The 72,089-nt window shown below is 38.6% G+C and overlaps 3 protein-coding genes across 5 annotated transcripts; 1 reads left to right on the top strand and 2 right to left on the bottom strand.

Annotated features, from left to right (window-relative positions):
* Positions 1 to 16,927: 16,927 nt before the first annotated feature.
* MAIP1 (matrix AAA peptidase interacting protein 1) lies at positions 16,928 to 27,677 on the bottom strand. 3 transcript variants are annotated; one of them, XM_052635779.1, is made up of 5 exons: positions 27,216 to 27,677; positions 21,026 to 21,097; positions 20,486 to 20,612; positions 18,861 to 19,008; positions 16,928 to 17,128 (listed from the first exon to the last, which is right to left on the bottom strand). In XM_052635779.1, exons 1-5 carry the CDS (start codon positions 27,663 to 27,665, stop codon positions 17,050 to 17,052), a joined length of 876 nt encoding a protein of 291 aa, XP_052491739.1. In that variant the 5' UTR covers positions 27,666 to 27,677; the 3' UTR covers positions 16,928 to 17,049. The 3 variants fall into 3 exon arrangements, 2 of the variants coding, with proteins under 2 accessions (XP_052491739.1, XP_052491740.1); XR_008198951.1 differs by having other exon boundaries at positions 16,934 to 17,128; positions 18,861 to 18,962; XM_052635780.1 differs by having other exon boundaries at positions 17,085 to 17,157.
* Positions 27,678 to 27,931: 254 nt separating this feature from the next.
* Positions 27,932 to 46,589, top strand: TYW5 (tRNA-yW synthesizing protein 5). The gene is made up of 8 exons (XM_052635605.1): positions 27,932 to 28,061; positions 33,083 to 33,237; positions 37,332 to 37,401; positions 39,974 to 40,018; positions 40,626 to 40,763; positions 43,709 to 43,796; positions 44,184 to 44,300; positions 46,333 to 46,589. The coding sequence occupies exons 1-8, from the start codon at positions 27,984 to 27,986 to the stop codon at positions 46,587 to 46,589; spliced, it is 948 nt and encodes a 315-aa protein (XP_052491565.1). The 5' UTR covers positions 27,932 to 27,983.
* Positions 46,590 to 53,357: 6,768 nt separating this feature from the next.
* C2H2orf69 (chromosome 2 C2orf69 homolog) lies at positions 53,358 to 66,078 on the bottom strand. The gene is made up of 2 exons (XM_052636333.1): positions 65,734 to 66,078; positions 53,358 to 54,182 (listed from the first exon to the last, which is right to left on the bottom strand). The coding sequence occupies exons 1-2, from the start codon at positions 66,076 to 66,078 to the stop codon at positions 53,358 to 53,360; spliced, it is 1,170 nt and encodes a 389-aa protein (XP_052492293.1).
* Positions 66,079 to 72,089: the final 6,011 nt, after the last annotated feature.

Raw genomic sequence — 72,089 nt, 5'->3', positions numbered from 1 at the left:
ATTCATGAATATGAATATGCATATTCATGTGTGTATCAGCCAGAGTCTCAGTCAGAAGAACTAAATCACCCCAATTATCCTAACAGTGAGACTTTCATATAAAGAATTTAAACTAGGTATTAAAGAATGGAAAAAGTAAAAGAGGGACTCTGAAATATCAGAGGAGTAATAGTTGTACAAAGCAGCCAACACCTAGGGCTGGGGAACGGAGAGGAGGTTGGGATTGTTAGGTTTTAAGAGTTTGGAAGGGAGTTTAGCTGGTGCTACTGCCTCAGGACCGCAGAAGACAAAGTCAGACCTCTGACAAGTGGTTATCTGCAAAGATTGGGAAAAGTGCAAACTGGAATCAACCGCCTCTGGGGAGGGGTTCCGGTGAAGGGCCACTGCTGGGCAACACCGGCAGGAACAGGAGGCAAACAGGAAGCAGCTAGTTCTTCCTCTTCCTTCCACCTTTCTGTCTCCCTTTGGCGCCCCCTCATGGAGACAAGTGGCTGAGATTGTTTCTCGGTCTCAGGGCATGTGCCTAGCTTATTAATGAACCTATTTACAGTTTATCGATTAAGCTGTGCTGCAAACTCTGATCCTGGGGGATGGAATAAACAATTCAGCTCTATCATAATCATAGGAATCAGAAATGGCCTCAAAGAGGTTATAAATGGACCCTCTGCTTACACGAAACCAGTTTCCTTGGAGAGGAACATTAGTTTGGTAGAGCACACACAGCTAGGAGCCAACATTTTTTAAATTCTTTTTTTGGCTCTGCTACTGAGTGGGCAGTCTTATATAAACCACATAATCTCTTTAAAAATAACAATAATAAAAATTAATTCCTGAATGGTGCTCACCATGTGTCAGGCACTAAGTGTTTTATGTATATTAATTAATTTAATCCTTGCAACAGTTCTATGAGAAAAGGGACTTTAGTTACTTCACCCAAGGTCACAAAATAGTGAGGAAAAGACCAGAGATTGATATACAAATTTTCTCTTTATTACCAAGCATTGCTACCTCTCAAACATTCATATTACATGCCAGACACAACTCTACATTCTTAAAATAGAGAAAAACCTTCTGAAGTAAGGACTGTCACCCTCAATTTACATATGAGAATAATGAATCCAGGGGGCTCTCTGGCCTCCATTTCTCTGTCTGTCAAATGGGTAGGTTGGATTGATTAGGGACATTGATCCCAGTTTCTGCAGACACTGGGATTCTATAATAAAGAGCTCAAGGGTTCTGGCTAAAACCCAACTAGAAAAACTCATTTTTCACATTTGCAGACCCCCTGATCTCACAAGTTTAATAATAGCCCACTCATGTACATACAGAAGTACAAAAATTGCCAACTCAACACAGCTTATTATTCTCCATCATCTATTCTCTAGGAATTAGATGGGAAATAAAAGGAAGGGAATCAAAAATCATTTAGGGTAACACATTGCTTGGTTTCAACAATTAGCTCCAAAATCATATCCACATTAACTGTGTTAAATTGGGAAAGGGATGACACACACTTTTTATTACTTTCCTTTTCCTCATTTTTTTAAATATTCTGTTTGACTTTTAGACTTTCAGTCCACCACAAGCCTTTGAGAAAGGTTAGTATTTTCACAGCAGAAAGGTTCAAAACCCAGGGAAGCTTGCCTGAGGACACCTACCTGGTTAGAACTGAACTGGGATTTGAACTTGTGATGAGTTTTACCTAAAGTGACAGTATCAGGACTGTTAAGACTGAAATTGACCTTGTCTTCAAAATCCTATTTTTTTTTAAAATAAAAACTTTCCTGTCAGTGTATATAACCTTGTAACTCTTGACAAGCCAAGGGATGGACATTGATAAACTCCCAGCTGAGTCAGCTGAGTGACCTGACCTTAGTGAATCCCTGTCAGCCTCACTGTAGCAAGTCACAGACCAGCCACGTACCGTGCTGACACCATCCAGGATCCACAGGTATCTAATGTCCCTAGGAACTTCACACCACACTACAGAGCCTGGTATGTAGAATATGGCAAGATCTTTAAGAACCTTAGGAATTCAGTGATTTTTTTATAAGGGAAGATACCTATCTTCTTAGAAATGTTCCTATGAAAAGAGTTGTGCATGTGGGCAAAATCAAGCCCCCTCTGCTCACCAACAGATGACTTTAGCCAACCCTTGTATGGTGCCACTTTTATGATAAAAAAAAAAAAATTCCTAATAGTCTTTTGGACCCTAATCTGGGAAATGAGGGTTTCCTGTCATAAGAAGAGGTCTGCCACAGAGAGAGATTTGATTCCTTATTTAAACATCTGTAGAACCCCCTAAAATAGTTTAGATAGAAATGAAAATGATTGGAGGAGAGAAAACCTCCTTGAGGGATGGTCCTGGAATGCAGGTTCCATGTGGTTTACTCCAAGAATAGTTAAGCAAAAAGAGGATGGAGAGCCGCTCCTGCTTCTCGCCTTCCCTCCCCAGGTGGGGCAGAAGTTCCCTGGGAATCCTCTACTCCTGGTTACAGCACACCTCCCACAGCTGGTGCCCCAGGGCTGCCTCCAAACTGAAAATGAATGACTGCAGTCAACCATCAAGGTCAACAGCTGATTGAATCCAACGCTACTGGAGGGAGGTTGGGAGGCTTCAGCGCTTTGTTACCTGGGGTTCAAATCCCAAGTCCTCCACTGACTGCAAATCTATGCAAGTATTTTTGAGCTTGAGTTTCTTCATTTGACAAATCAGGGTAACAATACCCTTTTCATGGGCTGGTGTGTCGGTTTTCAGCGGCTTTCATAACAAGTACCACAAACTAGGGGGCTCAGAATAACAGATACTTTTTCTCTCATAGTTCTGGAGGCCAGGAGACTGAAATCAAGATATCAAAGAGGTTAAGTTCTCTCTGAAGCATCTAGGGAAGAATCCTTCCTTGCCTCAGCCCCTGACATTTCTTGGTGATGGCAGGATCACTCCAACCCCTGCCATCTCCTGACATCTCTCTGTGTCTCTGTTCTCCCCTCTTCCTATAAGGACATGAGTCAGTAGATTTAGGGTCAAGGCTAACCTGGGATGATCTCATCTTGATCCTTAACTAATTACATCCGCAAAAGACCCTATTACCAAGTAAGATCAAATTCTGAAGGCCAGATGGACTTAAAATTCTTGTGGGGGCACTACCAACCCATGATAACTGTTTAGGGGATTGAATGAGAAGGGTGCAGTTAAAGCACCTCATTTAATACGTGCATGTTATAGGTCTTCAATAAATACAGGGATGATTTTTATTTTTTGTTATTACTGCTGCAGCAGGTCTTATCATTGCCTTCTAGGCAATAAAGAAAAAGGATTGATTTGGGAATGAAAGGACAGATCTGAGGAGCAGCAAGGAAAGGGGCAGCAGAGAAAAAGTAGGTTTGTAAAGTGGGAGGAGAAAGTGCTGAAGGGACACTCATTACCTGGTTTGTTCCAGTGCCCACAGAGCTTCCCTTGTGGCTCAGCTGGTAAAGAATCCACCTGCAGTGTGGGAGACCCGGGTTAGATCCCTGGGTTGGGAAGATCCCCTGGAGAAGGGAAAGGCTACCCACTCCAGTATTCTGGCCTGGAGAATTCTATGGTCTGTATAGTCCACGGGATTGCAAAGAATCAGATACTACTGGGCAACTTTCACTCACTCACTCTAAGGCCAGGGCCTGGATACACTGGGTGTGAGGCAGGAAAATTGGACACCTGAGCCTGACCCAGCCTGGCCATCTCCCCATTATGGTCTCACGGCTCGGAGGGAAAAGAAACTGGAGAATCTGGGGGAAAAAATTCTCTACATGCTCACTTCTTTTTCTCCTTCTGGTACAGATGCCTGCTTATTCAGATATGTCTGACTCTTGTGAACCCATGGACTATAGCCCACCAGGGTCCTCTGTCCATGGAATTTTCTAGGCAAGAATACTGGAGCAGGTTTGCCATTTCCTACTCCAGGGGATCTTCCTGACCCAAGGAATGAACCCTCATCTCCTGTGTCTCCTGAATTGGCAGGCAGATTATTCTTTACCACTGAGCCACCTGGGAAGCCCCTCTGGCTCAGGTACTTCAGAATTTTTCCAATGGGAGTAGAAGAATTGACTCTGGAAGCAAGACTCATGAAGCGTAGAGGCCTCCTCCCTGAAACATAAGTGGATCTCAGTGCTGAGTATGGAGAGAAACTCCTGTTATTTCAGAAGATTCCTGAGCCCTGGAAATGAACCAAGCATAACAAACACATGAAGTCAAAGGCAGTTGGAAAAGCTAGGCCCCTTCCTCCCCAAGGCCAGAATGATGGGCATCCTGGATGCTCTAAAATTTAGTCAATGCAATTCTGAAGACACCAAAGTCTCACCCTGATATAAATTATACACTGCCAAGTACTGCAGCTTGGGTCAGATTCCTGGGTCAGGAAGATCCCCTGGAGGAGGAAATGGTGACCCACTCCGTATTCTTGCCTGGAGAATTCCATGAACAGAGGAGCCTGGCGGGCTACCATCCATGGGGTTGCAAAAGTTGGACACGACTGAGTGACTAAACCACCACCAAGCACTGTAGCTAATGGTTTTGCTAAAACTGTGGTACATGTTTATGTCACTGGAAGAGATCGAAGGGCAAGAGGTGAGTCAGGACCAAAAAATTATTAAGTCTAAAGATTCTCTTGGAGGTTAACTTCTTCCCTCCAGAGACAAGCCTTATAGACTGTCCACCAGGTGTTGGCTTTTTTGTAGCATGAACACTTTGATGATCTGAGTCCATGGGCTACTTCTCAGAATAATGTTTTTAATAAAATAATAAAAAAGTACCAAGCAAACAATGATATCAAAAGATAGTTATTAAAATACCAACAAAGCAATCAATTTATGAAATGTGCTTTTTTCTCAATGTGTTAATCACAAGTTCTAGAAACAGGTCTTATAGCTACTGTAATTTTTTGAAGTTAGGAGGAATTTAACCAATATTTCAAGATCTCTGCAGCAACTATAGAGAGTTTGACAAATTTCAGTGGTTTATTGTCTACGTTCATAATTGAAGAAATGCTAACTTTCAGTTGGGGTTAAGAGGAAATATACACATAGTTTTTTTTTTCCTTATCCAAGTTCACAGAATTCTCTTCCTAGGAGTTGGTGGACCCCATATTTCGCACCTCTATTCTGAGCAAACAGAATTCAAAGGTACCCAAATTGTGGTGGGGCTCTGCAGCAAGCACCAGCACCAATTCTGTTACCTTAGCAAAGGAGGCCCCCTGCTGGCCAAAACGCAGCTGCCATCTATCCTAAAACTCAATTGGCCGTGTTAGAAAACAATAGGTCAGTCAATTAATTCACTGACTCACATCTAGAAATGGAGCGCGCAAGGCTACTTGTCAGCCAGGCCCCGGGGTATCTAATCAGTACAGATTTAAAAGTCCCATCTGGCTTAATGGGAAAGTGCTGAAGGTTTATGCTGTTGGTCGTTAGCAGAAGTGGAGATGCCAGGCTGGACCGCTGTTTCTAAGGTGGCGTCTTTCTCCTCTCCCAGTCAACAACAAACACTGCAGATTGCTTAAAGGCTAGATTTCCCCAGGGGCTTGTCTGACCAGGGTATTTAAAGCCTGGTTTCAGTGCTTGAAGCTAAGGGCAAAGGAAGGAGAGGAGATATGAATGATAAGAATTTTCACGTGTGCTATTACTGTCAATTCCTAAAGCAATCCTGCATGAACTTACTAGTATTATTTGAATGAATGAATGAATGGCTATGTGGTTTGGGGGGATGGGTAGCCCCTCTGACGCCCAGTTTCTGCAGCCGGAGGCAAGGAGAGTCCCGCCCCGGGGTACCCACTACAGTTAGCACAGAGTTCTGGAGCCTGGTGTTAGGTTTGAGTCCTGGACTTCACACTAGCAGCATGAACTTAGACCATTTTATCAATCATCTGTGCCTCATTTTCCCTATCTGGGAAAGGAGGATAGTAACAGTACCTATTACAAGAGTTGTTGTAAAGATCAAATGTAAAACCCATAGAACAGTGCCTGATATCTGTAGATATTCAATAAATGACAGCTATTATTCCTCCGAGAAAATGTTGCCTCCTGAATACTAAAGCAACAACACAGCCAGCAGCCTAAACCATCATTCCTCAATTAAAGGCAATTTTGTTCCCCAAGGAAGTTTTGGCCAAGTTTGTAGACATTTTTAGTTCTCACAACTAGGGACCATCTAATGGATAGAGGCCGGCAATATTGTTAAACATCCTACAATGCACAGGACAGGTCCCTCAACAAAAAATCAAGTGGCCTCAAATGTTAATATTGTCAAGGCTGAGAAACTCTGCCCTACTCTGAACACCAGGGAGGTTAAGAATAGTTTGCCAGGTATGATGAGGTGCTAGGTGGAAACTGGAAGCCCCCATGCTGCTGGAGGAGGGCCAGGCAATAACCAAGTACATAAACAGGGAACTATTAGATGACAATAAATGCTGTGATAGAAGTAAAACAGTGGCAGAGAGTGATGGGGTTGAGCTCCTTAAAGTGGATGAGAAGAACGTTTTCTTAGAGGCGGTGGCATTTAAACTGGACTTGAATGACAGGAAGTGACCAGACATCGAAGATCTAAGCAAAGAGCCTGGCTGGCAAAGGGACAGTTTTGCAAAGTTATCAAGGCAGCGACAACCGTGATGTGACTGAGGACAGAAAGAATGGGAAGTCAGAGAGTAGTGGTGGGGAGGGAATTCCAATAAGAGACCACAGATTATTTCCTTTGGACAGTCCTACTTTCTGATATGCTTACTGCCTAGGAAAAAATATTGCCTCAAAGTACGTGACAATAACTAAAATATGTGATTTGCTATGAGATATAAATTTTAAGTGGGTTTTGAAACTGTTGTTCTTCCTTTTAGGAAGCAATAACGGGGAGTCTCTTCCCTAGCAACAAAGTAGTTAACAAGGTCAGTTACTGGATTTGGTTACTTCCGGTTTGAGAGAAACCATGTTGTGTCTTCCTGTTCTCTGTCGCTCGGGGCTTGTTCAGATGCAATGCCTTAAGAGGAAGTTTCAGAGGAGGGAGACCAGGACACAGTTCCATTCTGCTCCGTTGGAGCTTGTCAGTGGCCCCGAGTAGAATGCAATACTGCAAAGCATAGTTCGAAAATCAATTAGGCCAGGAGTGGAGGCAGGGAGAAGGGCTAGGCATCTTGCCAGCCTTGTCCATAGCTCTTCTGCCCGCACAATATCAGAGGCTAAGGAAAGGCCTGTAAAAGGAGTCAATTATCTAATTCTTCTTCTGGTTCTGGTGGATTTCTCATGTATTGCTGAGCCACAGTTGTGGTTTATTAAGCAAGTAAAGGAAGTAAATTTTGATAGAATGTCTAATAGACTGATTGGTTTATAAAAAGGAAGGGGGAGGAGTAGGCAGGAGGAGGTTTCTATTTTTGAAGATGGGATAAACTATACCCGGGATCCTCGGGGCAGGAATGTGTGTGTTTGGTGTAAATAGCAGGGACTGAGCCCCTCGAGGTCTGGACGTATTGTTTGGAGCATCCTTAAACAGCTCTGGACTCAAAGTCTTTTTCTGTGCTCTGTTACATTTAGTTTCACAACTTGCTGGCCTTGTTAGGATTTTTTACCAGACCCCAGTTAGAAAGCACACGGGCTCTTAAAGTTGATTCTCAGTGAAGCTGGCAAAGCAAGCCAGTCAGCTAATTACCAGAGTCCGCACTGGTTTATGACTCAAGTAACCCAATTTGGACAAATTTCTGATTGTCTTTTCCTCTTCCTTAATCTTAGGAACCCTAGTTTTATTCAGGGCAATAAATGATACCCAGCTAAAAGACTATTTCCCAGAAGCCATATGATTTCCGTATGGCCATATGGTTAACTCCTAGCCAATGAAATGAAGTGGCAGTGTTTTATGTAACCTCTTGGAAAGCATCTTAAAAGACAGGTGATGTATACACTTTGCTCATTCTTTCCCCCTATTCTGCCACCTGGAATGTGGATATGATGGTTGGAGCTCTACCAGCCATTGTGTGCTATGAGGACAGAGTCATACTCTAAGGAAAGCATGGTGACTAGAAAGAGACTAGATCTCCAAGGACTTTGTGGGGTTGGCATACTAGCCCAAAATATTCTGTCTCTGGACTTCTGTTATGTGTAAGAGAAAGCTGCTTGTATATTACTTATTTTTTATATGACTTTAAAGTTTTCATTTAATACAGTCAGAATTAATCCTAAATGGCCCACCAATATTTGCATAATGTACCCACATTGTGAGACTGAATGAACAAGATTAATACTTTCATAAAGTTGTATTTTATCTAAGCATTAATTAAAATTATCATTTTGAAACGATAAGCAATATATAATGAGATTGACATTATATAAACTCTTAGCTGACCAATTTTGATTTAATCTAAGGGGTATTTTAATTCACCTTGGCAGATCTCATCAAATGAAGAGAATTGAATTCAGGTGTTGTTGGCTTTTTTCATTTAAAACTGGTCTAAGACATCTGAAATCATTGGTGCACAGTAACAGAGAGAGTACCTCACCTTATGGGTCCTATAGCAGCGTATCACTGATTCTCAGTTTATATCATCAAAACATCTGGGATGTCTCTCTATCTCTTGAGCCTCCTGATCTCTCTGATGTAACAGTGTGTGCTGATGGCTTTACAGTAGCCCTCCCTGGGGCTAAAACAAGAGTAGATCCTCAAAGACAATGGTAATTGTTATTGCTTCTCACCAGATACTTCTCACACTCTTCCTTCCAGCCATGTGATAGAGTTGTACTTCCTGGCTCTCTGTGGTTGAGTATGTCTGAATTCTGGCCAGTGAACTGTATCACTTCCAAGTTTGGCATGTGAGACCCTTCACAGTTGTATTTTTCACTTGCCATAGTATCAGGTAGTGGCTGCCCATCAGCTGTGTCAAGGACAGGTAATGCCAACCGCTGAGCAGTGTCCCCAAGTGTCTCTTGTTGCACATGTAGTTTGAACAAGAAATATACCCTTTTTGTTTCAATCCACTGAGATCTGAAGATTGTTTCTGCAGCATAATCTATATTCTGATTAATGCATTACACCATCCAGAAAAAGATTCTGAGGATGGCAGTAATCACAGAGGAACTGAATGATATTATCTATGGTTCCAGCCATCAGAGAAGACATATGAGCAACAGTTCCTCTGAGTTGACTCATACATTTAACCCTTTTAACAAGTTCAAAAAACTTTTTTGTTGATAAGTTGCCTTAACATATCAAGCTACAAAAATCCATCAAAACCAAGCAATCCCAAAGAAAGGCAGTGCCAAAGAATGCTCAAACTACTGCACAATTGCACTCATCTCACATGCAAGTAAAGTAATGCTCAAAATTCTCCAAGCTAGGCTTCACCAGTACGTGAACCGTGAACTTCCAAAGGTTCAGGCTTGTTTTAGAAAAGGCAGAGGAACCAGAGATCAAATTGCCAACATCTACTGGATTGCTGAAAAAGCAAGAAAGTTCCAGAAAAACATCTATTTCTGCTTTATTGACTATGCCAAAACCTTTGACTGTGTGGATCACAATAAACTGTGGAAAATTCTGAAAGAGGTGGGAATACCAGACCACCTGACCTGCCTCTTGAGAAACCTGTATGCAGGTCAGGAAGCAACAGTTAGAACTGGACATGAAACAACAGACTGGTTCCAAATAGGAAAAGGAGTATGTCAAGGCTGTATCGGAGAAGGCAATAGCAACCCACTCCAGTAGTCTTGCCTGGAAAATCCCATGGATGGAGATGCCTGGTAGGCTGCAGTCCATGGGGTCACAAAGAGTCTGACATGACTGAGTGACTTCACTTTCATTTATCAGTTTCATGCATTGGAGAAGGAAATGGCAACCCACTTCAGTGTTCTTGCCTGGATAATCCCAGGGATGGCGGAGCCTGGTGGGCTGCCGTCTATGGGGTTGCACAGAGTCAGACATGACTGAAGTGACTTAGCAGCAGCAGCAGCAGCAGCAGCAGCAAGGCTATATTGTCACCCTGCTTATTTAGCTTACATGCAGAGTACATCATGAGAAACGCTGGGCTGGATGAAGCACAGGCTGGAATTAAGATTGCCTGGAGAAATTTCAATAACCTCAGATATGTAGATGATAACATCCTTATGGCAGAAAGTGAAGAAAAACTAAAGAGCCTCTTGATAAAAGTGAAAGAGTAGAGTGAGAAATTTGGCTTAAAGCTCAACATTCAGAAAACTTAAGATTATGGCATCTGGTCCCATCACTTCATGGCAAATAGATGGGGAAACAGTGGCTGACTTTATTTTTTTGGGTTCCAAAATCACTGCAGATGGTAACTGCAGCCATGAAATTAAAAGAGGCTTACTCCTTGGAAGGAAAGTTATGACCAACCTAGACAGCATATTGAAAAGCAGAGACATTACTTTGCCAAGAAAGGTCCGTCTAGTCAAGGCTATGTTTTTTTCAGTATTCATGTATGGATGTGAGAGTTGGACTATAAAGAAAGCTGAGTGCCGAAGAATTGATGCTTTTGAACTGTGCTGTTGGAGAAGACTTTTGAGAGTCCCCTGGACTGCAAGGAGATCCAACCAGTCCATCCTAAAAGAGATCAGTGCTGGGTGTTCATTGGAAGGACTGATGTTGAAGCTAAAACTCCAATACTTTGGCCACCTACTGCGAAAAGCTGACTCATTTGAAAAGCCCCTGATGCTGGGAAAGGTTAAAGGTAGGAGGAGAAGGGGACGACAGAGGATGAGATGGTTGATGGCATCACCAACTCGATGGACATGAGTTTGGGTAGACTCTGGGAGTTGGTGATGGACAGGGAGGCCTGGCATGCTGCAGTCCATGGAGTCGAAAAGAGTCGGACACAACTGAGCGACTGAACTGAACTGAACTGAACCCGAGCAATCCTATTTTTCAGTGACTTCAGGCCCTATCAAACTTACTGCAAGTTCTACATTTACATTCCCCACATAACTGGCTCCACCGTGTGGTGTTCAGAAGAAATAACATTATAGGACTGTAAAAGCAAAGTCACATATCCAATAATACCATATATGCCTTGAGTGGGGACTGCACATGATAAAAAAAATTACATCTAGCTTACTAGGGCATTAAACCAAAAGTAAGAGGGAAAATGTTTCTGTCACATGAACCTGGAAATGCAGTAGTAGGGAGTAAGGCTTGATCATTTGTTATTCAATTATGTAAATAATATTTACTGAGCTCTACTATGCATCATAATTTATTATGGGCACCGGGGATATACCAGTGGACAAGATAGAAGTTACTGCCTTAGTTGGAAGGGCAGACAATGGAACAAGTCAACAAAGTAATATTTACCACAATGTTGGATGTGATAAGTGCTATAAACTAAAGTAAATCTGAGTTAGGGCATAGAAAGTGATGCTGAGGGGTTCTTTTAAATAAGGTTGACAGAAATAAAGACAAACAATTCACATTTAGCTCTCCCAAAGTTCATTTAGACCATTTCAGTCACTCAGTCGTGTCTGACTCTTTGTGACCCCATGGACTACAGCATGGCAGGCTTCCCTGTTCATCACCAACTCCCAGAGCTTACTCAAACTCATGTCCATCGAGTCGGTGATGCCATACAACCATCTCATCCTCTGTTGTCCCCTTCTCCTCCTGCCCCCACTCCCTCCCAGCATCAGGGTCTTTTCCAATGAGTCAGTTCTTCTCATCAAGTGGCTGAAGTATTGGAGTTTCAGCTTTCAGCATCAGTCCTTCCAATGAATATTCAGGACTGATTTCCTTCAGGATTGACTGGTTGGATTTCTTTACAGTCCAAGATTCTCAAGAGTCTTCTCCAACATTACAGTTCAAAAGCATCAATTCTTCAGCGCTCAGCTTTCTTTATAGCCCAACTCTCACATCCATACATGACCACTGGAAAAACCATAGCCTTGACTAGATGGACCTTTGTTGGCAAAGTAATGTCTCTGCTTTTGAATATGCCATCTAGGTTGGTCATAGCTTTTCTTCCAAGGAGCAATCGTCTTTTAATTTCATGGCTGCTGTCACCATCTGCAGTGATTTTGGAGCCCCCAAAATAAAGTCTCTCACCATTTTCATTGTTTCCCCAACTATTTGCCATGAAAGGATCAGAGCAGATGCCATGATCTTAGTTTTCTGAATGTTGAATTTTAAGCCAACTTTTTCACTCTCCTCTTTCATTTTCATCAAGAGGCTCTTTAGTTCTTCACTTTCTGCTATAAGGATGGTGTCATCTGCATATCTGAGGTTATTGATATTTCTCCTGGCAATCTTGATTCCAGCTTGGGCTTCTTCCAGCCCAGCGTTTCTCATGATGTACTCTGCATATAAGTTAAGCAGGGTGACAATATACAGCCTTGACGTACTCCTTTTCCTACTTGGAACCAGTCTGTTGTTCCATGTCCAGTCCTAACTGTTGCTTCCTGACCTGCATACAGGTTTCTCAGGAGGCAGGTCAGGTGGTCTGGTATTCCCATCTCTTTCAGAATTTTCCACAGTTTATTGTGACCCACACAGTCAATGGCTTTGGCATAGTCAATAAAGCAGATGTTTTTCTAGAACTGTCTTGCTTTTTTGATGATCCAACGGATGTTGGCAATTTAATCTCTGGTTCCTCTGCCTTTTCTAAAACCAGATTCAACATCTGGAAAGTTCACCGTTCATGTACTGTTGAAGCCTGGCTTGGAGAATTTTGAGCATTACTTTGCTAGCATGTGAGATGAGTGCAACTGTGCAGTACTTTGAACATTCTTTGGCATTGCCTTTCTTTAGGATTGGAATGAAAGCTGACCTTTTCCAGTCCTGTGGCCACTGCTGTTTTCCAATATATATATTATATATGTGTTATATTATGAAGTACAATCACTTATAATATACATGATCACTTATAGACATAAGAATCTAAGTCTTTAGCCCTAATTCCAAGTTATAGAAATGACACTATAATAAATTAATCAAACACATTCAGGATATGGCATATGGTATATGTTTACTATCCTAGACTCCTCAAAATTGAAATGTCATAAAAAGGGTGATTTTCTAAAAATTTTAAATAGACTTAAAAGACATAATAACCAAATACAATGTGTGAATCTTGATTGACTCTCAGTTCAAAAAGATAATTTAAGACAATTGGTAGAATTTTAAATTTTGTTTTAAATATTAGATGATATGGAATTATTGCTAATGTTCTTATTTAGGGGGGAATGCATGTTGAAATATTTAAGAGTAAAGTGTTTGAAGTCTGAAATTTACTTTCAAATGGTTTAGATAAAAACTGTGTATGTGTGTGTGTAAAAGAGAGAAAAGGAAAAAGAGATGACAAAATGTTAACATTTGATTAATCTAAGGCAAAAGTATATAGTTGTGTATCATAAACTCCTAGAGAAACCATAGGGGGTAATCTCCTTGACATTGGTCTTGGGAAAGATTTTTTTTGGATTTGACACTAAAGCAAAGGCAACAAAAGCAAAAATGAAGTGGGACTACAACAAAAATCCTTCTGTGCAGTAAAGGAAACAATCACCAAAGTGCAACTTGTGGAATGGGAGAAAATATTTGTCAACCACACATCTGACAGGGGTTTAATATTCAAAATATACAGAATCCATACAGCTCAACACTGAAAACAAAACAAACCCAAATAACTCAATTTAAAACTGGGCAAAGGATCTGAATAGACCTTTTTTTCAAGAAAAGATACATAAACGGCCAACACGTACTAGAAAAAGTGCTTCATGTCACTAATCAGGTAAACTCAAAGATAAAAGCCTGACACCTGTGAGGATGTTTATCACCAGAAAGTCAAAAGGTAACAAACTGGCGAGAATGTGAAGAAAAGAGAACTCTTGTGTACTGCTGGTGGGAATGTAAATTGGTACAGCCATTATGGAAAATAGAGTTCCTCACGAAATTAAAAATAGAACTAACATATGATGGAGCAATCCCTCTGGATACATATATCCAAGGAAGATGAAAATGAAATCCTTATTCAAAATGATATCTGTACTTCCATGTTCATTGCAGCATTATTCACAGTAAGTAGTCAAGATATGGAAACGAATTAAATGTCTGTTAATAGATGAATGAAGATATGGTGTATATATATGTGTGTGTAGTATATTTATATAATGGAATATTGTTCAGCCTTAAAAAGAGAAGGAAATCCTGTCATGTGCTACAACCTGAGTAAATATTATGCTATGTGAAATAAGCCAAAGAAAGACAAATACTTCCTGATATCAGTGATATGTAGAATTCCATCACACCCACCCCGCTTCCCACCCCCAAACAAAAACACGTTGAACTCACCGGGAACAACTGGATTGCAGCATCTGTAAGGATAAAAGCTAGTAAGATCAAGACAAAAACCTTAGAATCCCTACCGTACAACCTTAAATGACCAAAATCTTTGATTAAACAACCCAACACAATAGGGATAGATCAGCTATATTCAATAACACCGACAGGAGAATTTACTGGGATAGCAGATCTGCCAATTTACTTCATCTGTATCTAACATAGTTTGTAACGAAAAATTTAAAGATTGCTCAGACCAAAAGTGACCCAGTGCATCCAGCCTTCCAAACATCTCCAGGAAGCCAGACACACAAGTAAAGCAATGTTGCATCAACTTGGCCTTCAGCTAAATATCCTCAACTAACTTCAGTCAACACTACATGGAGCAGACAAACCAAGCCAAACCCTGCCCAAGTGTATGAGTAAAGTAACTGCTGCTATTTTTAAGTGACTCAATTTTGGGTTTGTTAAATGGTAATAAATAACTTTTAGCATTACTTCAGTCAGCTTTGAGAGTGTCCTTGCATTCTGCCCCAAGAATGTTTCAGGCTACTCTTGTCTTCTGTATACAATTGGAAGTGCCCCCAACGCCTGGCTCCTTTTATTGAGAAAACATACACAAAGACCATAGTTTAAGTATCAAGATTTTTTTTGAAGAAATGAAACATTACAGTCACATTTTACTCCCTTCCTCCCCAGACAGTTGCCACTATCATGCATTTAGTGCCTTATTAATCTCTTGCATTTTAGAAAAGTTTTACAATTTATATATATTTTCACAAATAAGTAACACTGTACTTCACTGATTCTAAGTCAAACATTTTTAAAACCATTGGAGATGTATCTTACAACAGATAGTGTAACTGGCAAGTGATACTGTAACTGGTTGCATTTTACTTTTTTAGTAATATGTGCCTTTAAAAATTTTTTTATTTTGTATTGGGATATAGCTGATTAATAATGTTATGATTGTTTCAGGTGAATAGCAAAGGGACTCAGTCATACAAACACATGTATCCATTCTCCCACAAACTCCTCTCCCATCCAGGCTGCCAATTATGTGCCTTATTGATCTTATTTTCTATTTCACCTAACATTAAACATAGATAAGCTGCTTTATACTTTATAAAAATTTAATCATTTGAGTTTATTTTTCTGCAAATTACTCTTGCTAAATATTTTAGCAAGCTTTAAGTATAATTTGCATTAAAATATATAATTTACATATAATAAAATGTACCCATTTTAAGTCCACAGTTTGATGAGTCATGATAGCTGTATAAAGCTAATTTTCCATTATTGAGCTATAAGCATTATTTATATATTCCAAATACAGGCCCTCTGTCAAATAATATGTATTAAAAATAGTTTTCCCCAACCTGTGACTTGATTTTTCATTTCCTTGCTGCTGTCTTTCAAAGAGCAGAAGTATTAATTTTAATTAATTTCAATTAATAATTTTTTTCACAATTCACTGTCTAAAAAATATTTCTCTATCCCAAGACAGTAATTTATGTTTCTTTCCAGAATTTCTACAGTATTACCTTTTGTTAAATCTATGATCCATTTCACAATCCAAATTTTGTACTAAAATTATGTATCGTGTAAGGCAAAAGATGAGGTTACTTACTATTTGAATATATTTTCATTCTATGTTAAGACTCTTCTCATTAAACAACCATGGTGCCTTTGTTAAAATCAATTGTGCAATATGCTTGGGTCCATTTTCAAATCTATTCTGTCCACTAGCCCCTAACATTTCTTTTAAAACAGGTCTTCCGGCGACAAATTCTATCATCTTTTCCTTGTCTGAAAGTCTTTTCTCACCTTTTCTGAAGGATATATTTCCTGAATATGGAATTCCAGGTCAACAGGTATATTTCTTTCTTTCAAAGATACCATGCCAAGGCCTCTAACTTGCAGAGTTTAAGGAAAGAAATACAGTCACTCTCTGTATGGAATGTGGTTATTTTTTTCTTCTCCAGCTGCTTTTCTAATTTTCTCTAGTTTTCAACACTTTGATTATGATGTACTTTAGTTTTCTTCATGTGTGTCCCTGATGGTTGAATTTCTTGGATCTCTGGGTTTATAATTTTCATAATTAGGAAAACTTTCAGACGTTGTTTACATTGTTTTTGTCTCCCTTATCCCATCTTCTAGGAGTCCAAATACAAGTATGTTAGAAAGACTTGATGTTATTTCATAGGGGACTAGGGCACTGTTCTATTTCTCTTTTCTCTTTGTGCTTTAGTAAGGTTCACTGATTTTTAGTTCTGCAGTGACCCATCTGCTGTAATTCTATCTGTTCTTTCTCACCTAGCTAGTGAACAAAGAGGTAATCAAATAGCAGCAGTGATTTTTTAAAAATAAATCTTCCACATACTTGAATTATTGGTATAAGTGTATTAACCACAAATAAAATATTTCAGGACTATGAATTTAGAAATGTGTAGTTTTTTCAACATTTTCTTTACTGCCTGTAAAATTAGTTTGTGTATATATACATATACATGTAACATGAGAAATGACACTGAATATGACACCAGTGATGGGCTGTTTTTTTACTTTGACTTTTACAGAAAGTGATGACAGTCTATGGAAAATGCTTTATTGTATCATGCTTATTTACTACAAGGAACATTTTATAATAATACAAAAGTAATCCACAAACTTGATTAAGTGAAGATCAATTGATCTGAAAATTTTTTCTTCTTTAGTCTTTCACAGTAATTGCCAAAAGTTCAATAAGCTGATTTTTCCAAGAACAATTATTCTAATAACTTTGGGTGTTCAATCCGTGCAATGGTCCAGTCAGGCTTTACTCCTTGTGTAAACTCTCTCTGAAATCTAAGGAAACATTATAAACAATGTGTATCCTGTATTAGTTCAAAAACTTCCTGGATCACTATGTAATTTGCAACTACATAGTTGAGGCAGTTTTTAGCAAAAAGCTAACAGATAATGGTAAATAAAAATCAAAAGTTTAATCTACCAATCTGATCACAAAAAATATCCCCCCCAAAATTAGAAGTGCCTTCTCAACTGAGTATTTTTAATAGACAGATCTATATACACTCCAATATCTGCCAGTCCGTGAGAGAAACGTGTTATTCTGCTAAGTACTAGCTATAATATACGCCTAATATGAGGAGAAAAAAACTGGACTACGGTGATAAAACAGCACTTCCATGGAAGTTGGTTATGTGATTAGATTTACTCACAGCTGGCACTAAGTTCATTCTTGAAAATAGCAGTCTTTATGACCTGCCTGTGATCTTAGTAGGGACTATCAGAACAACCAAAGGTTAGTGTTGATTATAGTGTTCTAAATGATGTCTTTAAAAAGAGACAATTCAGTAGATTTAAATTAAATAAGTATTTAAATATATAGAATATTTTGGGCAATTAGAAATAAAGCAAAATTCCACACAGGAAAAAGAAATTAAAAAAAAAAAAGCACATTTCCTTCAAGAAGTGAAAAAATGAAGATATAATTCTCTTTACCTTAGTGAAACAGGATACATTTTCTTTCTTAGGTCATTTGGGGGTTTTGTTCATTGTTTTAAAGCCAATTTGTATAACTTTGATGACATAAAAGTATTCTTTTAAACAGATATTAAAGTATATCTCCACTAACTCTCTTGAACTGTTCACTGTTCCGAATTTTATTCACACAATAATACACTACAGTGTCTCATTTAAATAGGTTGCTAACCTCCCATTAGACAGTACCTCCTTAAGGGCAGGAACCCTTCTGTGTCTAAACTCCCACCAGAGTACCTGGTAAAGAGGAGATGGTCAATAATTATCTAGTAAGTGGATGGTCCATGTGCCAATTACAGCATATTTTATTCTCCAAAGACGGTCATAACCACATTTCACATGCTCTTCTGCAATGTGACCTTGCTGCTGCCCCATGAAGAGGTGGAGTATCTTCATGTCCTTCACTGTACAGATCCTGCGACTGTTTGGACCAGAAACCATGCAGAAGTGATGCTTCCAATCCTGGACATAGCCCTTTACTAGAGGGCTATGTCTAGCATCTTCTGTCTTTTGGAAGCCAACCACCATGTAAAACACATGACTATCTTAACACCTCCATAAGCCCAAGCTACAAAGAGAGGCCATGGAGAATGAGACATTATATGGAGAAGCCAAGGAGCATCCTGGTGCTGCCCTATGAGTGAGGAAGCCCGCTGTGGAAATGAATCCCTGGCTCCTGCCATCCCAGTTGATGGCAGGTAAAGCAGAGAAAACCCCACAGCTGAGCCTTTCCAAAATTCCAGAGCAGTAGAAAAGCAGGCAAAATGAATGGCTGTTTGTTGTCACCGAGTTTTGGAATGGTTTGTAATGTAGCAATAGACAGCTGAAACACTGTTCAATTAAGTTCAGGAATATTACCGCTTCCTAATTTCTGAACACTCCTGTTTCGTGGCCAGTGTATCTTTATAACTATCTCTCTTCACAGATACTTGTCAAATTTCAATTTTTTCTTCCTAAAGCTCCCTTTAGTTTTCATATCTGCATACTACCTTCCATTTCCTAAAGAAAGGAAACAATAAAATGTGATTAGACTTACTCATAGCTTGCACTAAGAAGTTGTTTAGTTTCCACATTCTGATCCCCCAACTTAACCTGGAACACACGGGCTCCACTTATGGCTTCACTGGGGATGTTGGCACTGGTTAGATACCAAAAGCACATCAGGATGTTAACAAACTTCCTTCCTTAGAGAAAAAACATACACACATACAGATACAAATCACAATAATCTATCATCCTTATATCCAAAATGAAATTAGCAATTGGCAGTAATTATAGTCATTACAGGTCAAATTTTGTGCTCATTCTAACTTAAGGTACCTGTATTGACACCTTTTATTTTTAGAAAATTCTCTTGGGGTTTACGACATATAGCCTCCCTCTCTGTAACCCAGTATAAGAGCTACTATTTACTGAGCAGGTACTTATTTCCCAAGCGTACTATGTGGATTCTTTTCCATTTGTGGGATTTTCTAAAATTATAACAGGTATCTACTGTCAAGACAAAAAACAGTAGAGGGATAAACACATTTTTTTGGTGCTAACTTAACCCCAACTACCAGAAAGAAAAACACTTCTATTCTACTCTAATTCACTTTATACGCCCAGTGATTGAGTGTCCTGTGCAAAAACCAGGCAGTGGCCATGATGCCAAGATGCAATTTGAAATACTAGGGAGAAGAAAATGTTTATCACTTAAAGTACCTTTCTGAATGTTTCAAATTAACATGTATGTGAAAATATTTTCACTATTAAAGAGTTCTCAAGCAGAACTGCGTTGGCAACTGTGTGAGCAAAGGCTAGATTTCCTATAAGCCTAGCATATAATACATATGTGTATATTTGTAGAAGGAATAAGTAAGTCACTGAGTTTTCAGGAATGCTATTGCGAAAACAGGACAAGGAAAAGAACACGATAAACGCCGAAGTTCCTTTCAATTATTTTTATCATCTCCAAATAAATCCAATTGGGAGTTCTGAGTTACTGTTACTCTTAAAACAGTCTTTAGCTAACAGTATTTACTTTTTCTTTTACTTTTTACTTCTACTTAACACACAGCTGGACACTTAAAATACTGAATTGTTTCCTTTAAGTTAGGAAATCTGAAACACAAATATTTTCATTTTGACATAGGAGCAGCTTGTCTTGGGCAATTTTCATTAACAAGTGACAATGTTCTCTTCTATGAATTAAACAGCATTAGGGAAAAGTTCTTTTTTTAAAATTAATCTTTTTATTTTGTAACGGGGTATAGCTGATTAACAAACAATGTTGTGACAGTTTCAGGTGAACAGCAAAGGGACTCACCCACACATATACATATATCCATTCTCCCCCAAACACTCCTCCCATCCAGGCTGCCACATAACACTGAGTAGAGTTCCAGGTGCTATACAGTAGGACGTTGTTGGTTATCCCATTTTAAAAACAGCAATGTGTTCATGACCATCCCAAACTTCTAGATAGAAAGGCATTCAAAACTATTACCATACCCCAAGTCTTCCAGAGCAAGGTCTTTAAAGAATGAATAAATTATTTTCTCTGTAGTTCTATAAATATCCACTTGTACCAACAAAATGCCACTATTCCATGATCTTTCACTAGTTTAGCTTATCTGGACAACCGTGGGCCACTTAAAATTGACTGTGCTCCAGGCTTACCTTTCTCATCATAGTAAATGGAGATGTCTCCTGTTGATGTGTACACAATTTCATCTATGTCAGCAGCAAGCGCATGTTTATGGTTGTCAGGTAGTGAAGTAACCTTTTCTTTCAATACACGTAGAGTCTAAGTATGGAAAAAGCAAACCAGAGTTCACTCGTATTGTCAAAAGCTTTTCAAAAAGCAGAGTGAATTCTTCATGGAATGTATTTTGTAAAACTATTTTTAAATTTACAGCTGTACGTATTCACTTTCAAAAGCAAGGCTGAGAGGCATCTGATTCTTTAGTTAGATAACTCCTAATAGAACATTCTATGTAAGAATTAAAAGACATCATATTCACTTATGCCTTAAGTAGCAAGTCATTCTATGCTTTTTAAGACCCCGAGTACTCCAAAGGCAAGATAGAGGGACTGTACTTTGGGTGATGGTACATGTTATTTTAAAGCATAAATAAGAACAATGCATATCATTCTAATGAAAGAAAATAATACACGTTAATATTTATTTTTTAGAAGGAAAATTAAAGTATACTTTACCTCTTTGGCCACAAGTTCTTCCAATAGATCAAACTTACACTGTGACAGCAATTTGGACACATGAGCAAAAGCCTTAAAAAGAAAAGTGGGGGAAGGGGAAGGGTGGTGATTATTATTTTAAGATACCATGCGAAATACCATACAATGTACAATCCTCATACTTCAATGGCTAAGTATAACAAAGACTATTTTATGATAAAGGCAATAAACATTGTCAACACTAAGATATTGATGGTTAGGCATGACTCCTTCAAAGTTGGTTGACTTTTCTTATATCGCCTTTCCACACACACAGTAGTAAGTGGGCAGATTGCTAATGATGTATCCACTCCAAGGACCTGAGAAAAGATAGTGTGTGGTGTACATACTAGGTTCTCAATAAAGAAATCTTCTATATAGTTCCTTCTAAAATAACGATGAAGTAATCAGCCATCCTGACTGTCATTTGATCCTCCTCTGAATCCTGAACACATAGCAGCACAACCTAAGTCTGTACCTAAGTACTAAGCAGTACAATCTAAGTACTGGGACTCTGGAGATCTGGGCTGCAGTTGAACCTCAATGAGGTAGAATAGTGAAAGTGAAAGTGTTAGCCGCTCAGTCCTATCCAACTCTTTGTGATTTCATGGACTGTAGACCGCCAGGCTCCTCTGTCCGTAGAATTCTCCAGGCAGGAATACTGGAGTGGACTGCCATTCCCTTCTCCAGGGGATCATCCTGACTCAGGGACTGAATGTGGGTCTCCCGCATTGTGGGCAGATTCTTTACAGTTTGAGCTAACTCTTCAGACAGGTCTAAGACAGATATGGCATTGGTAAAGTGGGGGAAAAGATGATGAGTTTGCACAATCTAATGGAGTAGACCTCAACTTTGAAGAACAAGATCCCACTTTAAAGTGGGAGACAGTCAACAGCAATCCTCCACACTACTAGCAATGAGGAATGGAGCTGTGCATTAAGACTCTACCGGTTTTCAAGGAGCTTCCTGTCTACCTGAGGAGAGAGCCGAAAAAATGGACAAATCCAAGGATTATGACAGGAATAAGAACAAGATGATTTTGGGAGAATACAGGTGAGAACTTACACTATCCGGGCGGACAATGAGGGGGCGTCCTAAAGGAAGAACCATCTAAGAAGAAATTTGAAGAACTAGCGAGAGAAAGAGGATGCAAAGGTGTGTCAGACAGACAACTCTCATAACTGTTACGGGCTGGATTGGGTTTTCCAAATTCATACACTGAAGCCCTAACTCCCAGTACCTCAGAAGGTAACTATATTTGGAGACAGGGCTTCTAAAGAGGTGATAATGTCAAATGAGGGTGGGCCCTAGTCCAATTTGACTGGTGTGCTTACAAGAGGAAATATGGACACACACGGAGATACCAGGGCCACACGAGCACAGAGGGGAAAAAAACATGCACAGACACAGAAAGAAAATGATCATCTACAAGCAAAGGACAGAAGCCAAAGAAGAAGCCAAACTTGCCAACACCTTGTTCTTGGACTTTCAGCTTCCAGAAATGCAAGAAAATAGTTTTATGGTTTAAGCAACCCAGAATGAGGTATTTTGTTATGGCAGCCCTAACAACAATGGTCAGGAATAAACAGTTAGAACTGGACATGGAAAAACAGACTGTTTCCAAATAGGAAAAGGAACACGTCAAGGCTGTATACTGTCACCCTGCTTATTCAACTTACATGCAGAGTACATCATGCGAAATGCTGGGCCGGATGAAGCACAAGCTGGAGTTAAGACTGCCCAGAGAAATTTCAATAGCCTCAGATATGCAGATGACACTACGCTTATAGCAGAAAGTGAAGAAGAACTAAAGAGCTTCTCAATGAAAGTGAAGGAGGAGAGTGAAAAAGTTAAAATTCAACATTCAGAAAACTAAGATCATGGCAACTGGTCCCATCACTTCATGGCAAATAGATGGGGAAACAATGAAAACAGTGAGACTTTACTTTGGGGGGGCTCCAAAATCACTGCAGATGGTGACTGCAGCCATGAAATTAAAAGGCTTGCTCCTCGGAAATAAAGTTACGATCAACCTAGACAGCACATTAAAAAGTAGAGACATTCCTTTGTCAACAAAGGTCCATCTAGTCAAAGCTATGGTTTTTCCACTAGTCATGTATGGATGTGAGAGTTGGACTATAAAAAAAGCTGAGCACCAAAGAATTGATGCTTGTGAACTGCGGTGTTGGAGAAGTCTCTTGAGAGTCCCTTGGACTGCAAGGAGATCCAACCAGTCCATCCTAAAGGACATAAGTCCTAGGTGTTCATTGGAAGGACTGATGCTGAAGCTGAAACTCCAATACTTTGGTCACCTCATGCAAAGAGTTGATCATTGGAAAAGACCCTGATGCTAGGAGGGATTGAGGACAGGAGGAGAAGGGGACGACAGAGTATGAGATGGCTGGATGGCATCACTGAATTGATGGACATGAGTTTGAGTGAACTCTGGGAGTTGGTGATGCACAGGGAGGCCTGGCGTGTTGTGATTCATGGGGTCACAAAGAGTCGGACACGACTGAGTGACTGAACTGAACTGAACAGACATCACAATCATGTTGAAATCCAGCCATGATACTCTAGTTTCTGTGGCCAATGATCAAACCTGAGCAAATTATCCTGTAAGGTAATAATGTCCCATTAGGAGGCTGCCCTGATAAAGATATAAGATTAAGATATAAAGATAAAGATATAAGATATAAGATTTCTTAACCTAACAAGGGGCTTCCCTGCTGGCTTAGTGGTAAAGAATCCACCTGTAATGCAGGAGCCACAAGAGGTACGGGTTTGATCCCTGGGTTGGGAAGATTCCTGGAGTAGGGCATGGCAACCCACTCCAGTAATCTTGCCTGTAGAATCCCCATGGACAGAGAAGCCTGGAGAGTTACAGTTCATAGGGTCACAAAGAGTCACACACGACTGAAGTGACTTAGCACGCATACACGCAACATCAACAGGCTTGTGGGAAATAGCTTTCTCTTTCATAGAAAAGGCCAAAATATATAAAGATATTAGAAAACAAACAGTAAGTGGTTAATGTGGTTTGATGGCAGTAACAGGGATAATATCATATGTACTTATCAACGGAAGTAAGGTTTGTAGGGCTAATAAAGCTGTTTAAGGACTGTCTATCATTGGACCACCTATTCCTCTGGCTCTCATGATCAATAAAAGCTTGCCTCAGTTCAGTTCAGTTCAGTCACTCAGTCGTGTCTGACTCTCTGTGACCCCATGAATCGCAGCACGCCAGGCCTCCCTGTCCATCACCAACGCCCAGAGTTCACTCAGACTCACATCCATCGAGTCAGTGATGCCATCCAGTCATCTCATCCTCTGTCATCCCCTTCTCCTCCTGCCCCCAATCCCTCCCAGCATCAGAGTCTTTTCCAATGAGTCAAATCTTCACATGAGGTGGCCAAAGTACTGGAGTTTCAGCTTTAGCATCATTCCTTCCAAAGAACACCCAGGACTGACCTTTAGAATGGACTGGTTGGATCTTCCTGCAGACCAAGGGACTCTCAAGAGTCTTCTCCAACACCACAGTTCAAAAGCATCAATTCTTCAGCACTTAGCCTTCTTCACAGTCCAACTCTCACATCCATACATGACCAATGGAAAAACCACAGCCTTGACTAGATGGACCTTAGTCGGCTAAGTAATGTCTCTGCTTTTGAATATGCTATCTAGGTTGGTCATAACTTTTCTTCCAAGGAGTAAGCGTCCTTTAATTTCATGGCTGAATCACCATCTGCAGTGATTTTGGAGCCCAAAAAAATAGAGTCTGACACTGTTTCCACTGTTTCCCCATCTATTTCCCATGAAGTGATGGGATCAGAGGTCATGATCTTCATTTTCTGAATGTTGAGCTTTAAGCCAACTTTTTCGCTCTCCACTTTCACTTTCATCAAGAGGCTTTTTAGTTCCTCTTCACTTTCTGCCATAAGGATGGTGTCATCTGCATATCTGAGGTTACTGATATTTCTCCTGACAATCTTGATTCCAGCTTGTGTTTCTTCCAGTCCAGTATTCTTCATGATGTACTCTGCATAGATGTTAAATAAGCAGGGTGACAATATACAGCCTTGACGTACTCCTTTTCCTATTTGGAACCAGTCTGTTGTTCCATGTCCAGTTCTGTTGCTTCCTGACCTGCATATTGATTTCTCAAGAGGCAGGTCAGGTGGTCTGGTATTCCCATCTCTCTCAGAATTTTCCAGTTTATTGTGATCCACACAGTCAAAGGCTTTGGCATAGTCAACAAAGCAGAAGTAGATGTTTTTCTGGAACTCTCTTGCTTTTTCAATGATCCAGCGGATGTTGGCAATTTGATCTCTGGTTCCTCTGCCTTTTCTAAAACCAGCTTGAACATCAGGAAGTTCACGGTTCATGTATTGCTGAAGCCCGGCTTGGAGAATTTTGAGCATTACTTTACTAGTATGTGAGATGAGTGCAATTGTGCGGTAGTTAGATTGGTTTAAAATAAGCTACAGGCTATACTGTATAACACAGGGAATATAGCCAATACTTTTAACTATAAATGGAGTGTAATCTTTAAAACTTGTGAATCACTACATTGTATATCTGTAACAGTATTATAATTATACTTTGAGGAAAAAACTTTAAATTATAAAATGTTTTTAAAAAGCTTGCCTCGGTTATACTCAACCACGTCAATTTCTAGTAACTCTGGAGAACCAAGAATGCTTGTAGAATGGGTTATAGAACAATGTACCTGAGCAGTTGCTAGCTATGCATTCTTGAGTTAATCATTTGACCTTTTTAGACTTGATTTTTATCATCTGTAAAAGGGAATTAGACTAGAATAATAAGCATGAATGTGTCTTTCATGTTCCATGACTGAAAAAGAAAAATGTTAATGAACATGATCTAACTGACAGCTTGATATTCACATCCAAGATAATATTCTATAGTTGGGAGGTTAAAGGGCAAGTTGAGCTCATGAAAGTAGAGAATCTAGCCAATGTTTATGCACCAGATTATTCCCAAGCCCTAGAATTACATCTATGCAAAAGAAGGAAGAGTTGCCTTATGAGATCTAGGTAGGAAGACTTTTCAGCCATGTCCTTTTAAACTGTAGGTGTTAAAAACTGGTTTGTTTGATCTGAAAGGTTATGTTAAGCAACCACTGGTTTAACGGAATCTCTCAATATTTGCTATGGATGACCTAACATTGTTTTTGGAAATCAGAATGGCTAAATGCACAAAAATTGACTTAGATGAGGCAAGACTGCATACAGACTGGCTGATGAATGGGTACAATACTACTTAATAGCAAGGATGGGGGCTAAAACAGCTCACAGCTGGAGGACCTTTAGGATCAAAGAGTGACTAAAAAGTGTTCCATGCTACTTTGTGGTCAAAGGAAGTGGGGAGTTAGGCTTGATTCCTGTTCTGTCTATGGGGGGATGACTTCCATTCCTTATTGACACATAAATGAGCAGGAGGTAGACAAGCTCACAAGTCATCTGCAGGAATGCTGAAGGACAGTAGCATCATGGTCATTTACCTCTGCACAAACAAAAGATTTTGAGAACTGACAGGAACTGAGGTTTATCCCTTATAATGCTATTAACTACGCTTGCTCTTTGCTTTTAAATTTTTTTGTAAAAACACAGATTAGTCAAGAATTGACTCAGGGAAGCAAAAAGCACGAGTTAATATCGACACTGATTATATAAAGTTGAAAACATTCAATTTATAACTGACAGATCACATAAATAAGTATGAATGGCTGTTTATATAAATAAATTGAAAAAAACTAGAAGTAAATATATCAATGCCAGCATATAATCAGTATCGTATTTTTCATTCTGCAGAAAAATCACATTTCAGAAGAAATAAAGCCATGGAGCTTTTAAGTGACAAAAATAGGCTTTGAATCCATTTCTATCTGATTCAAAACCTGCAGAGGGCAGAAAAAGTAATTAAGGGACTTCAAATTGGTGTCTCCATCAATCCCCTATCCCTCGGAGACCGTGCAAACAGAAGCAGCAGCTTAATTTACAGCAAGTGGCCGGAGGGCTCTGTATTTGAGTCACTACCCACATTTGATCATTTGAGACCCAGTTGAAACCTCATCGCTAAACACGTTTGCGTATCTCAACTGCTGAATTCATGAGAGGTGGATAGGTTACTCCTAGAGAAATAAACCAACCTGCTTCGCTCCTTCTGAGAACTCTGTAATGCTGAACTCTTGGTCGAAATAGGCCCAGATAAGGAAGGAGTAAATTCGAGTCCGAACCCAGTTGATGGGGTTGGAGAACCCCAGAATGATCATTTTGGTTTTCTGACGCTGCTGGGGTTGCTCCTCGGTGCTGTAGGTTCGCCGGGGGCAAGAAGGGAAAATGGGGAGGGTTGAGGCGACTTCCAGGGGGCTGAGCAAGGGACGCTGAGGATACCGAGCAGACAGGGCCAAGGCCGCGGAGGCCCAAGAGACTCGAGGAAATGGGGCTGCTCCCGAGCCGAGGCGGCGGCGGCAGAAGCAGCAAAGTCCAGACAATGGGCGCTTCACCTCGGGTGAACCGAGAGTCCGGAGCCGGGCAGCGCAGCCCGGTAGAGGCCGAGAAAGTAGCAAGCGGGGTAAAAGACGGACGGCCAGCGCCATTTTGGTGACCTTTCACCCCGTGCTTGCCTGTGCATCTTGGAAAGTAAGTCGTGTGAAACCACCCCAGCGAGGTTCGGAGAAAGAGACTGGAGAGTCGAGCTGGCCTGTTGCTGCCACCTCTGGTGAATTCGCCCCTTCTCTGCTCTCCATCATAAGCCTGTCGGCCCCGAGCCCCACTCTAGGAACCGGCAGTTCTCGCGACTCAGCCTGCCTCCCGGACCTTTTCTCTCCGGGTCTTGTTTCCGGGCGGATCGCGCGCTGAGGAACGTGTTAGTGCAGAGGGTCCCAGGACTTGGAAGAGGATTGGCGTGAACAACCATGGCCGGACCCCGCTTCTCAGTACCCCGATTCGAGGGCGTTTCGCAGGAGCAGTTCATAGAGCACCTGTATCCGCAGGTGAGGCCCTCTCGCGGGGCGGAACCACGGGATGTCGGTGGATACCTGTTCCTACCACTCGAGCGGCTCCGAACTGGTTTCTTGGGATCCAGGTTGTGGCGAGAAGGTTGTCAGTTTAAAGTGGCTAGTTGGCCCTGCGGCCAAGGGAGCACCTGGGGGATGTTGACGGTCTCATCTATTAAATTTTTCGGCTAGCACCGTTCCACGTTTCTGGGAAGCAGTTGGACGTCAGAGCGCTGACTACGAGAAATATTTTGCCTAATAAGCCCCGCTAGCTGCCTTGCGGGAGTTCGATCAAGGAGTCTAATACCACTACCATGGCACCCTAGGGAAATACTCACCCACCCCCAAATCCCCTCCCCCGCCTCCCCCAGGTCTTTAAATCTTTCGTCGAATTTCTTAAAAGTCTAGGGGCAGTTTCGCGCCCCACCTCCGACCCCTATCCCCCAGTAGCTTGAATGGCGCCTGTTAGTCTACACTAATTACTGGATTTGAAGGAGCAGTTTTTCACTGCACTGATCCAAAAGGGGAAGCAATGGGAATCCCACGAGAAACTTCCACTGAATTCTAACTAACGTGAGTTGTAGACCAGACGTTCGATTCTTTTGTATCTGTAATTCCAACCTTAGTTCTTTAAAACAAAACTCAGAAAAATGTTATTGGGGGAGAAAGTGTTTTTACTTGCAGTGCTTTTGCAAGGGAATCTAGGCATCAGAAAAACTGAGAATAAAGAGACGAGCAGATATTTAAAAAAACAAACCATAAGATTACAATTAGCCTGCTCATGATAAAGAACCCCCTACCCCAGTAATTTTACTTGATATTTACATCTCTGAGGATGGTTCTAGAGCTACAGTTCTGAGTGTTACAAAAGTCAGGGATGAAGTTTTCTTTTAGGAGGTAGAAAACTACGAGGAGGATTCAAGTCTTAATTTATTTGGGAGGCGAGGCTAGATGGGTGGTTGTCCTTCCCCACCACGGGACACATTAGTATATAGATGCCTTCAGGACAGAATTGTGACCATCAGATGATATATGAATATGTAAATGCTTTGTAAGATGGCTAGCAAAAAGTGTTTTGTAATTTAGCCTTCCTAGACAAGACATAATATGTTACAAAGAAAGCATCACTAAACACTGTAAAGTGGAAAATTGCAAATAATACTAATCACAGTATAATAAAACTAGAAATCAGTAACTAATTTGCAAAACAAGACTTTTCTACTTAAGAAACTCTTAAGAAAAGCTGAGAAGGGATATAGTCCTTAAAATGTTTTAATAACCAACAATGTGGTACAGTTGCATGGATAGACAGACCAGATGAATAGAGAAGAAAGTCTGAGTGACTTTATGTATGTATTTCCAGAGTCTGGATAAATTTCCATTCATATAGAAATTTAGCATGTGATGAATATGACATTAAATCACTAGGGCAAAGATGAACTTTTACATAAATGGTGCTTGGACAACTGGATAGTCACAGTCATTTATAAAATGATAAAATTAGATTTATATCTGACACTATACACAAAAGTAATTTCCAAAAGGATCAGAGATCTAAATAAAAAAAGAAATTACATAAGTACTAGAAGAAAACATGGATAAATTTCTTTGTAATCTAGGTCTATGGAAGGGTTTCCTTATTATGACTCAAGTGTAATAAAAGATTAAAATATGAGTACATCAAGTTCAAACTGGAAGGAAAATATTACAATATATATTTCATTAAAGGTCAGCAAAAGCACATGTATGTAAAGAACTTTTAAAAATTAATGAGGAAGCAGGCAAAAATCTGATTAAAAAGTGAACAGTTGACAAAAAGATAAAAATGGCCTCTAAACACATGAAAAGACATTCAGCTTTACTCATAAGAGAATTTAAAGAATAGATACCATTTATGTATCATATTGGCAAAAATCAAAAGGCTTTAATAATACACTCTTTGTGAGTCTCTGAGGAAACTGGCACTCATTTTATGCCAAGTCCTTTCATGCATTGGAGAAGGAAATGGCAACCCACTCCAGTGTTCTTGCTTGGAGAATCCCAGGTGCGGCGGAGCCTGGTGGGCTGCCGTCTGTGGGGTCCCACAGAGTCAGACATGACCGAAGGGACTTAGCAGCAGCAGCAGCAGCAGCAGAAGCAGTACAAGCCTAATGGAGGGGAATTTGGCATATCTAACAAAGCTGTTGATGTGTTTATGATGTAGTAGTTCCTCTTCAGGAGTTTACTCTGGGAATGTACTTGAACAGTATGAAAATATCTAGTATTTATTATGTTTGAGAATGATTACAAATAACCTAAAAAACCTACTATAGGAGACTGATTAAATTGTCCATTTACACTATAGTGTGCTAAGCTGTAAAAAAACAATGAGAGAAAATCTGAACTGATAACAGTGATTTTCAGGATATAATTTTAAAAAGAAAAAATTACAAAAGACAATGTATAATTTTGTATAAAAAATAAGGAAATTTATATGGTTTTTGATCACTTTGCAAAGAAGAAACATGGGGATGATAAGCCAGATATTAATGAGACTGGTTATCTATAGGGGTTGAGTGATTACAACATGGGTGAGTATAGATGTGGTGACCTTTTTTGACCTAATTTTGACTTTGGAGATCACATTAATGTTTTATATTCTGAAATAATAGTAATAATAAAATTAACATGGATAAGGAATAATTAAAAAAAAAACTCTAGTATAGAATATAAACAAGTGAACCTAATTAAGGGAGAGAGGAGAAGTAACCTAAGTCACTTTTGAACACAGTACTTTGATTATGAATTTGGAATGTGTTAGTTGCTCAGTCATGTCCAATTCTGCAACCCCAGGGACTGGAGCCTGCCAGGCTCCTCTGTGGAATTTCCCAGGCAAGAATACTAGAGTGGATTGCTGTTTCCTTCTCCAGGGGTTCTTCCTGACCCAGGGATCAAACATGGGTCTCTTGCATTGCAGGTAGACACTTTACCATCTGAACCACCAGGGAAGCCCATACTTTGATTCTATGGCAGTCTAAAAACAAAAAGAACTATAAACAATGCTGAATTCTAGTTTGTATACTTTTTTACAGTGGTATAACTTAGCAATTGTAGAAGTACTTACTGTGAATTCTGGGATTGTGCAACTGATTAAACATTGAGGATGATTGGAACCAGGTTTCTCAGGAAGAGAGCAGGTAGTTTACAAATATATGAACAAGAAATCTTGAAATAAATGTTGTGGTATAAGTTTGGACTTAGGTAACCATATTGGAAGTATCATGATTCATGATACATCCATTAAGACTCTGTGTGTGTGTGTATAGTACATATTGAGAGAGAGAAAAACAACCATATGCATATGTAGTGTGTGTGTATGGGTGTATATTGTGGGTGGGGGGAGGGAGTGAGTATATACACACCTTGATGTGTTTCCTCGCTCCGTCCCCTGAAAAGGCCTATATGTAATGACAAATCAGTAGTCATGAACACATTTAGCACCCAGATCATTGTTCCTAAACAGCATTCCCCACTAGAAGAAACCAGAGCTACTTGAAGAAATAACTATAGGGCTGGGACAGAGAGGTACAAGAATACTGGATTATGTTATTTTGCCATAAAGTAGGATGTGCCCAGGCAGAAAGTCAGAAGAGCCAGCTTGAAGGTATTCTTACTGGCCAAATCTGGGATAACTTGAGCTTCAAAATTATATCAGTAGATTATAACTCAATTTAAAAAAATGGAGAAGTTAGAGCTAATTCTTACATTAGAATACCAACTAGTACCTGTAGAAGGTGATTTTTTTTTTAATCACAATTTTTGCACTCAGCAATACTGAGTGGTACATTCTTTGCAGAAACGCATCAGCTGAATCTAATCATGGAGAAGCATGTAAATGCCTATTGAAGGACATTCTATAAGATAACTAGCCTGTACTCTTCAGAAAATGTCCGGGTCATAGAAGAACGAGTCTGAGGAGCTGTTCCAGATTGAAAGAGGTGTCGGAGAAGGCAATGGCACCCCACTCCAGTACTCTTGCCTGGAAAATCCCATGGGTGGAGGAGCCTGGTAGGCTGTAGTCCATGGCGTCGCGAAGAGTCAGACACGACTGAGCACCTTCACTTTCACTTTTCACTTCCATGCATTGGAGAAGGAAATGGCAACCCACTCCAGTGTTCTTGCCTGGAGAATCCCAGGGACGGGGGAGCCTGGTGGGCTGCCGTCTGTGGGATCACACGTGGGATCACACAGAGTCGGACACGACTGAAACGACTTAGCAGTAGGAATTAAATGCAGTGTGGTATCTCAGAAGTAGGGGAAAAATACAGAGACAATTAGCAAAATTTGGATACAAGCTGGATTAGATAAAAGTACTATAGCTGTTAAATATAATTTTGATAAATATTCTGTGATTATGCAAAAGAATGTCTTTGTTCTCAGAAAACATGCTCAAGTTTTAGAGATAAAGGAGCATGATAGAGACAGTTTGGAAAACTACCCTGAAATAGTTTAGAAAAAATTAAATTACTTTTAATATGTCTCTATACACGCTTTGCAAGAGTGAGAGCAGATGGTAAAGTAAGTGGGGCAGAGTGTTAAATTAGCAACTCGTGACTCAGAGTAAATGGTATATGGGAGTTCTTTGTAATGTTCTTGTAACTTTTCCATAAGTTTAGAATGGTTATCAAAATAAAAAGTTTCAAGCCATATTTGACTATAAAGTACAAATTTTAATCAGTTGTATTTTTTGTTATATATATAACACTCATAAAAATGCTTTAAATAATATTCGGACTTCTCTTGTTTCTGAGCTTATGATAGTATTGCTGTTTGGTTTGGTTTTGTTTACCTAATGTTAAAATTTTATTCTAAGTATATTACATAGTTTCCTCTTCCTGTTGTAGTTACAGCATGAATTGTCAGAAGATCTGATTTTGAGCATCTTGGGATCAATAGTCATTTTTTATTTGTTTTTATCCCTTTATTACCCTTGATATATTGTTGGTTTTCCCTAATTTTTGTTGATTTTTCCCACACAGAGAAAACCTCTAGTGTTGGAAGGAATTGATTTGGGAGCATGTACAAGCAAATGGACAGTGGATTACCTCAGCCAAATCGGAGGGAGGAAAGAGGTGAAAATTCATGTTGCTGCAGTTGCCCAGATGGACTTCATTAGTAAAAACTTTGTATATAGGTATTTTCTTCTGAGGTTTACTCTGGGGATATACGTAACTTTTTTTAAACCTGTAAAATATTTTTGCATTATTATACAAAGACCATATGGCATTTTCTCTCTTGGCTTGTTTGATATAATTATAGAATAGCTTACTAATTTTTAAAGAATGGCTTTTAAAAGACAAGAATTCTCAGCTTACATAATTATACAAAGACATTTCCAAAGACTGTTTTAAAAATAGAGTGTATACCCAATACCCTCTGGAGTTATGGAAAGAGCAGAGAATTTCTGTAACTAGAGTTAGATTACATCTAAAGCTGGATGTGCAGTATTCATTTAGCGCTTCATTGATTAGTTGATCTTCCCACATCAATAATTGTTATCTAGAGTTGTAAATTCTAAACTTTTCCTCCATAACCTGTTTTAATTTTAAATGCCCTATTTTTTGGAAGATTTTCTACTTCCAGATTGTTTTTAGTTAAGTATAAGCTCCTGTTTTTGTTTTTTCTTTTTCTGCTCTCTCCAGAAATATAAGACAGGTGGTTGCTATGTTTGGTATATATAATCTTTTGTCAACTTGGATAAATATGACTTAATTTTCTTTTTTGACAAAATAATCTTAAATATGTTAAATTTCCCTCATGGTTGTCGTTTTATGTTTTGGGGTGTCTTAAAAGATAGTTGAAAGCTGTGGTATATCTGAACTTGAAAGCTTTAAATGCTGTAATCGTATAGTTTTATTATGCTGTTTATTCCCATGAGTTTATTCCCTTGAGTTTCACTAAAAATGTTAAATTTAAAAACAGTTTTCAAATTCTGAGCACGTGTAGTTTCCAGCAAATCCAGTCTATTGAAAACCATGTTCACAAAAGACTGATTTTTTAAAGAAAGGTGGCTCTCACTGTTCCTTCCAGAGTTTAGAGATGAGCTAAACAGAGCTTCCAGTGTCCAGGATCATACTTTTCTCATTAGAGTTTTCCAAGTTTGTATAGCAGCTTGCCAAACCATTTCTTGGTATTTGATTCTTTGAATATTTGCTGTTACAGTTTTGGTTTTTAATAGGCCATAAACTGAATTTAATTGCTATGGATTTTTCCAAGTGTAAGAACTTTTCATTTTTTATTAAACAAGAAAGTGGAAGAAAGTGCTGGAATGATGAGTGTTTCTCAGCCTGCAGCTAATGATGTTTATTTTCCAGGGAAGCCCAGTGCTGTAACAAATGGGTATTGAAACTTCGTCTTGAATTGCCTTAATGTTATGTCATGTCCTATAAACTTCAAAACATGTTTTTGAAGCACGTATATTATGTAATAGTTCCTATTCCAGCTCCTCTAAGCCTTTCACTAGAGCTGCTAAAGAGTTGCAAGATTATTTGCCTAGAGACAGAAGGAAAACAGATGTAGTCATTTTTGCAGTTATTGGGGAACAGGAAAGAAGGGAGGCATCTAGGCCACAGAGAGAGGCTGGAAAGTAAGAGAACCTACGCACGTATCTCATTATTAACACTTTAGATTAAGGTTTCATTTCTGCTTTTTAAACACTTGAAGATAAATATGTTCCCAAGTCTTGGCTTTTACGTCTTTCCTCATGGTAGCTCTTACTGTTCTTCCAGAATCCGTATACATAAAAAGGAAGAGCCTTGAAAGGATACTGTTGGTATTCTGTCCATAGGTTTTTTTTCTCAAGTCTGAGTCTTACATGAGCTTTGCTGCTTCTGCCTATCACATCCATATCGTCTAACTCCTGTCATCCTGCTCTTATTGTTTGTTACACTTTCATCATTCCTGATCTTGGAAAGAAACCTTTCCAAAATGGGGAACAGAACAGTAAGGAGTTTTTTTTTCTTTTTCTGAATGTTGTTAACTGCTTGCTGCTACGTTACCATTATTGTTAACCCCACCATCTATCATCGAACATTTCTTATATATCAGGTACTGTGCATCCTAAATTATATTACTCATTTAAATGTCTATGAGGTATATTTTTTTAACTGATAATTATACAGATGAGAAAACAGAAGCTTAAAAATGTTAAATAATTTACTCAAGCTTGTAAATATAGCTTGAAATGATGGAACCAAGACTTATTCCCAAATTTGCCTGACTCTACAGAGTCCTAACAGTTCTAATCCTTCTTGGATACTACCTCACTTGCTGGTCTGTATGTCAGTCCAGACAAGTGGAGCATTGTATAGCAGGTGCTTTTCATACTGAAACATGCATAGGGTAGATGAGACCTTAAGGCCGAAGAGTTTCGCAGTTGATATGCCTGTTTCCCCCTTCTCTCAGCTTGGATGGTACTACTAAAGGAGAAGGTTGCTGAGGCCACCCAAGTTCTGCTTTGGACTGAACTACTCTACCTGGCCTGTTCTTGTAAAGGTCTTAGGTTCTCTCGAAGACCTTAGCAACTGCACCAATTACAGAGGTAGCTCTGGCCTGCAGAGGCTTCTGTATTATTTCCAAACTCTTCAAAAGATGTTTTGGTAGAAATGAAGGGTGTACAGTGAGATCAGAGATGGAAAACATTGAACAAATAAATTTGTTGATATTATTTGCCAGAAACTATAGAAGTAGATTGGTCTGAGTAGATGACAGCCTTCTTTCTTCTCTCCTGCAATGTCCACTGTACATAATTATCAGTAGTGTCCTCAAATTCAAATTGACACCTGCTAGTCCAGAATCTGGCATCAGATTATCTTAGCTTTGCAAAGGGGTACAAGGCAGGAAACAGCATCCTAGCAGGATAGTATCAGTAGAGTCCTTATACCAATTCAGAAGCCATTTTTGGCTCACTAAGTGATAACTTCCTTGTGAGGGAACAAGACTAGAGGTAGATACAGAGATACCCTAGTTTAGTTAAGCTACATAGTCCACAGCAACCTGTAGCATAAGATGACTATGACCTTAGTTTCTCAGTTCCTCCAAGGGATGTGCTCAGTTACTGAGTTATACTGCACACAGGGAAGCCACGTCCTCTGCTTCCCAACAATTAAGAGTTCAGTCACCATCCTTCCAGTCCAGACATAATAAATAATTGGTTTTTTTTGCTGAGATTTGCTTCCTTTGTGGCTCAGCTCGTAAAGAATCTGCCTGCAATGCGGGAGACATGGGTTCAGTCCCTGGTTTGGGGAGATCCCCTGGAGAAGGAAAAGGCTACCCACTCTAGTATTCTGGCCTGGAGAATTCCATGGGCTATATAGTCCATGGGGTCACAAAGAGTTGGACATGATGGAGCGACTTACTTTCACTTTCACTTTGCCGAGATGCGTGGCATGTGGAATCTTAGTTCCCTGACCAAGGATCAAACCTATGCCCCATGCATTGGGAGCATAGTCTTAACCACTAGATCTCCAGGGGATTCCCAGAGGGTCTTTTTCTTTTCAGTAAACAGTGTTATCTGTTCAAATAGCTGACATTCCACATTTATGTTAACCCACTATGTTTCTTGGAAAGCATTGCATGTTCATCTTCTTACAAGGAAATCTTACCTCCCTGTTAAAGAGTTCAAGTGGAAAGATATTTGTTAGTAAGAGCGAAAGATTACAGCTCCTAATCAGAGGTGTGGAGGCTAGAGTGTAGTGACCCAGATGCCTTTGATGATGTCATTGTCTGTGTTTGATGTTTCTGATAAGGTATCATCTTCAGGTAGTGGGCAGTACTTTCGATTCTAGAAGATTGAACAGATAGGATATGACTCAGAGAAGGTAACCCTCACACTCAAACTTTTCTTGTACAGTGTTCAGTCCTGTTTACCAGGATGGAAGGAGATGGGCCTTTGGGCAGAAATATTTAAGAATAAAATTTTATCATTTCACTGGAATTCTTGAGCTATTACTCAGAAGCCTGAAATGATAGAATGTGGTATAGAAGGGTGAGAGCAGTTTTGTTTGGTCCTGCTAGAAGGCAGGCAGGTTGGTGAGAAGGGGAGGGGCTTTGTCTTCATGGGACCGTTTGCTTGTTATCTCTTCTACAGTAGCACTAGTAGTTTGCCTCGTTCATCCGGAGACTTGTTTTGCCATGAAACTTGAAAGTTGGTAGCAGTAAAAGCTTGCAAGTTTGTGTATTTCCATATATACCATAAAACCAGAAACATTTCTTTTGTGTTTATTTTAGAACTTTACCTTTTGACAAGTTGGTACAAAGGGCAGCTGAAGAAAAGCATACGGAATTCTTTATTTCAGAGGTAATTGTTTTTACACATTTTCTTAAGAAAACATTATAATCATGAAATTATTTTCTTATAAAAGAATGTTAGATATATGAGAACTATAGCTTTCCATATATCCTAGCTGTGCTATTTATTAGATCTCAAACCTTGTCCTCATTACCTTTCTGTGCTTCGGTATTCTCATCTGTAAAATAGGAACAGTAATAGTACTTATTTCATAAGTTTCATGTGACAGTTAACTCAATAAAATCTGCACTCAGCACAGTGTCTGATAGGTAGGAATCACTCACTAAATGTTAGTTATTAATACTACCTCCTCTGAAAATGCTTTGGTCTGATATGCCAAGTTCAGATGCTAAAAAGGAGAACTTTGTTTTCATATCTATAAGACTATTTCTGTATTTTTTTATTGTTATTAATGTGATTTCTGTTGTGTATATTTGCTGTAACATTTGTTCAGGATTATATGCAGAAGAATTCTACTTATTTACATAATAATCCAGCTCAAAATAATGCAGAATAGAATTTAAATATCTTGAGACATTGAGGCTTTTATAAATATATTTTAAAAAAAGTTTACTGTGTTATCTCAAAAGCACATTTGAAAAATAAACTGCTTTTTAAGCTTTGAAGAAAGCTGTTGTCTGCATCTGAGCCAGCTGGGCTGATGGTCAGTTTGGTGGTAAAAGGTATTACATTTTCTCTGTTCTTTCATCACGTGATGTTTTATCCCTACAAATCCCAGATGTCTGATTCTAATTGTATGACTAGAATATATACAAAACTGATTCCATTAGCTGTATCTGAAAAATGTGTTTTAGCTTTACAGTCGTGCTTTAACATGTATGTTCAGCTGCACTTTGGTACTTTCCTGTCCAAGGGTAATGTGTGGCACAGATTTAAATAGCCATGAAATGTCAAGTGAAATAAAGGAAATAGGGATAAGGTAATGGTATTAAAGTCTAAAAGTTAGGGTGATGTGTAAGATGAATTGGACTGTCAGTTCAGTTCTCTGGGAAACACATGCTGCGATGAAATTAGGACTACAAAAGACTTATTGGGGAAAATACCTGTGAAAGAAAAGGAGAAGATTTGGATAGAGGGTGCCATCAGGCAGTGATTCAGAGCTTACCAATTCTGCCAGCTCCATGTGGAACTCCTGAGCAAAGACTACTTCCTAGAGGAATCCTGTCCAGGGTGGCAGTGTCTAGGCCTTTTACCATCTTGCTTAGTCATTGGTTGAGGCTACCCTAGAAAGAGCACGACCTTCAGTTCAAAGGGTGAGGTGGACCTGAAGGAGTTAACAGCTGGCAGCTGTAAGTTTATCACACACCTTGCAATTAATGAATCTTTTCTTGAAGAGGGTTCTGTGGTGCATCTCTGTATCTGCCACATAAATTTATATTTTATATCCTGAAACATTAGAACTGGTGGATAACTCTTAGAATTTTGAAGAACAGACTTTGAAACGAGTTTGAAAGTGAAAGTGTTAGTCGCTTAGTCTTGTCCCACTCTTTGCAACCCCATGGACTTAGCCTCTGTCCATGGAATTCTCCAAGCAAGAATACTGGAGTGGGTTGCCATTCCCTTCTTCAGAGGATCTTCCCAACCCAGGGATCAAACCTGGATCTCTCAAATTGCAGGCAGATTCTTTGCTGTCTGAGCCACCAGGCAAGCCCTGAACCTGTTTAGCTAGTAATAAATTTATGAAACTTACCTGATATGGTACTAGTTAAAAATTTAAAATCAGTAAATCTTGTATTTAAGTAAAATCTATGAACATAGATGTATAATATATTGTTATGATAAATGAGATATATTTTGAAGTTTGTGCTATAATATTTTAATGTAAGTATAAAAGAGGCAGAATTCTTGTGTTGGGTTGCCCCTGTGTTTGACCTGATGTGGCTCAGTTTACTAATTACAGAAAATACAGGCAATGTATACTTTGTAATTCAAATAGTTCCCTATTAGAGCTACTTAATGAAGTTGTAATTGACAGTTTTTTAAAGCATCAACTTAAGTTTATTACTATAAGATGACATAGTTCTAATTCATACCTGAGCTGCCTCTTGATGATTTGGGTTGAGAATTATGATTAGGGATAAGCTTAGCTTTATAAAATACAGTGTTTCAGATTTTAAAAAAAAATTAGTTTTAAAAGTATAAAATATATTATCTTCTATATTTGCATTATATTCACGAAGTTTGTTGTTAGCCCTCAATGATACTCTGAGATCATGTGTGTTATAAAAATGGGATTTCTTTAATGTCTTAAGATGCTAATTAAGATTGTAAATAATTTAAAATCTAAATTAAGCTTTGTGGCTTTAGATGTGGTATGCATGTGTTGCCTGTATAAAGAATTTATTTTACCTGATGTTTTGTGGATCTTGTCATTATTACAAGCACATATAGAGACATTTCTTCATATGGCCACCAGAGAGCATTAGTAGAAAGGGAAGAAAGTGGAACTTTTTTTGAAAATGGCTTAATTGAGTTAGATTTTCAAATTTATTTCCTTTTGTATTTACTTTCTAATTTTTTTAAGTGAATACTGATGTTATTTTTCTTTGGCATGTTTAAGGATGAGAAGTACTACCTCCGATCACTTGGAGAAGACCCTAGAAAGGTAAGAATTCTGAATGTAAAAAGTTATCTAATCTTTCCACAATTAAGGAATCTATTCTACTTATTTTGCAGATGACCATTCAGCTAATAAAATAAAATCTAAAATGATATAAAAAACCTGGATAATTCATATATATGTATTCAGAGTCAAATTAATATGGACACAGTTAAGAAGCAGTCCCTAAAATGATCAAGTCAGATTCTATCTTTTCTCTTTATGGCATGTTATTTCTTTACCTTCTTTTAGTCTTCTCTCTTAGCAGAAGCCACAGGTTTTACATAGTTGATAACATTCAAGTTAATGACTCTTACATTTAAGTAGGTGGCAATTGTATGATTCTTGCTTAGAGTAAGATTAACTTTCCTATTAATGAAGCATGTAAAGGTTAACAATAGTGATATCGTTGAATGTATAATTACACAGTCTGCCATTCCTTCACTTAAAAGATCATGTGTTGACTATGGTCACATCCTAGTATTTTAAAACAGTGAGCAGAATTTTGCACCATTCTTCCATGATTTCATGGGCTCTGATGACAGGCTTAGATAAAATAAGCATTACTCCAGTATTGTGGAATAAAATTCTCATTGTATTTCTCTCAATGCAGGATGTTGCAGATATCAGAAAGCAGTTTCCTTTATTGGAAGGAGATATTAAGTTTCCAAAATTCTTCAAAGAAGAGCAGTTCTTTTCCAGTGTTTTTCGAATCAGCTCACCAGGGTTACAACTTTGGACACACTATGATGTATGCTACATAAAATGAGAAATCTAAAACTACAGTAGCCTTTAGAATTTATAGACTGAACATTCACAGTGTTAACTTTTGGGAGGCTACCCTGAAGATCTCTGACATGTAATTTGCTGAAACATGAGGTTTAAAACCAGGTGCTTTGCCAGGCAATGGTATGGGAGTAAATTATTTAGTTAATGCTAGAGCCTAGTTAGTTTCTTAAATTTGCATTTCTCTGTGGTCTTGTTCTTGATTCATCATTATAAATATATATACTGAGTTTTTTCAAGTGTTTTTTGTTTTTTTAACATGTGGAAAATGGACACCAGATGAGGGGGGAAGCTGAAAGTGGAAAAAATGTTAAAGTTGAAGTTATACATGTGACTAGATGGAACCGTTGTTTGGGAGAAAGGCAGAAGTTTGTGGAGAGCCGTTTCCAACTGTAAAAATTTGGAGATGCCTGGAGGTCTTAGGGTATATATCCCTTGAGAATGTCAAGTGTCTACTGTATTTATTGAGCAGTGAGTGCACAGATATTGATCTTGAATATTTATTCTATGGTGATACAGTTTTATTTGCTTAAACATATGCATGAGCTTCCTAGGTGTCACAGCAGTAAATAATCCACCTGCTAATGCAGGAGACACAAATGATGTGGGCTTAACCCTTGGGAGGATCTCCTGGAGTAGGAAATGGCAACCCACTCCAGTATTCTTGCCTGGAAAATTCCATATACAGCGGAGCCTGGTGGGCTACAGTCCATGGGGTCACAGAGTGGGACACAACTGAGCATGCACACACACGTGCAAACACATGCAAATAAATAGCTAAAAACATTAAAAATCTAGGTTTGTGTTTAGTTTGGTGTTGGGTAGAGAAATTTAGAAAATTTTAAGCAATATCTTGTGTGTACATTAGTTGCACAGTTGTGTCTGACTCTGCGACCCCTTGATAGGTTTCCAAAGATAAAAGAATATTTTGAAAAGTTCTAAATATAAAACTTTATAATAAAGTTTTAGAAGTATATTTTATAGTGTTTTATAGCTGAGCACCTCTTGGGAGAATTTAGATATAATTAAATGAGATAGATATAAGATCTTAACATTTTTTAAGGTTTTCAGTTCAGTTCAGTTGCTCAGTCGTGTTCGACTCTCTGCGACCCCATGAATCACAGCACGCCAGGCCTCCCTGTCCATCACCAACTCCCGGAGTTCACTCAGACTCATGTCCATCGAGTCAGTGATGCCATCCAGCCATCTCATCCTTTATTGTCCCCTTCTCCTCCTGCCCCCAATCCCTCCCAGCATCAGAATCTTTTCCAATAAGTCAACTCTTCTCATGAGGTGGCCAAAGTACTGGAGTTTCAGCTTTAGTATCATTCCTTCCAAAGAACACCCAGGACTGATCTTTAGAATGGACTGGTTGGATCTCCTTGCAGTCCAAGGGACTCTCAAGAGTCTTCTCCAACACGACAGTTTAAGGTTTTAGTTACATGAATAGTATGGTGAGAAAATGATAACTCATACTTTTAACTGTATTCATAAATTTTGTGTAGTATCCATTTTATCTTAAATATTATGAAGTTTTTCTTAAAAATAAGTCAAAGGAATGCTAGTTACATAGTTAAAGCTTACATAAGTCATTGTTAAGGGAGAAATGCTTAGGTTGAAGTAATATGTAAAGAATCATGACTATGTCTTGCTTAGTATATATTTTAATTCCTTAGCTGAGAATTAATGTAGCTCTGCCTTTTTTTTTCCTTTTTCTATTTTTGGCTGCATTGTAAGGCATTTGGGATCTTAGTTCCCCAACCAGGGATTGAACCTGTACCCCCTACATTGGAAACATGTAGTCTTGATAACTGGATTGCCAGGGAAGTCCTTGTAGCTCTGCTTTTAGGATTTTTCAAAATTTGTACTAATGCAGTGTACCCTTAAAAACATGATAAAAGTCTACATTGCTCCACTATTACTAAGTTCATCAAAATTATTTGCTAAGTTATGGTCCTCTCGAAATAATTTGGAAATTCAATATATTTTCCTGTAACCAAATTCTGGTTGGCTATCTAGTAAGAGTGTCAGTGGTTGCAGCACTACCTTGTGTTTCCTCAGCACCTGGTTTTTCTAAGTGCTTTCATCCTGTCCTCTGACGTTAGCCTTACAGTATTCCTTGATAGATAATTAAAACACTTACCAACGTGCATGTGTGCTTGCTAAGTCACTTCAGTTGGGTCCAACTTTTTGCGACCCTATGGACTGTAGCCCTTCAGGCTCCTCTGGCTATGGGATTCTCCAGGCAAGAATACTGAAGTGGGCTTCATGCCCTCCTCCAGAGGATCTTCCAGACCCGTGGATAGAACCAGCATTTCTTACATGTCCTGTTCTGGCAGGCAGGTTCTTTACCACTGGTACCATCTGGGAAACCCATACTTACCAAAGTGAAAGTAAAGTCACTCAGCTGTGTCTGTTTGTGACCCCATGGACTGTAGCCTACCAGGCCCCTCTGTCCATGGGGTTTTCCAGGCAAGAATACTGGAGTGGGTTGCCATTTCCTTCTCCAGGGGATCTTCCTGACCCAGGGATTGAACGCAGGTCTCCCACATTGTAGGCAGACGCTTTACCATCTGAGCCACCAGGGGAGTTGGTCATACTTACCAAAGGGAGCCTCAAATAGATGATACTGCAGTTGCTGTCATAATGATGAAGCAAAGGCAAATAGTGTTCTGAGCAGATTTTCTAATGGCCTGCCAATCCTTCCCATTTTAAGGTAGTGTTGGAGAAATAATGACGCAGTTGTGTAACACATCTGTTTTCACTGTTAAATTAGAATATTACTATGAGTTTTAGGTAATCTGAGTCAGGTTTTATTAAAAGATAGGATTTATGGTTAACTGTTTGGAATACCATTGATTCTGTATATTAGAATTTTATGCTTTTTCAGAAGTTCTTATTTGCCTTCAGGTAATGGATAACTTCTTAATACAAGTGACAGGAAAAAAGCGTGTTGTTCTGTTCAGTCCTCGAGATGCCCAATATTTATATTTATCAGGTACTATTTTTTTTTAAAGAATAAATTTCTCAAGTTTGTTTTTTTAATGTCTTCATTCTCAGAAGAACGTTGTAGGGCTTCTTCCTAATTATGATTCTTGTGTTGTATTTGTGTTCTGTATTGTGTTCTTCATTGTGTATGTCTATACATGAGATGATAGGTTATATGAAGAATGAAATTTTTAGATTATCTTGATTATATTACATGAATGTCAATGTTTAGGGTAGGTCACTGAAAATTGTCTTCAGGAGAAGAGTAATTGTTCTCACGGTGTGATACGGTAAAGTAGTTGTTAAGGAAAAAAATAAAATTTCAAATTTATATTTGTGGTCATTAAAAAAAATGCTAACTATTCAATCTATATCATCCTGTTCTGGAACTTTTCAGGTTCTAAATCAGAAGTACTGAACATAGATAACCCAGACTTAGCTAAATATCCACTGTTTTCCAAGGCTAGAAGGTATGAATGTTCCCTTAAAGCTGGAGATGTGTTATTCATTCCTGGTAAGATTTCTAGACTTCAATAATTTGCTTTTTATAATATTAATACTCACCTGACCATTATGCGATTTTTTTTTAATACAAAAGTTTGTTAACTGTATCCTATCCTATACAAGATGATTTTTTATATACAAATGTATGTGTGTTTAAAGTATGCTAAGACAGATTTTTACAGTATTAAGTCTTGTTTTTCAAAGACAACCTATAAATATATTATTATACTCTTAAGTTCTTTTACTAAAGGATACTAAGCAAGATACTTTATATCTGCAAAAAATTATACCTCATGGTACTTTTAAAATCATTTTGTTTCTAAAATATTCATGTGTTTTAGAACTGTCACTTAAGTAATTATGAAGAAATTGTAAATATATTTCAAAGCCAAAAATAATATTATAAATATCAAATGTTATAATGCAATGCCTATGATATACACTATTGTGCATTATTTTTCTACAGTCTGAATTAGTGTCACTTAATTTCTTTGAACAGTATATAGGCATTAGTTATTAGTAACTAGTGTTACAGTTAACATCTGTAATTATACAAAACTGAATACCTGAAAATTATAAAAATCATAATATTAAGGGGTACATTAACAAATTGGCTTATAGTTTTACCTTTCATATATGTTAATATGTTTATAATAATACCTCTTGAGTGATAAAATAGTTAAAAGTATTAATAATAATATGATCTTATTTGAGACTAGGTTATAAATTCCTTGAGGACAGGGAACCATAGTTTGTTAATCTTTGTGTTGTCCTGTTTAGTTAACTTTACATAATTGTGTATAAAAGTTTAATACCTTGACTTCTCAATCTTCATTGAAAACAGTCACAGCACACTGTGTTTTAAATCCATTGCTATTACTTAAATTTGGGGGTTTTATATCGAGAGCATGATTAAGGGTGATGCAGTTCTGCCTTATTCTGTATACAACTTTAAAGGAGAAAAAAATACTGAACATTTGCAGATATTTTGAAATAGGAGCAGAAGTCCCATCTTTGGATTTAAATTTAACAGAATGGTTAGCTTTTTTCCCTGTTAACACTGAATAAGGAAAACAAGGTTCTGAAAGAAAGAGTAGTTAAGATTAAAACCATGGTTGGAACCTAGTTTTGTAAATCAAAATATTTTAAGCTTTTGTTTTTTCTAGAGCACTCTTAGAATGAGTTTATTTCTAAAATTTAGCATCTTATTAATCTTCCTTTCTGTCACAAGATTAAACACTTTTTGGATGTGACTAGGATTTCATCTTTGTGTAGTGTTGGTTTAATATTTCTTTAGCACCTATGCTTTGAAAATATTTATTCTCAATTGAAAACAAAGAAGTAAACTTTCTAGTGGAAGTAAAATATTAATTAGCTATACGAAGTTTAGTTATCTTTTCCACAACCAAAATATTTGCTTTACTTCTATATATATATTTAAAGGAATGTTAACATAGGATGCTTGTAACTGCCTTAGAAATATAAAACTGGGGAGGCTACAATGAATGCAGATTTTAAGCAAGTTAGAGAACCAAATGCAGCTTAAACAGGAAGTCTTTGAGGACAAAAGTACTGTACTGAGTCAGAAAAGGTCAAAGATACTCCTCAAATAATTGAAATGTTCTGTGTATAAAAAATGAACACTTTTGATGTGGTATGTGACTCAGGAAGTGTAAACAAGTAACAAAAAACACAGCCCCAAATTACAGATCTAAAAAACAAATAGAACTTTATAAAAAACAAATAGAACTTTATAAAAGAACAAATAGAACTTTATTGTGTCTTTCAAGTTAAAAGGAAAAATTGCTACTTTCAGAAGTTTTAAACGTAGGGTTGTGCTATTGACACTTTAAATTGGTTGGCAGTTCATAAAAGTTAAAATGATTCTGTTAAAAGCTAGGAGTGTGCTAACGAAGGGATCTAGTTATAAGATTTATTTCTTGAATTGGCTATATGCAATTTGTGATATTTCACTGACATTTTGTTTTTTTTTAACTGTAGCTTTTATTTTTAACTTTTTTTTTTTTTAAATACTTCTTCAGCTTTATGGTTCCATAATGTAATTTCTGAAGAGTTTGGAGTGGGAGTGAATGTCTTTTGGAAGCACCTTCCATCTGAATGCTATGATAAAACGGATACCTATGGAAACAAAGATCTGACGGCAGCATCAAGAGCTGTACAAATTTTGGACAGAGCCTTAAAAACACTGGCTGAATTACCAGAGGAATACAGGGACTTCTATGCACGGCGAATGGTCTTGCACATTCAAGACAAAGCCTATAGCAAAAACTTTGAATGAATAATGAAATGAATGCAGTGAGCATAAACTTTTAAATACAGTTCAGCCCAAATATTGGAAAAGTGTAACAAGATGTAAATTAGTTTTTTAAACATTTAATCTTTGTTCAGTAGGAAAGATAAATCAATCTGGGATTTACAGATTTAGTATGAAGGCATGTTTGTGTGGTTTCTACTTAATACAGATTGTTAGGGCTTCCCTGCTGGCTCACATGGTAAAGAGTCTGCCTGCAATCCAAAAGACCTGGGTTTGATTCTTGGGTTGGAAAGATCCCCTGGAGGAGGGCATGGCAACCCACTCCAGTATTCTTGCCTGGAGAACCTCCATTGATAGAGGTGCCTGGTGGGCTACAGTCCATGGGGTCACAAAGAGTTAGACACGACTGAGTGTCTAAGCACAGCACACATGGTTGAAAAGGTGCTGCAGTGGGATAACCCGTTAGCTTTCAGATGCAAATAACTAAAAAAGCCAACTTAAAATGACCTAAACAGTTAGAAAATCTATTGAATCATTATACATGAAGTTAGCTGATAAAAAGGGCTTCAGTATTTCTATTCCAGTGATTCCGTAGGAAGGTCACCAAGAACCTCTGGGCTTTTTTCTCCCTGCTGTTTTCAACTGCAGCCTTGGCATCATCTAGTGCTGGCTACCCTCGTGGTCACGGGATGTTTGCCAGTAGCAGTTGGGACTATGTGCATCTTCATTTACATGCAGTGCAGGAATTGGGGAGGATTTCAGGGGCCCTCTCTTAACATGCAAAAGCTTTCCCAGAATTTGCCACCAGATGCTTGGGTCTCATTGATCTAAAGTGGCTTAGACCTGTCCACCCACAGGCCAGTCACTGGTAAAGGATATGGAATAACTCTTAGGTCAGTTGGGTCTACTGTAGCTGGAAGTGGAATTCATCTCCTCTGAGACACAGAGGTATTTATGAGGGCAGAATGGGTCATTTTTAGAATACGTTTAGATAAGGAAAAACGTGGGCAACCGACAATATGTGTACTACATTAATCTTTTGAGCTTTTTATAACAAACAGATACATAGGCCTCATCTTTGTAGAGCAGTATTTTGGGAGTTTGGCATAGGTATCTAAAAGATTTGTGGGTTTTGTTTTTTTTTTAATGTGTAATTAGGATTGAGAACACCTGGATTACATAATAGTAATTTGGACTTAGTTTTGTGATTTGTCCAAAGCAACTGTTTAATCTGATTGTGGGCCTGATCATGGTTTTCTTGGTACCCAGTAAAAGTCATGCCTGCCCTTTTTTTGTTTTTGAATACTCAAATCTGTTTTAATTTATACTTATGGCTAAACTTTTACCTAATTCAAGTTTTCCCCATGAGATGTTTTCTGCCTATCCCCTTTTCAAAGAAAAAGTTTCTTTAAAAAAAAAATGAAAAAGAATGAATACATGAGAGATCTCAATAATGTTGTCATCATTGAAGACAATGAGCGTTTGTAAGTGGATCTATGGCATTCTTTGTTTTGCACCTAGTAATTATATTGCAATGTCATTGAAGAGAGACCAGATGTATTTACTGAACACAAATGTGCTCATACAAAGCAATCTTATTACATTGATTTAGTGCATTTCAAGTATGGAGAAAATTTTCTGTAATAAAAATTATACATTCACTCATACCCTGTATTTGGAATGGATTAATTTCAGGTTTAAAAAGTGAAAGTGTTAGTCACTCAGTTGTGTCTGACTCTATGAGCCCATGGGCTATCTAGTCTGTCAGGTTCCTCTGTCTGAGGAGTTCTCCAGGCAAGAATACTAGAGTGGGTAGCCATTCCCTTTTTTAGGGAATCTTCCAGACCCAGGGAATGAACCCAGGTCTCCTGCATTGGAAGCCAATTCTTTACTGTCTGAGCCACCAGGGAAGCCTATAAACAGTAAATTATGACAAATAAGAAAGGAAAAGGATAAAGAAAATTATTCTAAACTTCCTAGGCATCTTTGGGAAGAAAGATGGAAGTTACTCAGGTCAACAGAGCCAGTCTGTCAGAAAAGAAATTGTTTTATAGCTAATTACTAGATTTTGATCTTTGGTTATTTCTTAGGATAAGCAAAGAACTCTTTTCCCCAGGGAAGAAGAAAAACCGATTTAGTTTGAACAGTATTTATGTCCACTCTTTAAAAACCATCCCCTCCTTTTTTGTTAGCCAATAAGAGAATCAGAACAAAATACCTATGTCCAGAATCATGTGGAAAACTAGGAAATGTGAGATTACAATTTGCCTAATGAATATTCATTTTAATTCACTTTACTTGGAAAGTAAACTGGATGACCTTAGGCAAATTATATAATCCTTTAAGCTTTCCTCATCTTTAAAGTAAAACTTGAACTTTATAGGGTTGCTACAAAAATAAAGGGGATAGTTCAAGGGCAGGCACATAGTTGATGGCTGGTGCTGGCTCCCATTTAATTATATTCCTTTGCTGAGAGATTTGAGGTGGTTCCTATTGCAACATTAAATTGTAATATCTAGAGATGAATCCTTTAGGATGCTCAAATTATTTTCCTGGTCATAATTTTTAATGTCTTATTTTAAATGCAAAGTATTTTAATCTTTTGCTTACCCGGTTGAGACCAAATGAGATGTTTTTAATATGTAAACTATTACACAGTATGTTACAACTTCTCAGGAATTCCAGATCTCAGAATTTTGTTGCTGAAAGGGATCTTAGAAATCATCCAGCTGATGCAGACTGCATGAATCATTTTCTGGCTCACACAGCTGGGTAATAGAAACTGAAATTACAGTTGTGGTGACCAGATTAGTAATTCTCCATTCTTTCTCCCCTAGGTGCAGCTCATCTCAAATATTCAGGAATACATTAGTTAGTTAGTTCTTTGGTTACAGTTCAAGGGGCACATAGGAATGTTTTCCTCTGCTAGCGAAACTACTCACTGCATTGCTTGCTACATAGGCAAGGAAGATGAAAGACTAAGTGAAATATTATGCAAAGAATGACACAGGTATATGTATGTACTGGCAAGGTATTTTCCAAGGTAATTAAATGAGGAAAAAAGTTTGAAACGATGGGTACAGTATGATACCATTTGTATAAAAGAAATGTATGCTGTAAGTAAACACTGTGTGTGTGTTTAGTTGCTAAATCAAGTCCAACTCGTTTTCAACCCCATGGACTATAACAGCCAGCCTCCTCTGTTCATGGGATTTCCCAGGCAAGAATACTGGAGTTGGGTTGCTATTCCCTCCTCCGGGGGGATGGAACCTGTTTCCTGCATTAGCAGACAGGTTCTTTACCGCTGAGCCACCTGGGAAGCCTCAAGTCTGCAAAGGATACACAGGAAACCAGTGATCACCTCTGAGGTTATACAAGTAGATGGGCAGACTGGAATTTGCAGTTATTTACTATCAATTTATTTTTTTTTTGCCCTGGTGTATATTACTATTTCAAAATAAAATTTAAAAATACCCCAGGTGAAGATTGTAATTATTATCTTTTCACAAACAATAATATTTGTCTTGGCACATAATTACATTTGAATTCTAATTATTCAGTAACTTCAAACATCACTGATGAAATATAAGAACAAGGGAAACTATAGGTCAACACGGCTTTTTCCCTATCTTTCCTTCCTTCTGAACCGTAGCTATGTGAACGTTTGAAAAGAACCCTAGTAATGAGGCTTTCCTCACCCATCTAAATTTATCAACAGACATCAAGGTTGAATCTGTCTACAAGCTGACCACCCCCCAAAATGCAGGAAGCAGGGATGCACGTCTAGATGGAGTTGGAACTGTGCTGTTCTGACCCCTGCCCCCTGTACTGAAAAAGACAGTCAGGAGGAACTAACACAGATTGGCACTCATACATGTCTCTGCCAGGGTTACCTAAGTCTTTTTTGACACATACAGGCCATGGTTATTTTGGTGTCTTAAATACACTGAAGTTATATTCTATTTTTTCAAGTTCCATTAAATGGAATACTAAAGTGGCCATCCTAAGTGACTCTGGCTGTCTCTACCACTAAGCGATCCTTGGCCTCCATGCTTTTATAAAGAGTAACCTGGATTCACAGAGGTCTTATCCTCTAAAGCAGGTTTCTCTTAAAAGCCTTTAAATGAAGTGTAACAGAATAATAGCTCTTTTAAGAATAGTATCTTTTGTTTGTATAATAATCTTAATATATATTTCCATACTCACATGCTGGGACTGTTTTGTCTACACTGTATCCTGTGCCTAAACCTTCTTTACCCTTGATGGGGCTTAGATACTGCATGAATGAAAAACAGGTCACACCATATTTTAACCAGGTCCTTCAATGACAGCTAAAGAAATACAGATACCTGGGGTGATTAGCTCAGGAAAGGAAGTACTTATTTTTGAGAGATTTTGTTCTCTGGGAAATCCAACAGAAGGAAATAATGTGAATTTTTGAAGAGTAATTTAAAGGAAAGATATATAGGAAAGGTTTCAAAGTTGCTTGTATGAAAAATTAGGGACATTAATGAAAACATTAACAAATCCAAACTGGCAAAGTGGAGAGAAATAGCTTATTTCTAAATAACAATCTAAAGTTTTAAACAAATCTAGTTAACATACAGCACACATCCAAATAGACTTATGTGGATTAAATTTAATACAATTGTACATTCATGCTGTGGCGGTAACAACTTTAACATTATTTGACTACTTTTCTCAATTGACTCATGACACAAAAAAGCACAATCCAAAAGGAAACACTAACATTTGTAACAGTTTTAAACAAATGTGGAAAAAGAACAAATTTTTAAGTATTAAAATATTTGAGTATGGATCAACTTAAATATATTTTCATTCAAGAAAATAATTCTACTTTTCAACACTGTCTCATTTTGATGCAATGGCAATTCCAGGTGTCCCAGAGAATAATTCTTAATATCCATTCAACATATAACAATTATAGTTAAGATGGGATAGCTACAAGGACCAGATCTTTAAATACCTCAGAATTTTAAATGAATCCTCCTGCTAAAAGTCATACTTTTCCATTTTAGTTATGTCTGTAAAAAGACGTGCCTTTCCTTCCTCCTGCATTAAAATACTTAGTAACTTAGCTATTTACATTAGATACACATAAATTTAACCAAGGATTATTAAAACATATTGAAAGGAGCTATCCAATCAATAATGGTGTTTTAAGACAAGGTAATAAATAAAATGCTAGAATCAGACTGACTGGTTTCCTTGCTGGGAATTTTTGGTCTCAAACAGCAGGTATTTAAAAGAAACCAAAGCAACATAAAACTATTGTACTTTATCTGTTTAGAAAACCATTGAAAGATACTATTCTGCAATTCATAGAATTAGGAGATATTACTTTTAAGTATCTGTTAAGTAAAAATCCTTTCTTATAAGTCTCTAAATATTTGGAATGTACTTACAAAAGTCATTAAAATATAACTGGGAAGAAACCAAGAAATTAACATTTTAATTACTGTTTTATACATTGAGACCCTCTGGGTTATTAAGATATTAAGCTTCAGTCTGTTTTTTAAATCTGAAAGAAGCATGTTACTTCCCTGCTTAATTATTTCACAACCCATAAAAGTAATTATTAACAATTTTTAAAAGACCATTAACCTTTTATTGTAATCACACAGCTATGTTTCAGTGTTGGTTGACATTTATTAATCTTGGTTTCTCAAAATGTATTTATCTAGGTCAAGAAAAATGGGCAGAAGGAAACCTCACCCAATTTATGTAGCAGTGTTAAGCAAATTCAGTTTTTGAGCCAAAACAGAATCATTTGTATCTTCAAACTTTCCCTTTTAACTTTTCTTATAGCAATATAATTTTGCATTTTGGCCAAGAAGAACTGCTTTCTTTTGGCAGACAAAATCATGCTGCAGGAGAAACAGTGGCTTCAATCTACAGAATATGTCTCCTTTTTAATAGAGCTGTACCAAGTAGAGGATTATATTTCACCTAAGTTGATCTCTTTCAAAAGACTGATAGGATGAAATGATTTAAAATCTGTACTGTATTTCTACCCAATATACACAATTATGTTCAATCTGAAACAGTTTTCTAAAAGAACTGTTTTCTTGCCAAAATTTAAGAAACTCCAAAATGTCTTATCCAAAAGTTGTCAATTAAAAATTAAGCCACAGTGCTTAAGTGTAATATTTTTAAAACCAACTCTGTACTATTGCACATTCTTGGATATGCAGAAACAAATACAAATTTTGACTCTTAAGAAAAAAAACACTTGATGGCACACTGAAGAAAAACTTCTTGAGATTATAAACATAGGAGGCAGGGTATAGTTATTGCAAAATGATGGAAAACATCAGTGTGCCTTCACTTTGTTTGAAGAGATAGTATTTCCACTCAAAAGTTTTGAGTCCAAAATAGCTATTTACTGTTAAAGTATCACCAAAGTTAGTTTCAAACATTACTCAGAAAATAGAACTACTTCCAACAATAACAATCTTAACTGCCTTTTATAAGTACTATATTGAAACTTTTCATTTTTAAGGGTCTTAATATCTCCTTGTAGGATTCTCACAAACCACCTTTTAAATTTCAAATGAAATAATTCCAACCCAGTCCCAATTAAAAACTATTCACATTCACAAACAAGGAACATTATTGCACATTACACCCATATTTTAGGAATGTGTGCTTCCTTCCCCCATGCCCAGGAAAAAAAACTGACACTGCCTCTATGAATTTATATCCTCATTATCTGAATTCATAACACTTTCTGAAAGTGCTTCTGCTCTTCTACATTAATAATGTTATAGTCTAAAATACTTCATGAACCCTGAAGTGATTCTCTATGGAAGGAGCATCGTTTGCAAAATGAATTTGGCTAGTCACCTGCATGCCAAAATCTCCAAGTATCTGAACAAATTTCTTGTGCTCCTTTCCAATCCAAGATCTCATTGGATCATGTACTTGGTAAGGTGTAACATGGGTGTGAACAATTATCCCTGTTTGTGCAAATTCTTTCAAGACTTCTGGATAAGTAATCCAAGTGTTGCTTCCTCCAGAATGACCACCATCCAACCAGTACATTGTTTTTATGTTTTTGATAAAAGCATCGATGTTCTTGTCTTTCTTGGCTTCTTTCAACTCAAAAAGCAACTGATTCAAAACAACACAACCTTTACTGAATCCAATCAAAGTAAAAGAAGCACCATTTAATGATGGTGGATAAAAACTCATAGCAGACTCATCAAATTTTTCACAGGTCCTCTCTTTTTCTCCCTGGCAACCATTGGTAGTATGAGAAGAAGTGGATCGACAGTTAGATGCTTTGGAGTCCTTATTCAGATCTTTCACATTCTTCGATAGCAAACTCTTCTGACTTAAGTTAAAAGCATTAACTAATAATGTGTAAAGGTGCTTAAAAGCTCCAAAGTCAGTACTGTGTTCTGGAGCACCAAACATATTGCTTTTCACAAAATTGTCATAGCAGCTGAATTTGTGCAAATGCATTCGGGAACACTTTATCACCCAAATATAACTACTGGGGAACCGGTGGGCTAAGATGGTGGCAACATTTTCTAGACTCCAGTTTTCCCACTGATAATTCTCAGGATGACGAGTCATAATTTCATGGTAATTCTGAAAGGTAAAAAAGATAAAACAAGCATTAAATACACATTTATATAAAATTATTTCCACAAAATTAGTTTCCCATTTTTATTGTGGAGGAAGTTGGTACGTTATAATGACCTATGGTTAATGTACTCGAAATGAAAACTATAAATCTATTACTTTCTGGTTGTAAGATTTTAGTATTACAGAGCTACAGTGAACATTACTGTGATTACATCCTTAAAAATAAATTCCTAGATGTGGAAAAACTAGGTTCAAGAATATTCATAGCTTAAGACTGATTATATAGACTACAATACTGTCTTCCAGAGAAATATGTATAATTTTTCTTTCATATTTGTTAAATTTCATTGGCACAGGATAACTTATTCTAATTTGAATTTATTAAAAATTTAAATAAAGTTGAAATTTTGTTCATTTATTAGTTATCTGGATTTCTACTGTGCCTGTTCATATCTTTTGCCTTTTTAAATTTGCATCCTATTTACGGAAACTGTGAACTTCCAGATGTTCAAGGTGGTTTTAGAAAAGGCAGAGGAACCAGAGATCAAATTGCCAACATCCACTGGATCATGGAAAAAGCAAGAGAGTTCCAGAGAAACATCTATTTCTGCTTTGTTGCCTATGCCAAAGCCTTTGACTGTGTGGATCACAATAAACTGGAAAATTCTGAAAGAGATGGGAATACCAGACCACCTCACCTGCCTCTTGAGAAACCCGTATGCAGGTCAGGAAGCAACAGTTAGAATTGGACATGGAACAACAGACTGGTTCCAAATAAGAAAAGGAGTACGTCAAGGCTGTATACCGTCTCCCTGCTTATTTAATTTCTATGCAGAGTACATCGTACATCATGAGAAACGCTGGACTGGAAGAAGCACAAGCTGGAATCAAGATTGCTGGGAGAAATATCAATAACCTCAGATATGCAGATGACACCACCCTTATGGCAGAAAGTGAAGAGGAGCTAAAAAGCCTCTTGATGAAAGTGAAAGAGGAGAGTGAAAAGGTTAGCTTAAAGCTCAACATTCAGAAAACGAAGATCATGGCATGTGGTTCCATCACTTCATGGGAAATAAATGGGGAACAGTCGAAACAGTGTCAGACTTTATTTTTTTGGGCTCCAAAATCACTGCAGATGGTGACTGCAGCCATGAAATTAAAAGACGCTTACTCCTTGGAAGAAAAGTTATGACCAACCTAGATAGCATATTCAAAAGCAGAGACGTTACTTTGCCAACAAATGTCCATCTAGTCAAGATGATGGTTTTCCAGTGGTCATGTATGGATGTGAGAGTTGGACTGTGAAGAAAGCTGAGTGCTGAAGAATTGATGCTTTTGCACTGTGGTGTTGGAGAAGACTCTTGAGAGTCCCTTGGACTGTAAGAAGATCCAACCAGTCCATCCTAAAGGAGATCAGTCCTGGGTGTTCTCTGGAAGCAATGATGCTAAACCTGAAACTCCAGTACTTTGGCCACCTCATGCGAAGAGTTGACTCACTGGAAAAGACTCTGATGCTGGGAGGGATTGGGGGCAAGAGGAGAAAGGGACGGCAGACGATGAGATGGCTAGATGGCATCACCGACTCGGACGTGAGTTTGAGTGAACTCCGGGAGTTGCTGATAGACAGGGAGGCCTGGCGTGCTGCGATTCATGGGGTCGCAGAGAGTCGGACATGACTGAGTGACTGAACTAAACTGAACTCGATATATTAATAACTTTTTGTTTACATTCTAGGACATGCATGTAAATTTGGTTTTCCTATTTATTCATAATATCCTTAAAAACAGGGAAATTCATTCAAATTCATTTATTCTATAAAATGTACTGGAAATCTCCTGGACAGTCATGGATCAGAACAGATAAAACCCCTGCCCACAGACAGTACACATTCTAATACAGAGATACTTAATAAACAACTCTGTAAATCAGCAGAGCAGCACCCTCCAACGGAAATACAGTGAGCCACACGTAAAATTTTCTAGTAGCTACATTAAAAAGTAAAAAGTTAACAGATGAATATTTTTCTTTTTGGGGGGCGCTGTTCCCTCTGGCACGCGGGATCTTAGTTTCCAGCCAGGGATTAAATCCATACTCCCTGCAGTGGAAGTGTGCAGTCTTAACCTCTGGACCACTAGGAAAATCCCAAATTATTTTTAAATAATATATTTTATCGAGCCCCATACATCCACATGTAACATATTATTTCCACATGTAACCAACATAAAAAATACTGAAATTATTACATTTCTTTTTCTAAGTTTCTGAAATCTAGTGTATATTTTACACTTATAACACATCTCAATTTGGGTGCTAAATTTTCATCAGAAATACTTGATCTGAATTTAGATTTCATAAGATTTACAGCTGCAAATGTAGATTCACATACCCAAGTTGCTCAAATACACTTAAAAAAGTTTTCTAGGAACTGAACTAATAGTTTTTAGATTTAAATTTAAAGTTAAATGCAATTTAAAATATATTTCTTTGATTAGACTAAATTTTAAATGGACAACAGCTACAAGTAGCTACTAGCTAGATAGCACAAGGTATTTTACAGAGGTAAGTGCAATGGAATGTAACAAAAGTACAGGAAAAGGACTGCATAGTTGGAGAGGGTAAAAGATTATTATTTAAAATACAGGGTAGTCTCCACTAAGGCCAATAGTTGAGAAGGACCTGTAGGAGCTGAGGGAGTGAGTCATGATTATTTCAGGCAAAAGGAACTGCAAAAGGACCTAATGACCTGAAGTGGAACCATGGTTGACATAACCAAGATACAGCAGTGAAACCAGTGTTCCGCCAGTGAAGTGAAGGCACAAAAGTGATCACGAGGGTCACAGAGATTGCTGGGGAAGAAGAGAAAGTCGCTCAGTCGTGTCTGACTCTTTGTGACCCAATGGACTATATGGACCATGCGATTCTCCAGGCCAGAATACTGGAGTGGGTAGCCTTGCCCTTCTCCAGGGGATCTTCCCAACCCAGGGATCGAACCCAGGTCTCCTGCGTTGCAGGCAGATTCTTTACAAGATGAGCCACAAGGGAAGCCCCAGAATACGGGGGTGGGTAGCCTATCCCTTCTCCAGCAGATCTTCCCAACCCAGGAATCGAACTGTAGTCTCCTGCATTGCAGGTGGATTCTTTACCAACTAAGCTATCAGGAAAGCCCCTGTTGGGGAAGAGGGGAGATGCTAATCATGCCTTGTAAGATACCCTGAGGTCTTTGGTCTGAGAGGGTGTGAGGTAAATGGCTGATATAATCTGCCTTGCAAGGAATACTCTGACTCCTATGTGCAAAGGGGCAACAGTTTGAGGCAGGGAGAGCAGTGGGTGGCTACTGAAGTATAACCCCAATCAGAGAATGTGGCTTGAACCAGACTGTTATTAGAAGTAAAAGGTGGCAAGAACCAGTCAGATTCTGAATATATATCAAAGGCAGAATCAACAGTGTCAACTACAAATTGGCACTTGCCATCTACCTCTATAAGGACTGACTCAGGTGCCACTGCAGCTGCTGACTTTAACACTCCCTGGAAAGAGTTCAGGGTGGAAAGCAGAAATGAGACACTCTGTGCTTTGGGAAAAACTGGCAGAATGGGTCTTCAGATAGGTATTTTTAGGAGCTGATTTTATGAGCCTAATTCTTGCATCTCCCCATATCTACAAAAGCACTAAAATCCTTCATGATGATGACTGATCCTAGTGACTAGCAGAAACCTGCAGAAAATATGTGATTGATTGCATGTACTTCCCTTTCACCAAATATATACTGACCTTCCCTCTACCTCTTGGGAGCTATCTGAAATGCTGTTTCCTGGGCTGTAGTCCTCATTTTGCCCCTAATAAAACTTAACTCACAACTCATATTGTACATTTTTTTAAGTCAGCAACAGCATTAGCTAATGGACTGGATATGGGGTGTAAGAAAGAGAGAACTCTAACTTTTCCTTATTTATAACAATCAATCATACACCAAACATTTTTAATTGCACTTTTCTTTTGACCTAGTTATTCTACGTCTGGATATTTATCTCAGGGCTATACTTGCATATATGCATAAATAAATCTGTATACGGACATTTATTCCTGCTCCAGAAGAATGAGGCAGCTCTCTGAGTACTCATATGTGTTGTAACATAAAGGCTAAAAACCCCCTGTATTGATAAGCTATCATTTGAGTTTAAAGAAAAAAAGTTTGCATCAGCACAGACATTTATATGTCTCTGGAAGGACATATAAATCAGTAACAACGGTCAGCCCTCCACTTCAGTCACGTACGGCTCTTTGTGACCCCACGGACCGTAGTCTGCAAGGCTCCTCTGTCCATGGGATTCTCCAGCCAAGAATTACTGGAGTAGACTGCCATTTCCTTCTCCAGGGGATCTTTCCAACCAAGGGATCAAATCCATGTCTCTTGTATCTCCTGCATTGGCAGGCAGGTTCTTTACCACTAGCGCCACCTGGGAAGTCTTGTGGGATCTTAGTTCCATGACCAGATATAGAACAAAGGCCCCTGGCTGTGAAAGCATACAGTCCTAACCACTGGACCACCAGGGAATTCCCCAACAATGGTTAGCCATAGGAATGGAAAATCAGAAACTGCCTTCAGTCATTCAAAGGGATGAAAAGGAGACTTACTTTTCAATGTATAATCTTGAATAAACTGAATTTTTAGCAATATGCACATTTTTCCGTTAAAAAATTTAGACTAATAAAAGTAATACTACAAAAATTTAGTCTATATATGAAAGTATAAGGAAGATGGAAAAACCACTGATCCATAAAACCATCATTAGAACAATCACTATTACAATTTTGGTGTCTAGAATTCCAGTGTTCTTTAGTATACATATACATATACAAGAATGTATGAGTTTATTTCTTCCCTCAACAAGATTATACATATAGTTTTCACTTTAAAATGTTATAGGCACAATTCCTCATCAATAAGTATAGATTTGTATAATTTTTAGACTTCCTGTCAAGAAGATTAATACCAATTTCTACTCCCCTAGAAGTATACAAGAGCTTATTTTCTCATAGCCTTACCTACGCTGGCTATTAGCATTAATTTAAAAAAAAAAATCTCTGCTACTAAGATAAAATGGTGTCTTACTTTTGATTTAATCTGCATATTTTCATTCCTAATTAGGTTGAATATTTTTCTATACTTGCTGGCAATTTTCATTTTTTGTTAATTCTCTGTTCATATTCTTTAATAACTTTCCCAACAGGATGCTCAAATTCTTCTTAACAGTTTGTATCTCATTAATATTAAGCTTGTTATATATGTTAAAAAAATATCTATTCCCAGAAGGCTATCATTTTTTGTGGATTCTGCTACTGCCTTCTGCACATCCAGATTTGTGAGATATAAAATTATCATAGGAGCTTAGATCTGAAAGGGCTCATCTAAATCCTGATTTTTGGATAAATACTTCTTATTTTATTTCAGTGAGAAAGCAAGTTTGGGCCCTTTCCCTTGTCCCTACCTATAAGAAATCTACACTCTTTTTCTATACAGAACCCTATCTTCCAAAGAATTAAACAATTTGCAATTAAGGCACCAATGTAAAGAAAAGAGGGATGGACATGAAATATCCCTAGGGGAGGAGCGTGGGTGGGCATGCATGCACACACATGGGTATCATCAGAAAGGGAAGCAACATGTTTCCAACACAAACTAAAAACTTTGCCTATTAAACTTTGATCTCCATTTCTTCATATATTCATTAACAGACATTTGGGGGGCACTAAGCACAGTTCTGGGAATGCAAAGATGAGTAAGGCATAGTCCCTCAAGAACAAAATCCAGTGGGAGAGATACATAGACAATTACAAGGTAATATAGTTATTGCTGTAAAACAGGGACATCTGTGAGAGGACATAGAGGAAGGGAGATTAACCATGCTCTGGGAAATTAGGGAAAGCTCCATAAATATCTGAGTTCAGTTTTGCAGCATTAGTTAGAAATTCCAGAATTATGAAGTGGAATTCCTATTATGTCTGAAGTAGGAGGAATATTAGTTGTTAGTCAAGTCTTCATAAAGATACCCAAATATTAGTTGGGAAGAACAGAGCCAAAACTGGATTCTGTGGATTCCTAATTAGATATAAATGTCAAATACAAAAGAAAGCACAAATACCTAAATTCTTTTTACAGTTAAGGAAAATGAGGCCCTACCAACCACACAGCTGTTTTGATTACATATAGTTATTTAGTAAGTGAGCTAAAATGAACAAGATTCTATGACTTTGTTTAGTCTCTACCACATAGGAGATGGTAAACCTAAAACTCCGTTCTTTGATTAGCCCCACATTACATGATCAGAGGAGGAAAATGCTCATACTTAGTAACTCTGTGTACTAAAATGTAAAAATAAAATTGTTACTCTTGTATCTAAGAAGCCCAGAAGAACAATGGATAAGCATCTCTAAAAAGACAGACCAGACAGCCCCTCAGGACTTGCTAACAGGTTGTCAAAACCAGTTCTGCAACCCAGGCTACTACCCAAGGCCAATCTACAGAAGAGGTGGAAGAATGTAGGAAGATTCTTCTGAGACAGCTTTCATCCCAGTTGGGAATAGAATGCACTTACTCTCCTTGTAGGGGTTAAAGGTTAGGCAGCTTGATTCTCTTCATCCCCAGTGAGGCAGGTGGCCAGAGAATCTCCTGGAGAGACTACCGGATGCTTACTCCAAAGAATGATGCTGGCTGACCTGCAAAAATGTAAAGGCCCACCCCATACTGCTACTGAAGTACTGGTACCAAGGATTTTCAGGAAAACTTGACATGTATCGCCATGATAAAGACTTAATCTAGGTGGACTACTCTTATACCAGGGTGAGGAAAGCTATATAAGCTACAAGCTGTATTTGCATAAAATAATGGGTCAAGAGGTAATCTTCGCTGAGCATGAAGTGGACATCCCATGTTCAAGCAAGCTAGAAGGACCATTAACAGGAACCAGCCTGAGAAGGCTGCTTGACAAGCACATGAAACCCCAGGGTTTCTCATCAATCACATGAGAAATAGCAGAATGCATGTGTATGTGTGTCTGCCCATGGTTCCTGGCACAGAGCTCCTAAAACCCTTGAAACTTCACGGGTGACAGAAGATGGTCACCAGAAAGACCAAGACATGATTAGAAGTTTGAAACTTTCAACTCCACTTCCCATTCTCCCAAGAGGGGCTGGAAATAAAGTTAATGACTGGTCATACATATGCAGTGAAGCCTCCATAAAAATCTCCAAAGTACAGGTTCGGGAAGCTTCCAGGCTGGTGACACATGAAGGTGCTAGGAGAGCGGTGCACTCAGAGAGAGCATGGAAGCTCTGCACCTCTTCTCACATACCTTTCCCTATGCATCTCTTCCACCTGAATGTTCACCTGTATCCTTTATCATATCCTTCCAGAAAACAGTGTGTAAACTGTTTTCCAAAGTTCTGTGAGCCATTCTAGCAACTAACTGAACCCAAGGAGGGGACTGTTTAAACCCCAATCTGTAGCTGGTCAGTCATTAGTTCAGGTGACAACCTGGGACTTGTGACTGGCATATGAAGTGGGGAGGGGAACAGACCTGTGGGACTGAGGCCTTAAGATGTGGAATCTGACATTAATTGCAGGTAGATAGTAGAGACTGGATAACTCCAGAATTGAACTGAATTCTAGGGTACCTAACTGGTGTTGCAGAGAACTGTTTGGCGTTGGGGGGTCTGTTGTTAGAAATGTTCTGAGTGTGGTAACACTGTAAGAAGTAAACGAGAGGGAAGTGAGTCTTTTCCTACCCACCAGGACACACACTTAGGACATGCTCATCCATATATCCTACTGTTTAGGAAAGCAAAAGTTTTGAAAAGCTAAAATTGGAAATGACCCAAATGTTTATAAACTACTGAATGGGTAGCTATATCATATGCCCATACACAGAAAATTACTTGGCATTAAAAAGAAATAATCTCCTGATAGAGACAACAGAGAATGAATTTCAGAAGCATTAGACTAAGTGAAAGAAGCCAGAAAGACAAGACTACATACTACATGATTCCTAATAATGAAAATCTAGAAAGGCAAAACTATAGTGAAAGAAACCAGATCAGTGATTGCCTGTGGCTGAGAAAACTGATTGAAATAGGGCCCAGGGGTCTCTTTAGGAGTAATGGAGATGTTGGGTTACATGTTTGTTTTGATGGTTACATAATTGTACTTCTCAAAATTCATCCAACTGTAAACTTAAAAAAAGAGGTAAGTACAATTCTATATCCTGAGGATTTAAAAAGCAAGAAACCCAAGAAAACTGGAAAATAGCTACTTAGAAAAATTCTGATCCCCCTCCAAAATCATTACTGATAAGAAACACATCAAGAGGTACCTTGATTAATTACTATGGCCTCAACTTTCCTGTAATTCAAATGATAAAAGGACAAGTATGACATAAAAAAGGATATACAATAAAAGATAACTGCAAGAAGAACATCAAAAAGGTAATAGTGATTAGGATTTAAAATTACACTGTCAACCAGATCCAATTAACACCCAATTATGAATCTTGTGTTAAGATAAGGCAAACCTTCTAAAGGTATCCTACAAAGTTCTATTTGGCTCTCTTCTGTTCAATATTTATCCAAATTAAAAATAAAGACATAGAAAGGATGCTTACTTAATCTATATATGATATAAATAGAAATAAGAGTCCTGAAAGGATCCATACACTAAAAAGATGAGCTGTATGAACAGGGTAAATTTCTAAGGATAAACATTAGACTTAAAAGAATCAAGTGCACAGATAAGGAAATCTGAGGCTACTTGGTTGTAGCACTTAAGGCATTGCTCAAAGGAACTTCTATACATTTATTCATTCAGGAAGCTATCTACTGAACACCTACTTCATGATACTCTCTAAGCATCACAGATATAACAGTGAAGAAAACATACATGAAGCTTTCATCATACTAGAGGAAGACAGACGAAAAAACAAGATGAATAACTAATAGAGTAAATGAAATGGATAAAAACAGAAGAGAAAGTTGACAGAGATCCTGTGCACATGTAGGATTATTAAATAGGATGGTCAGTAAAGGCCTCATTGGGAAGCAGCTTTTGAGCAACTGAAAGGGGAAGTAATGAATCCTTACAGACATCTGCAGAAAGAGTGTTCCAGGCAGTATGGACAAAGCATTTGGGGTCGAGTGTGCCTAACATAAGCAATAAGGTCAGTGTGGCTGAGCCTTCTGGGGAGACAGTCAAAAAAGCAATAGGATGGGAATCCCCTGGCAGTTCAGTGGTTAGGACTTAGCGTTTCCACTGCAGGGGTCCCACAGGTTGGAGCTCTGGGCAAGGAACTTAGATCTAAGTGAGGCGCCTAGAAAAACAGAAGCTACAGGGTGGGAAAGGTAAATATAGTGAAGTACCTTGCAGGCCATTAAGAGGACTCTGGCTTTTACTCTAAGTGCCATGGGAAGCTGTGGAGAGTTTTCAGCAGAGGTGTGGTATGTTTTGACTTAAGATATACATTTAGAAGGTAAAGACACTTTATATGCTGATGTATTGAGTGGACAAAAGGATAACTATATGTGGCTATTTAATTAAAATTAGAATTAAAAAGTCCAGTTTTTGAATTGCACTAGCTGCATTTCAAGTCCTCAGTCGCCCCGAAGGTTTTTGTATGCTGCCATGGTGCAAATACAGAGTATTTCCATGGAACATTCCCACCATCACACAAAGTTCTCTTGGGTAGTGCTAGTATACACAGGTAAAGCTAAAATAAGGCTAGATGTGTTTCTTAAACCGTGAAACAATTAGTTTATTGTTTTTGAAATTAATGCTTTAAAACAATATGTTAACAAACTATTCCCGGAGTCAGATGATGATGAAGGTATATATAGTTTTTCCTCTTGCCCTCCAAATAATTGACTGGTCTAGTTGGCTGCTAATCAAAACTATGAAAAAAAAAAAAACACCCAAAAACGAGTATTTCAGTTTAAGAGAAGGAACTTAATTTACTCAGTTGATGCCCTTTTGCTCAGTTTGGGAAATCAGCATGGCATTGCTGACAGTGACTTCCAGAGTTTTGTGGGCCAGCTGCAGCGTGCATCTATAATAATAATGATGATGAGAACAATGGTAACTAACCTTCACTGCATGCCCACTAAATGTTTTTAAAGAGTGCCAATCAGAATACAGCACATATCTTCAGATGAAGTCTATAAAGTGCTAAATATAGTTAGACTAATACCTCCTTTCATTTTGACCTCATCCATTTCTTTACATAGCCTGAGATTCCATTAGCTTTTTGGACAGTGATATACTGTTGTTATGCAGAGTATGAAGTCCTCCAAAAACACAGCTCTCTTAGAGAAGAAATAAAGAATAATGCATCAAAAGTTCTGAGGCCAGGTCGCCTAGGTTTAATCCCTGATTCTGCACATTTTAGCTATGAAATATCTGGCCAGTTGTTAAATCTGTGTTGCAGCCAGCTCAACTACAAAACGGGAATAATGATGTATAATATCAATGAAGATTAAATATGTGAATACCCAATGAGTTACACTCCTTTCTTATCTTTCTGATAAACTTAATGACTGGGGAGTACGCAGCACTCAGTTCTTAGACTTTTCCTGACTACTTTTACTCCCTTTGTGATCTCTCTCTTGGTCTCTTGGCTTTACATACTACCGATATTCTGACAACCTTCAACACTTATTCCTGCAACTTTAGACTTGCTAGTTACACATATGCATTTCCTTTTCAACATTTAATAGATACCGCAAACCTAAAATCTCTGGATCTTTGCCACTAAACTAGCTCTTCCTGTAGTCTTCATCATCTTGTCTCTCAACTAATGGAAGCTCTTCCTACTTAGTTCTTCAAATTAGAAATCTTGAAGTGCATATAGTCAGTCACATATAATGGCTACCCACTCAAGACAAAGCAGTTCTAGATAAAGATCTAGATTCAGACACAACATATCCATGAATATTTACCTGCAGCCGCAAAATTAATAATAAAAACAGAATCACACACAAAAACAAAAGCACAGAATTTAGGTGAGCATCAAAGTATTGACATGCTTAGCAATTACTGTCCCTTTTCTGCCACCCACTCTCCCTTAGTGTTACTGAGTGTCACACCATAGTCCTAGTTTTTCTGTTTGCTTTTTAATAACTGCCAGCGTTTTTTGAACACTACATACTAATTTAAAAGCCATTTCTCTGTCTCCTGCTCCCCCAACACCCTCTGAGAAACCAAGTAATAGAATAAATATACACTGTCTCATATCTATGTCTTGAATACCACTCCCTCGAAACCTGGACTGACAGCTAGCTGGCTCTTCCGAGGTCGCGGCCCTCCAAGGACACCTACCCTCTAGGGCTCTTTGAGGAGGGGGTCGGGGCGTGGAGGAGGCGGTTTTGGATTGCGTGGAGCCAGACCGGGAAGCATATGTGTGGGTGTGTTCAGGAGAGGCAAGGAACCGGGCACCAGCTACGAGGGAAGAATCTAGAGAATTCGCATATGCACAAAAGGAAGGAACAGGTGCCCAGGCAAGCCGCGGGTTACCTGCACATCCCCGGGGAAATAGAGAACGTGATGCTGGGGCGGCGGTTGCACCTCCTCCTTCGCCGGGTCCCCAGAGAGGTCCCGCCGTCCTGGTCCCTCCCCGGCCGTCGCCGCCGCCAGCAGGAGCAACTCGTTGCAGCGCTGAGGGTCGGCTCCCGGCACCGTGGACAGCTGCACGCACTGCTGCCGGCGCCGCTCGGCCGAGGGGGAGCAGGGCGCGCCGCCGCTGCTGCTGCTGCCCAGGTTCATGGTTCCGGCGTGAGAGCTGGACGCGGCGATTCCGATTCCGAGCTGCGGCAGCAGAAGAAGCAGCGGCGGCGACCGCAGGAGCCTGAACCCCCACATGGGTCGCCGCCGCCGTAGCGGTTCGGAGGGTGGGGGGGTGGGCTTGAGGGAGGAACTTCAGCCTGGCGCCAACGGTCGGCGAGCGCGGCCTGGGCGGGAGCCGGCCCAGGGGCAACGACTGCGTCAGAGGCCGACGTCCGCGCGCTGCGTGCGTAAGGGAAGGAGGGGTGTGAGCGAAATACGACTCGGGTTCCTGGAGGGGGCCATGAGGGGGCGTGGTCCGAGGAAGAACGTTTGTGATTGGTGGGTTCTGCCCTGGCCGGGAAGTTTGAACGGAAGTCTGGGGAAAGGCCTGAGAAGAGCAAAGGAGAGGAAATGAGCCCAGAACCCCCCGGCAAAAATGGTAACAGTTGTGATACCAGAGCTGCAGCAGGGGGTCGCTTCCAGTAATGGGGTAGAGAGATTGGAGTAAACCGTGTTCCCATTTCGCTAGGCTCAACTTTCAGGTCAGGTTTTTCCAGTCCTTTAAACCTTAAAAGAGACACAACCCCAAAGATATTAGAGTAATTCTATCCTCTTAGAGAAATCTGTGGGAAGTCTTGTTGTTCAGTCGCTCAGTCGTGTCCACTCTTTGTGACCCCATGGACTGCAGCACTCCAGGTTTTCCCATCCTTCAACGTCGGCTGGGGTTTACTCAGACTCATGTTGATTGAGTTGATAATGCCATGCAATCAGCTCATCTTCTGTCATCCCCTTCTACATGCCCTTTTCTCACACCCTCGAGTTTCTTTGTAGGTACACAAAGATTTCTAGGTTCTTGGGAATTTAGATATGTAGTCTAATGCATCTCTGATTGACATCAAGGAGCAGGACACAGGAAAGGCGTTAGTTGTTACATATTTCTTGTCATTGGTGTTTGTCGCCAACGAGATTTGCTATTTAGGATTTTCAAAAACTAGCTTGAACAATAGGAATGTGGTAGATGTTCAACAACAATCTGTGGCCAGTTGTGTATAAATACATTGCTATTGTTGTTTAGTCACTAAGTTGTGTCCAACTCTTTGGGACACCATGGACTGTAACCCACCAGCCTCCTCTGCTCATGAGATTTTCCAGACAAGAATCCTGGGGTGGTTTGCCATTTCTTCTCCAGGTGATCTTCCTGACTTAGGGATCAAACCAATGTATCTTGCATTGGCAGGTGGATTCTTTACCACTGAGCCACCAGGAGAGCTCTATGTATGAATAAGATTTGGCCAAATGTATGCTAAAGACAGAGAAGAGAAGGGAGAGTCCAGTATTCTAAACTCAAGTGCTTGTGAGGCAAGGAACTCTAAAGAATCTTCTGGGAGAGAATATTAGTGAGAATTTAAAATATTATGGCAAACACTTATTGAGGCATACTATAGGCCAGGGATTGAACTAGTCACTTCATATATTAACTGTTGTGAGTCTATATATGTGTGTGCTTCAGCACACGTACTGTTTTCTTTGCTCCATATATCAAGTATTAATAGCCTGGAAATAGCACAAATGAGCAAATGATAAAATGTAATTTCCTTATATATACTTCCATATGTAAGTGACTTCACAGCAGTGTAATATGCTAGCCTACTCTAAATTACTGAGTTCCACAAGACATCATAGTGTGACCAATCAAAATTATTTATTATTACTAAATAAATCTATCTACTGCTTGTTAAACAGAAGCAGAAGCTAATTATATAATAATGAGTATATAACTATATTTCAGGCTAGTTTTAGAAAAGGCAGAGGAACCAGAGATCAAATTGCCAACATCTGCTGGATCATGGAAAAAGCAAGAGAATTCTAGAAAAACATCTATTTCTGCTTTATTGACTATGCGAAAGCCTTTGACTGTGTGGATCACAATAAACTGTGAAAAATTCTGAAAGAGATGGGAATACCAGACTACCTGACCTGCCTCTTGAGAAACCTGTATGCAGGTCAGGAAGCAACAGTTAGAACTGGACATGGAACAACAGACTGGTTCCAAATAGGAAAAGGAGTACGTCAAGGCTGTATATTGTCACCCTGCTTATTTAACTTACATGCAGAGTACATCATGCAAAATGCCAGGCTGGAAGAAGCACAAGCTAGAATCAAGATTGCCGGGAGAAATACCAATAACCTCAGATATGCAGATGACACTACCCTTATGGCAGAAAGTGAAGAGGAACTCAAAAGCCTCTGTGAAAGTGGAGAGTGAAAAGGTTAGCTTAAAGCTCAACATTCAGAAAACGAAGATCATGGCATCTGGTCCCATCACTTCATGGGAATTAGATGGGGAAACAGTGGAAACAGTGTCAGACTTTATTTTTTTGGGCTCCAAAATCACTGCAGATGGTGATTGCAGCCATGAAATTAAAAGACACTTACTCCTTGGAAAGAAAGTTATGACCAACCTAGACAGCATATTCAAAAGCAGAGATATTACTTTTCCAACAAAGGTCTGTCTAGTCAAGGCTATGGTTTTTCCTGTGGTCATGTATGGATGTGAGAGTTGGACTGTGAAGAAAGCTGAGCACCGAAGAATTGATGCTTTTGAACTGTGGTGTTGGAGAAGACTCTTGAGAGTCCCTTGGACTGCAAGGAGATCCAACCAGTCCATCCTAAAGGAATTCAGCCCTGGGATTTCTTTGGAAGGACTGATGCTGAAGCTGAAACTCCAATACTTTGGCCACCTCATGTGAAGAGTTGACTCATTGGAAAAGACTCTGATGCTGGGAGGTTTTGGGGGCAGGAGGAGAAGGGGACGACTGAGGATGAGATGGCTGGATGGCATCACCGACTTGTTAGACATGAGTTTGGGTGAACTCTGGGAGTTGGTGATGGACAGGGAGGCCTGGCATGCTGCAATTCATGGGGTCACAAAGAGTCGGACAGGACTGAACAACTGAAATGAACCATCAGCATCCATCTTATTCTGTGAATCACGTTACTGTCTCTTGTTGGGTAGAAGTTTACTGAAATGTAATCCAAAAGGCCAAACATGTTCATGTACTCTAAATGCAGATTTTAACTTTTGTGCTCTTATTTTTAGATTGACCTTTTAATTATCTGTCACTCTTGATAGGGATGGGGAGTTCTTATGTTTTAGAAAGAATATTAATTGTAGTAACCATTAAATATACAGTTGTTTCAGTAACTCTAAGGTAATTGAAGTCTATGAGAAATATAAATAAAAATTTAAAGGGCAGAGTAAAGAAACAGACTGAAGTAAGCACAAGGTTTTCCCCCCACAGTCAAAAATTTACACAACCCTATAGGAGCCACTTCTGGAAAAAGTAGTATCTCTCAATTCATATGTCTGTATGAATTGTGTTATTTATCGTAAGTCATTAACATTGTAATTCCTTCACATAGGTCCCATTAATATTACTGTAATACCTATTTTCTTTCTCCATCCCCTCTTCTTTTTTCCTATTTTGTAAATCACTACTTTTCTAACCAGGTGGCATTAGTGGTAAAGAACCTGTCTGCCGTTGCAGGAGACATTAGAGTCTTGAGTTGATCCCTGGGATCCCTGGGTCTAGGAAATGGGAACCCACTCCAGGACTCTTGCCTTGAAAATCCCATGGACAGAGGAGCCTGGCAGGCTACAGTCCATGGGGTCGCAGAGTTGGACACAGTTGAAGTGACTTAGCACACATGTACTTTTCTAACAGGGGCTTCCCAGGTGGCTTGGTAGTCAAGAATCTACCTACCAATGCAGGAGATGTGGTTCAATCCCTGGGTTGGGAAGATCCCCTGGAGAGGGAAATGGCAACCCATTCCAGTATTCTTGCCTAGGAAATCCTGTGGCACAGAGGACCCTGGCAGGCAGCAGTCCATGGGATCTCAAAAGAGTTGGCCACAACTTAGCGACTAAACAGCAACAACTTTTCTAACAATCATGGGCACAGACAGCCCTACTTTCTCTTTATTCTTTTTGAGAGCTGCGCTTTGCTTTTTCACTAGATGTCTTACATATACAAAGCTACTGTAACCAGCTGTTTGAGTTTACCCCTCCTTTCTAACAGATAGAGATCTCTACAAGGATTTTATTATGCTTACAGTGCCCAGAAGGCGATGGCTCATTTCTGGACTCTTGACAGTTCTCAAGCGGTCCTTGGGGCTCTCAGAACTTTTGTTTTACAATTTAATATAATAAATAGAAAAAGTTGCAAAATTGAAAGGAATCCTAGAAAGACTAATTTACATTGAAAATGACAGCATTAAAAGGTCACAAACTCCAGTGTCTACAGAGGATAGGCCTACATCATAAATAATAAAATTGATCCTCTGTAATATAATAGGGAGTGGTAAAGACAGTAGCAGATTGAAAGGACATGTCATATTTGAAGGAGGCAGTCACTGTTTACCACTAGCCAGTTATAAAATGAAGGCAACATTTAGCCAAACTTTCAGATTTTTCAAGGGACATCAGATACATCAGATTTTTATGTATCATTTCTCAATTTACCAATGTTGACAACAAATTAAATTTATTTTAAAAACATGTATCAAATTAAATGTATGCATAGGCCAGATTTGGCCTGTGAGCCACATATGTGCTATTTCTCTACTAAAAGGTAAAATGAATGGATACTGGAAATCTTAAAATTGGTTCCTCTGAGGAATTTAATGGAAATGAATGGGAAAGGGGTGATGATTTTAAGAAGTTTTTTTATTGTTGGGATTTGAATTGGATCCCATCTGATATTTTTTGAGAGATTCCAATAAATGTTTTAATTCTTTTCAATTTTTCTTGATTTTGGACAGGTGTTTTTTGGTGTGTTTTAATAAGCTTCTACCAAAACTGGACATTGAGAGGAATGAACTTCACATGAGGTATGGAATTCTAGCATATAATTTTGCCCCCCAAATGCCCGATAAAATAAGATTAGAGGATAAAGCTATTTGGGAATTTGAAAGCTTATTTTTTGACTAATCTCGCTAGTTAAGTGACACTTGTAGCCTATGATTTAAACATGTGCATGGCAAAATAAGCTTTAGCAAAATACAAATTGCTACATAGGACCTTAAGAATTATCTTTAACACTCAGTGAACTCTCAAATGCAATGATTTGGCTGACCATATTTGCATGCATTGTACTTTACCCACTATGAAGAGGATAGGAAATATCAGTTAAAAATAATAATAATAATAAAAAATAATAATAATAAAAAAATAATAATAATTTTAGGGCATTTCAGGGGATACAGCTTTTTTTTTCTATATTCTCACTCACTATTTGTACTTTTGGACAAATCAGTTTTTTGGAAACCAACAGTATTAAATGATTAATATCAAACCATAAAAAAAAAATAAAATGCATTTAATGTGAACTGTAAAAAAAAAAAAAGGAAATATCAGTTAGAAACATAATAAATCCCCCACAAAATACTTGGAAGCCAAATCCAGCAACATACAATAATGAATTAAACACCTTGACAAAGTAGAATTTGTCCCAGGAATGCAAGATTGGTTTCACATTTGACGTTCAATTAACATTATAATCCATATCAATAGAATAAAAAGCAAAAATTACTCCATCATATTAATAGACCCAAAGACAGCATTTGAAAGAACTCAACAAAATAGAACCTCAATAGGTTCTTCCACCTGATAAAGGACATCTGTGAAAAACCCATAACTAACATCATTTTTAATGGAGAGACTGAATATTTGCCCCTAAGAACACAAGCATGGTGAAGATGTCTTTTACCATTTCTAATTGACATTGTGCTTTTCTGGTGGGTCAGACGGCAAAGAATCTGCCTGCAGTGTAGGAGACCTGGGTTTCATCCCTGGGTCAGGGAGATCCCCTGGAGAAGGAAATGCCTACTCATTCCAGTATTCTTACCTGGAGAATTCCATGGACAGAGAAGCCTGGTGGGCTACAGACCATGAGATTGCAAAGAGTTGGACATGACTGAGGTACTAACACATAAGAATCAACATTGTACTAGGGGCTTAAGCTGAGACAGATAAGAAAAAGAAGTAAAAGACATCCAGATTGGAAGGGAAAAAGTAATACCATGCAGATGACGTGATCTTGTATATC

Source organism: Budorcas taxicolor, chromosome 2, assembly GCF_023091745.1.
Source record: "Budorcas taxicolor isolate Tak-1 chromosome 2, Takin1.1, whole genome shotgun sequence".
In the NCBI taxonomy this organism is placed as follows: domain Eukaryota; kingdom Metazoa; phylum Chordata; class Mammalia; order Artiodactyla; family Bovidae; genus Budorcas; species Budorcas taxicolor.
This window is presented reverse-complemented; position numbering and strand designations above follow the sequence as displayed.

Excerpts from the sequence above, each read along its gene's own strand:
- MAIP1 (XM_052635779.1), bottom strand. The coding sequence starts at position 27,665 with ATGGCGCTGGCCGTCCGTCTTTTACCCCGCTTGCTACTTTCTCGGCCT. Across the intron at positions 21,098-27,215 it reads TCTCAGAAGGAGCGAAGCAG|GCTTTTGCTCATGTGTCCAA; the intron begins GTTGGTTTATTT and ends TTTCTTTTTAAG. Across the intron at positions 17,129-18,860 it reads CTTCTTAGTGCAAGCTATGA|ATTTCAGAGAGAGTTTACAC; the intron begins GTAAGTCTAATC and ends ATGTTTCCTTAG.
- TYW5 (XM_052635605.1), top strand. The coding sequence starts at position 27,984 with ATGGCCGGACCCCGCTTCTCAGTACCCCGATTCGAGGGCGTTTCGCAG. Across the intron at positions 37,402-39,973 it reads CGGAATTCTTTATTTCAGAG|GATGAGAAGTACTACCTCCG; the intron begins GTAATTGTTTTT and ends GGCATGTTTAAG. Across the intron at positions 44,301-46,332 it reads AGATGTGTTATTCATTCCTG|CTTTATGGTTCCATAATGTA; the intron begins GTAAGATTTCTA and ends ATACTTCTTCAG.
- C2H2orf69 (XM_052636333.1), bottom strand. The coding sequence starts at position 66,078 with ATGTGGGGGTTCAGGCTCCTGCGGTCGCCGCCGCTGCTTCTTCTGCTG. Across the intron at positions 54,183-65,733 it reads ATTTCCCCGGGGATGTGCAG|AATTACCATGAAATTATGAC; the intron begins GTAACCCGCGGC and ends TTTACCTTTCAG.